Here is a 72089-nt window from a genome sequence, read left to right on the forward strand (position 1 = left end):
TCAGCCATGTTTATTACAATAGTCTCAGTCCAATATAAACTAGTTCTCCCTCCACCACAGACCCACCAACTACTCTGCTTTTGTCATTTGTGGCTGAGCCATGGTTTTGATTTAATTCAGGCCCAAGGCGAGAGAAACTTCAGTCAAACTATACTGAAGAACAATGCGGAGATAAATATCCTAATAGAGGTTGGTTTTAGTAGACGTATCCAAAGCAGTTATCTGGGTGAAAGCTTTTGTAATAGTACGTAGATCGGCTTGGGAAATATGTAGACATGCCGCATAGAGCTGCCTTAGAGGATGTGTAGCATGTTTTAACCTGAGTAAAGAACATCCTCTGGCACTTGTTAGCTCCAGTCTTTCCTCAGTAAGCCTCGGGTAGGGTCCTCGGAGTGCTTGCTGCACGTCTCATCTAAAGGAACGCTCCTTCACGAGGGCAACGCCATTCAGTTCTCACAATAACTAACCACAAAACCCTCCCACATAAAAAACTAATTGCCATATACATCCAAAGTTTTATTTTTACATTACAACCGTATCCAACACATTTTAAAATAAAATGACATCTCTTCCACTTCCCCCTATACGAGTCAAAAAAAAAATTTTTCTTAAGACTGCTAAATTGTACTTGCGTACTGTTTATATAGCTTTATACACATACAGGCGACAATGCATCCACTTTGAGAATGATAAAATCAGCCAGAAGCAGAGAATACATACAGTACATGGGCTCTTATAGACGACAGGCTAATTAATACATGTTACAACCACCACCCACCCACCTGCACAAAGCCAGTCACCACGCCGGGGCTTCACAAAGAGAACGCTTGGAGTGTAGGTTACACTTACTCACGCAAAGCAAAACAGTGGAGCAGAACCGAAAAACACTCTGGGGAATAAATTGAGTAGACTGGCAAAAATCGGAACCTTTCAGAGCATCTGTAGTCACGGTTTGAGAGATTCTAACTTGACAAATGAGTTTCAGGCAGTTGATACAAATACAAGTAAAAACTAAATAATGACCTCGGGTGTCTGGAAAATATAAGATCGTAAATCATTCCATTTTGTAAAATGAGCACATTTGATGTTCATTTTACAGTGTTTAATGACCATTAAAATCAAATAAAAATGTCAACATTGAAAGTACTCCTCTCTCAAAAATGTACTGGTCATGAATGTACAAAACTAAGTACTTTGATCAGGCATGATATCCAAAACATTAGTAGTCAAGATGAGAACTTTTTTTGGTTTGCAGTCCTCCTGCACCTTCAAAGCACTTAACTTGATTTCTGTCATGGACACTGTCATTGTCAAAGATAGCTCCTCTACAGCCTACACCAATATGCTGTTGCACAAACCATGAACATAATTTACCAATACAAGTGGTAAGATGATATCAATGGCAATTCATGAAATGATAAACTGGCAGTCCTTCCATGCTTTGTACCTCATCTTTAATATGATAGGAGAAAATAGCATGTGTGTGACTCTACCACGACACTGGTATGGGAAACCTGTGGTCATACAATGGGTAAATGGGCCCTGTTGATGATAAGTATACTTAAGAGCTGAAACCTCTTAAGAGCAAGACGAAAGGGGTGCCAAAGTGTGTGTGTGTGTGTGTGTGTGTGTGTGTGTGTGTGTGTGTGTGTGTGTGTGTGTGTGAGAGAGAGAGAGAGAGACAGTGAGGCACTGGGGATCCTCATGTGGGAAGCAGCTGGCGTTGGGTTTCTCATTCAGTGCCACGGGTGGGGGTGCTGGGTTGGTTGAGACCCATGGTTTTACACATCCAGCCAGCAAAGTCCACCTCCTCCACCTCAGCACGTTTGATAAACGTGTGGTTCTAAACAATAACAAACAGTAAACGCAAGTTAGTTCATTAACGCATCAATATTAGTCCATGGCTGATATCGAAAGGGCATGTACAGTAGCGAACATAGCCAATTTGCAAACTATAAAATGTGTTTACAAACCTCAATAATAATAAATATAGTAATAATATATATATAATAATACGTCAGTTAGGAGACGCTTTTATTCAACGCGACTTATTCATTTATGGATACATACGGGTGGTCCCGGGAATATAACCGAATAATCCTGACGTTGCAAGCGCTATGCTCTACCAACTGAGCTAGAGAAACATGAGCTACAGAGGACCAATGAACAATCAGAGCTGAACTGTCCAACTACATAGATGCACTTCAAATAACAGTCGACAGCGATAACAGTTAATAGCTACTCACCATCAGCATCTTCAGGTCAGCTCGCTCTGCTGGATTCTTGATCAGACTATTAACACAAACAGAAACATTTGAAAATCTCCATGACATGACTCCAGAGAAGTCATTAGCCCCCCCCCCCCCCCAAAGAAGAATAGAAAAGAAAGCCATGATTAAGCTGCACAAGAAATCTCATTCTGCTGACATAACTTTCTCATCCCTTGAGAATGATGGCTATCTTTAAAAATGTACATTTGCTCCACATTGCTCTACGCTGTGCCTACAATAATTCACAAGACGTGTGTTGAGTCCACACACAGCCAAAAATCTGAGAAAAGTCATGGTAAAACAACAAAAGGTGCTGAGGTAATGGGCACTATTCTTATATGATGAATACTTGGGCTCACCATTTAGTCACAAACTCGTTGAAATCGTTGGTGAAGACACCAAGTGGCAGCCTGGGAGGAGGCTGGGAATGAGTAAAAAGGTGTGTAAGACAAATGTTATTTCAAAATCCCCGGAGCACACAGACAAGAAGAATTGGTAATACAGAGAATAATATGTGGAGTCAGCAGCTCATCTGACCTCATTGACAATGTAGTCCAGCAGCTCAAATATCGCCATGGCTGGTCGACTGTCCATCCCATGTCCTGAGGAACAGGAGAATATGGAGATATATTTAGATATCATAAATAAAGATACTTAAATGTTTTATTATTTTTGATTCCAGTTACTTTTTATTGAGAAGCAAAAGGAAATCTGTTTGAAAAGCACTAATATCATATATATTGTATTATGTGTGAGGAGAGGATTCAGGTCAGTTCTCACCGCTGACTGGTCGCCCTCCTGGTGGTCTGGGGAGGCGGTTGGAGATGGTGTGTGGTTCCCCCTCGGCTCCGTCCTGTACGGGCCGGCCAAAGATGGCCTCCAGCTCCTTGGCATCAGGCGGGGGGATGGGGTAGCGGCCGATGGCCAGCTCCACCAGGGACAGGCCCATGCTCCACACGTCCGACTGCACAGAGTAGTGTGTGCCCTGCAGTCTCTCCGGCTGTTGAGGAACACACACGTACGTCACACCCAGGCAGAGCTGGCCAAGTGGGCGGGCGTCGCTGTGCACTGCGCCCTCCAGGTGTCTGAGGGGAGGGGGCAGGGCTGGCAGAGCCTGCCTCCGTGCCACACGGCCCTCTACTGGGCACGGCCTCAGCTCTTGGCAGGGCATCCTGGGCAGGGAGGGAGAAGGAGAGCTGACTCACCGACATGTAGGAGCGCGTTCCCACGAAGGAGTTGGCCATGGAGTCGATGAGTTGGCCACTCACGCCGAAGTCACACAGCTTGATCTCCCCGCGCGAGTTCACCAGGATGTTGGAGGGCTTGACGTCTGCGTGGCAGAGCAGGGAGGACAGGTGAGGTCCCAGAGAGAGGGAGGGCTGAGGTCCCAGAGAGAGGGAGGGCTGAGGTCCCAGAGAGAGGGAGGGCTGAGGTCCCAGAGAGAGGGAGGGCTGAGGTCCCAGAGAGAGAGAAGGCAGAGGTCCCAGAGAGAGGGAGGGCTGAGGTCCCAGAGAGAGGGAGGGCTGAGGTCCCAGAGAGAGGGAAGGCAGAGGTCCCAGAGAGAGAGAAGGCCGAGGTCCCAGACCCAGCAGCACCAGCTGCCCCTTCCCCACGTCCCTGTCCAAGCCCCTCTACCATGCCAGACACCTCAACACTGACACATTTCACAAAGCTACTCTGTAGTAGCTAGAGCTGAACACTACAGTTACAGTTGAGACCATACAAACAAGCCAAACCCTCCTCAATCCCCCTAGTCACAAACAGTCTGGAAAATTGAAACTGAATAATGGGGTTGTAGACCTGACAGCCATCCTCTGTGGTGACCCCCTCCCACTTCAGAGGAGACACAGGGGCGAGTATGAGAGAGGGAGACAGGGGCGAGAATGAGAGGGAGAGACGGAGGGAGGGGGCTGCAGGGCGCGGCTGCCATGTAATCACATCTGAGAGCCTGTAATTACCGCCTGGGCTCCCGGACAGCTCTGCCTCAGCCCTGCCACAACACACCACAGCCCAAAACACTGTACCATGGACCTCAACTCCAGAACAACACTATACTACAACACACCAGAGCCCACCAATCAGCTCCACATACACCACCACACACCAGGGCTCTCAATTAAAAACACTGTAAACCACAACCCTCAGCTCAAAACACACCACCATCACCCTCAGCTCCAGAACATTATTATACACCAAACGTTAAACGTTACAACCCCTCAACTCAAGATACACCCAAAACACACCTCACACTATTTCTCTATGTCCAAATAAAACACTACACCCAGGGTCTCAAATCATATAGTTTATGTGCACAAAAACATAGTACAATCTATATGTAAAACAATAGTCCATATGGAGAGCCGTCTTACCTCTGTGCATGATCTGGTGCTTCTCCCGCAGATAGGCAAGTCCTCGGAGTACCTTTAAGAGTGATATGCAAACATTTTACTTAACACAACATACTCTTGACAGCGTACCATCCACACTTCCTGGACCTGAAATCCTACACAAAGACCAGCCCGGAGACGTTTTACCCTGCCTGGGTCCATAGTTACATCCATACAAGATATCACACCAAAACACACACTGACGCCCACAGTGTTAATGGCGAGAACAGCGAGAATGCCTTGCATGTTGAGCTTCCTGTGTCTCATGATTATCACAATGACAGGAGAAAAAGCAGTCCACTGAGAAACAAAAAAAACTCCTTAACCACAAGGGAAAGGAACAGAGTGCACTTGATCACAGTTGTGACAAACTGCCAAGTTGCGTGTAGATCAAAAACATGCACCAAATACAACCTTACAGTGAAATGCTTACTTACAAGCCCTTAACCAACAATACAGCTAAGAAAATTCCTAAAACAATGAGATAAAAGTAACAAATAATTAGAGCATTTTATTTTATATTATATATATATATATATATATATATATATATATATATATATATATATATATATATATATATATATATATATATATATATATATATATATATATATATATATATATATATACACACACTTTTTAATAAACTTACCTTGGGTATTTATGAAAAAATACCAAATGAATGCAAACACCACCAATTAAGCACAAACAATTGAAATCTTAATTAAGTTGAGTAATACTTACTGCTATGCTGACTTTGCCCAAGATCTCCTCAGGGATTCTCCTGGCTTCCTTCAGCACCTGATCCAGAGAGCCTCCATCCTGTACCCAACAGGCAACGGTTTATTGTCTGTACATTGTCCACATTCTGAAATGCACAATTGCTCCAGGTGCATGACATGATTAATATATCATAACAACCACTGCAACATTTTAACTTGTTAAAACAAAGTTACAACTGGTTTGTTAGTGTTACGCCACAGGTCCTGTAATAAGCACCATTGCAGTCTCAAAACCACAAACAAATATTCCTACTCCCGGCCAAAACTCTAATTCACACATCAGCCTTTTGCTACTGACCCCCAATGTCTTCCGACATTCCAGCACAATGCTAGTCCTATAACTGATCCACCCCCTCAACTCAAACCGGTCTCTATCAGAAGCTCACCATGTGCTCCATGCAGATACTGATCTCTCCGTCGCTGTAGAAGGCCCCGTAGAAGCCCACGATGTAGGGAGAGTTGCACTCATGCAGCACCTGCAGCTCTCTGATGATCTGGTTCCTGATGGCAGGCTTAATCTCCAGGTGGATGAGCTGTGGGGGAGGGAATCAGATGAGAACAATATAAGAATAATCAAGTGCTCATCTAGAATAACAGTCTAGAACCAGAATTAAAACAGACTTGATTGTGTGGATCTGGTTTCCTGCAACGGCTGTATGTCTCAACCTAGGAGCCTGGTACCCAAGGCTAGTAGTGTAGCGTGGATCTACAACTGAGTTTAGGTGACCAGTTTTGATAGCCTTTAGCCGTATCCTCATCCTACTCCTCCTCTGTTCCTCGGGTGATGTGGAGGTAAACCCAGGCCCCACGTGTCCCCAGGCACCCTCATTTGTTGACTTCTGTGATCGAAAAAAACTTGGTTTCATGCATGTCAACATCAGAAGCCTCCTCCCTAAGTTTGTTTTACTCACTGCTTTAGCACACTCCGCCAACCCTGATGTCCTTGTCGTTTCTGAATCCTGACTTAGGAAGGCCACCAACAATTCTGAGATTTCCATACCCAGCTACAACATTTTCCGTCAAGATAGAACTGCCAACGGGGGAGGAGTTGCAATCTACTGCAGAGAGAGCCTACAACGTTCTGTCATACTTTCCAGGTCTATACCCAAACAGTTTGAATTTGTAATTTGAAAAATGAACCTCTCCAGAAATAAGTCTCTCACTGTTGCCGCCTGCTATCGAACCCCTCCGCTCCTAGCTGTGCCCTGGACACCATTTGTGAATTGATCGTCCCTTATCTAGCTTCAGAGTTCGTTCTGTTAGGTGACCTAAACTGGGATATGCTTAACAGCCCGGCAGTCCTACAATCTAAGCTAGATGCCCTCAATCTCACACAAATCATCAAGGAACCCACCAGGTACAATCCTAAATCCGTAAACATGGGCACCCACATAGACATTATCCTGACCAACTTGCCCTCCAAATAAACCTCTGTTTTCAATCAGGATCTCAGCGATCACTGCCTCATTGCCTGTATCCGCTATGGGTCATCACTGTCAAACGCTCCCTAAAACACTTCTGCGAGCAGGCCTTTCTAATCGACCCGGCCCGGGTATCCTGGAAGGATCTCGTCAGTCGAGGATGCCTGGTCATTCTTTAAAAGTAATTTCCTCACCATCTTAGATAAGCATGCCCCGTTCAAAAAATGCAGAACTAAGAACAGAAGTAGCCCTTGGTTCACTCCAGACCTGACTGCCCTTGACCAGCAAAAAAACATCCAGTGGCGGACTGCCATAGCATCGAATAGTCCCCATGATATGCAACTGTTCAGGGAAGTCAGGAACCAATACACGCAGTCAGTCAGGAAAGCAAAGGCTAGCTTTTTCAAGCAGAAATTCACATCCTGTAGCTCTAACTCCAAAATGTTTTGGGACACTGTAAAGTCCATGGAGAACAAGAGCACCTCCTCCCAGCTGCCCACTGCACTGAGACTAGGTAACACGGTCACCCCTGATAAATCCATGATAATCAAAAATGTCAATAAGCATTTCTCAACGGCTGGCCATGCCTTCCTCCTGGCTACTCCAACCCCGGCCAACAGCTCCGCCCACCACGCAGCTACTCGCCCAAGCCCCCCCAGCTTCTCCTTCACCCATATCCAGACAGCAGATGTTCTGAAAGAGCTGCAAAACCTGGACCAGTACAAATCAGCTGGGCAAGACAATCTGGACCCTCTCTTTCTAAAACTATCCACCGCCATTGTTGCAACCCCTATTACCAGCCTGTTCAACCTCTCTTTCGTATCGTCCGAGATCCCTAAAGATTGGAAAGCTGCCGCGGTCATCCCCCTCTTCAAAGGGGGTGACACCCTAGACCCAAACTGTTACAGACCTATATCCATCCTGCCCTGCCTATCGAAAGTCTTCAAAAGCCAAGTTAATAAACAGATCACTGACCATTTCGAATCCCACCGTACCTTCTCCGCTGTGCAATCCGGCTTCCGAGCCGGTCACGGGTGCACCTAAGCTACGCTCAAGATACTAAACGCTATCATAACCGCCATCGATAAAAGACAGTACTGTGCAGCCATATTCATCTACCTGGCCAAGGCTTTCGACTGTGTCAATCACCGTATTCTTATCGGCAGACTCAATAGCCTTGGTTTTTCTGACGACTGCCTCGCCTGGTTCAACAACTACTTTGCAGACAGAGTTCAGTGTGTCAAATCGGAGGGCATGTTGTCCGGACCTCTGGCAGTCTATGGGGGCACCACAGGGTTCAATTCTCAGGCCGACTCTTTTCTCTGTATATATCAATGATGTCGCTCTTGCTGCGGGCGATTCCCTGATCCACCTCTACGCAGACGACACCATTCTGTATACTTCTGGCCCTTCCTTGGACACTGTGCTAACTAACCTCCAAACGAGCTTCAATGCCATAAAACACTCCTTCCGTGGCCTCCAACTGCTCTTAAATGCTAGTAAAACCAAATGCATGCTTTTCAACCATTCGCTGCCCGCACCCACCCGCCCGCGCGACTAGCATCACCACCCTGCACGGTTCTGACCTAGAATATGTGGACAACTATAAATACCTAGGTGTCTGGCTAGACTGTAAACTCTCCTTCCAGACTCATATTAAACATCTCCAATCACAAATGAAATCTAGAATCGGCTTTCTATTTCGCAACAAAGCCTCCTTCACTCACACCGCCAAACCCTAGTAAAACTGACTATCCTACCAATCCTCGACGATGTCATCTACAAAATAGCTTCCAACACTCTACTCAGCAAACTGGATGCAGTCTATCACAGTGCCATCCATTTTGTTACCAAATCACCTTACACCACCCACCACTGCGACCTGTATGCTCTAGTCGGCTGGCCCTCGCTACATATTTGGGTCCAGGTCATCTATAAGTCTATGCTAGGTAAAGCTCTGCCTTAGTTCACTGGTCACGATAGCAACACCCACCCGTAGCACACGTTCCAGCAGGAATATCTCACTGATCATCCCCAAAGCCAACACCTCATTTGGCCGCCTTTCCTTCCAGTTCTCTGCTGCCAGTGACTGGAACGATTTGCAAAAATCGCTGAAGTTGGAGACATTTATTTCCTTCACCAACTTTAAACATCAACTATCTGAGCAGCAAACCGATCACTGCAGCTGTACGTAGTCCATCTGTAAATAGCCCACCCAATTTACCTACCTCATCCCCATACTGTTTTTATTTGATTTACTTTTCTGCTCATTTGCACACCAGTATCTCTACTTGCACATCATCATCTGCTAATTTATCACTCGAGTGTTAATCTGCTAAATTGTAATTATTCGCTCCTATGGCCTTTTGCACACACTGTATAAAGACTTTCTTTTTTCTACTGTGTCATTGACTTGTTTGTGTTATTGGCTTGTTTATTGTTTACTCCATGTGTAACTCTGTGTTGTTGTCTGTGTCACACTGCTTTGCTTTATCTTGGCCAGGTCGCAGTTGCAAATGAGAACTTGTTCTCAACTAGCCTACCTGGTTAAATAAAGGTGAATTTAAAAAATAAAAGGGAGAAATATCAAAAATTGATCCAAGGGTAGACTCACCTTTCGGGCCATGACCAGTCTGGAGGGTTTGTGGCGGACCTTGTTGACCACTCCACCGTTGCCAGCGCCCAGCTCACATATGGGGTGGAAATCATCATCTTTCAGCTCGCCCACTTGGGCTTTCTGGGTGAGGAAAGCCTCCAGACGTTTCCTCTGCTGTTCGTCCAAATCTAGCTCTCCTAGCTTCTTTTGTAAGGCCTCCAGATTGGCTCTGAGAAGTGGAGATGCATTGAGGGAGCGTGACAAAGATCAATATTAAACAAACATACTTTCAATCCTGGTCCTGGGGACATATGGGTGCACATGGATAAGACTAATCACTGAGCCCATGATTGGTTTGAAATCAGGTGAGTTAGGCTAGTGTTATATAGGTAAGTGTTCGACTGGAACAAAATTGTTAATCTAGTCCCCAGAACCATAATTTACCCGATATCAGTACAGTACACAATAGACGTGCTCTCGGCCCTCCCGAGTTACTCACTCAGACGCAGCATCAATGGTTGTGGAGATGGACTGCCCCTCTCCAATGGGCGTGATATTTAGAGGAACGGGTCTTCTCTTCGGAGCCATATCGAAATATTTTACAGTGCCCTGGACGACTTTCCGAAGCAAATCAGTACAAGGAACTGATAATTCAAAGTTGTTCTAAAACAGCAACAGGGGTAAATGTTGCTGGCTGTTAGTGGCTTAGCCAGCTAGTTACTTTGCGAGCATGACAGATAGATGTTTGTAAGGACAATCACACATGCACGTCACCATCAGGTCAGGTGCATTTGACTATTTTAGATATCTAATGAGTAAGGTATATTTAAAAAACCAACTAGCTATAATAGTACACTAGATTTGCACACATTACTGTTCCTTTCGCTTCTTGTCCAGCAAGCACCAACTCCCCTACGGAAATCGTGTGCTGCGTTCCTCAAATCAGAGCGGCCCTCGCCACAAGGACAACGGCTGTGGTTGACAGGACTGTCTGGTCACTGACCGAGGATTGTTAGCGTTCGAAGGTTAAAGGGGTACACTTGTAGACCTTTCCCTGTATGGAGCCGGGGTGTGAAGCTTGGTTGCAGACTGCGGAGACGGAATTCGGTGTTTCAGTACAGGAAGCAGCAACATGGGGAGTCTTCCAAAAAATCGCGAGTCTGAGCCATCATGCCATGGCAATTGAACTATCGCGGGATTTTATAACATCCATGTTTAATGGTAGCGACCTCCAATGGCACATTGTAGAAATTACCATCAAGCAGATTTCTACAACTAGGTCTAGCTACTCAACTACTACGTAAATTACTCTCCTAAATTTACAAACTTCACTTTTCAAGAGGTTTGACTTGATTAATGTTTAATTTTAGTATTTAAAAACTTGAGGGAAATCTACCCATGGGGAAAAACTGGCAAAAGTAATTTGATCATGATTTCTGTTTTGAATAACTTTATTTTCCAGAAGGAACTTGTTACTTTTCAAGCTAACATGACTTAGCAGACAATTCGATAAAAAAAGAGAAAAAAAAAGTTTAATTAATTCCACAAGTCAATAACAGGTGTTAGAATATGATTTGGAATTGTACAGTTATTTTTGAAAAGGAGACAAATGTGTCCCTGAGGCCCCAGCATCAGGTAAAGGATGTCACACCAATCTACACCTCAACCATCTGGTTGTCACTAGTTACCACAGCCAAAGTCAAATGGCTATACCGTAAAAACTCATGAAAACAAACATTTGCTTTTTGGTCTTAAGGTTAGGCAGAAGGTTAAAGTCAGATTTTAATAAGTTAAATTGTAGAAATAGGCGATAATTAGCCATAAATGACTTTGTGGCTGTGGTAACTAGTGACAACCCAACCACCTCTTACACCTAAAGTGGCATCAGTTCCAATACTGGTATTTGTGATTTTATTGTGTCTGACTTTTGTAACAACTGAAGGCGATTCGAAGCTTAATAAAATATTTTAATTGTATTGTCTTTTAATACGAAGATATAAAAGACAAACAAAACATTTACATAATGGGTTGCAAGCCCTGCCCATGCTACCTTAAGCATTGTTATAATAAGGAATGCCACCATCAAGACCTGATCCACCATTTGCTTAAAACCCAGTCTGGACCCTAACCCAGGTTTCACCATCTGGCTCAGTTCCTCAGAAACAACCTGTACTTCACCTCTGTCTCGCAATATGAAAAAGCTTGAGGAAAACTATTATCTGCGCAGTGATGTTCTACACTTATAAATTAAAACTCCTCGATTCAAATCTGTAGAGTAATTTGTTGGATAGATTGGCTTAGTTTAAGATGAAATTCTGCTAGACATAATAAGATGTTGCTTAAAATGCATGAATCATACAACTATGGTCATATTCAGGGACACCGCTACGGTTTGGGGTTCTTTGACAGAAAGTGCCATCAAACAATGCGAGTTACCTATAATTGTTTCAGAACTCACCTATCGGTATAACATCCACAAGCTAGAAATATATGGAAATGAGTACTGCAGAAAAGTGGAAGACAAGATCCCATACGTTTCCTCAGTCAATACCATCTCATTATTAGATTAGGTATACTACTACATCTTCCACAAAATGGCTTACTCATACAGTACTGAGTGTCTATGCAAGTCTGAATTCACGATGATCACAAAATGTCAATATGCTTATGCTATAGTCAAATGCATGTATTACCAATACCATTTGAGAGATTCTAGGAATTTACAACACTCTGTTCTATAAAATCCTGAAAGTAGACAAACGCCATAAACAGCACAAATTAAAACGGGGACTATCGCTGGGGTGAGGAATCTAATGACCAGGAATGAAAATATTAAAAGTTTGTAAGTCTCAGCAACCCTTGTAACCCAAAAGATGAACCATGTTTACTACAATTTGAACTGTGCCTGTGGAAAAAGCTAATCTGAAGCAGTAATTACTGTTGTATCGTTTAAACTACCTGTAGAGAGGACATTCATCTAGGGCCTATGCAATAATAAAGGCTAATTTGAGTGTAATATCGTTGAACTGGGAAGAGGCAGAATGTGTTATTGGTTAGAACTCGGAAAGGGACATGTCTAACGATGGCAGTGCCTTGAGCCTGGATCATTCAGTTTGCCACGTATTCATTCACAAAAAAGGTTCCAGCTTCGTAAGTGTTCTGCTACCCCTTACTGGGAACTTGTGTACAGTACAAAGCCATATATAAATGGCTCTGGTACAGCACTCGATTGCCACATATGTACAATTTAATACAAACTGCCTTTCAAATAAAACAAAGTTGTGACGCAATCAATTATCAATAAATACTATACTTTAGACAAAGACAATTTAAGTCAAAAGGATGTCGACACTCACAAATTGATACCATTCCACACCTGGAGATACATCCCTCCTTAAGTCCCCCACACTGTAAAAAACAACAACAAAAAAAACAGTAAATAATGACAAATAGTCTTAAATAATGTATTTTCTTACTGGGACTTCCTGTGTAGACCAGGTCAAATAGCCAAACAACTGTAGGCTCCAGCCTCCACCAATCTAAACTCAAAACAAAAAAAGGCACCCAAATCTGACCTTGCAACAAGAGATAATTGACACAAATCTGCTTTGGCACAATTGCCTCAACATGGGTTTGACCAGTTTGGTTTGGATACTAAAATGTGACATTCTTTAGTCAAGTGCCTTGTTCAATAAAAAAAAATATCAACAAATTTAAGAAACTGAAAGAAAAACAAATCTGGTTCAAAACACTGAAGCTCTCATGATTTAGGGGGAAGAAGGTTGAATGCAGTAGTGTTTAGTCTCAGACTATCCAACTGTTAAACTGACAAATGGGCAGGTGAAAATAATCCATGCTGTATTAGTTTCCTTGATCAATATGAACAACATTGGCAACACAGAACATTGGGCAGAATCTGAAAAGATTATGTTCCAAAACCTCAAATGATAACTGCTGGTCTCTGCTTACCCGCCACTATGACAATTGCTTGTCATACTGTGTAGCTAATCAGACACCAACTGAAATCATATATTTCAATGCAGTGGGGAGTACTTACAAGAACTTCTCAAAGATACAGCACCCCTGGGTCATATTCAGCACAAAACAAAAACACTCAAACGGAGTGAAACAGGGAAGTACTCTTTCCATTACAAACCATTAAAAAAAAAACATGTTGCTATTGTGCCCTAATGAACATGACCCTGCTTCCCATAACCTATTCCCTATTTGGGCCGTACAAGTTGTATAAAATGTTTAATGGGTTTCTTTATTTTTTTAAGTGATGCGAGTGAAGAAAAAAAAAATAGTAGACCCTCTTGTCAAAATACTATAGCAACCATAGTTCAGGTGCTACTCTCTCTGGTCAAGCAAGTTTGCTATGTACGACTGAGGTAGGTTGTCATCATCTAAGGACAAAATTAAATGGGGGAAGTATCAAACAAATCATTTTTAGGGATTTTCTGACTTAAACAATTTGAAATACTGTTAGAGCCCATTTTCTTTGTCTTCATTGTCTGAATGAATTAAACAGAAAGTTGGGGTGTTCAATTTCATCATATTCCAGAAAAATCTAGTCTGTGGCTCGATTCACAAATTCTTCATATAGGTCATCTTGACCTCTTACTACTGAACAACGACGATGCTCCATATCTCCCATTGCCTGTGATCACAAAAAGTGGAGAAACACCAAATGCTTGTGGCTTTGAGAGCCTTAAATTCAAGTCAAATACAAAGTACAAGGAGATGGAGGGGGAATAGTTTGAGAGGAGGTTACCATCTTAAATTGTCTCTAAGGAGGGAGGATACAGAATGCTGGGAGGGGTGAGTCACAAGTGTTAGGGAGCTGTTGTTTCCAGTGGTGTATAGATGAAGCCTAACCACTCCAGAGGTTGACAGTGCATGTATGAGAGTGTGTCTGTGTGTGGATAAACGCCAGAGAAGTGGGGGCAGGCGGGCGGGCAGGGGATGCAGTAGGGACTAATGATTTCCTGTCCTCCAATCAAGCCCAACCCTCTCTCTCAGTTTGTGGGGTCAGTCCGCCAGTCAGTAGGCAGTGACCAGGTCCTTGTCATAGTCGTATCGGCCCCTCTTGGGGGCGGGGCTGTCCTGGCTGTCCTCAGTGTCATCGCTGTCTCCTCTAGCCCCTCCTCCCCCCTCCTCCTCCTCCTCCTCCTCAGAGTCCAGAGTCAGATCTACCACCACTCCTCCGCCCGTTCCCCCCGCCGTGGACCCTGCTCCTGACTTCCCTGTCTGGCTGGTGCTGCTGTGGGCTGGGGAGTGGCCGTTCGCCTCAGGAACACCTGGGGGGGCAAGTGAACACTATTATAAACTAATGCTATAAAAAAAATATATATCAAATAAATGACCTACAAAGAAAAGCATCTAAATTAGAGCACTATGAAAGTATTCAGAAACCCTTGACTTTTTCCACTTAAAGGTTACACTCTTATTCTAAAATTGTTTCCCCCCCCATCAATCTACACACAATATCCCATTATGACGAAGCAAAAACAGGTTTAGAAATTGAAATATCAAAAATAAAAACGGAAATATCCTTTAGGTGCCTTTTGGCAAAGTCCAAGCAGGCTGTCATGTGCCTCTGAGGAGTGACTGCCGTCTGGCCACTACCATAAAGGCCTGATTGGTAGAGTGCTGCAGACATGCGAGAACCTTCCATAAGGACAACCAGCTCCACAGAGGAACTCTAGGCAACCATTGGGTTCTTGGTCACCTCCCTGACCAAGGCCCTTCTCCCCGATTGCGCAGTTTGGCCGGGCGGCCAGCTCTAGTAACAGTCTTGGTGGTTGTAAACTTCTTCCATCTAAGAATGATGTAGACCACTGTGTTCTTGGGGACCTTGAATACTGCAGAATTGTTTTGGTAGCCTTCCCCAGATCTGTGCCTCGACACAATCCTGTCTCGGCGCTCTACAGACAATTCCTTCAACCTCATCGCTTGGTTTTTGCTCTGACATGTACTGTCAACTGTGGGATCTTATATAGACAGGTGTGTGCCTTTCCAAATCATGTCCAATCAATTTAATTTACTACAGGTGGACTCCAATCAAGTTGTAGAAACATCAAGGATGATTAATGGAAACAGGATGGACATGAGCTCAAGTTTGAGTCTCATAGCAAAGGGTCTGAATGCTTATGTAAATAGTTTTTTTTTTTAAATTTCTTATACATTTGCACTTTGTCATTATAGGGTATTGTGTGTAGTTTGCTGAAGATTGTTTATTTAATCCATTTTAGAATAAGGCTGTAACAAAATGTGGAAAAAGTCAAGGGGTCTGAATACTTTCCCAAAGCTCTAAGTATCAAAATCAGTCTGCAAGAGCTAAAATGAAAATATTTTACATTAGGGCTGGGCGGAATACCATATTTTACTATATACACACCGGTATTGATGCACGGACCAGTTTGGGTTTTTACTTTACCTTTATAACGGTATTTCAATGTTTGGTTTGTTAAATGTGATACGCCACCAGTTATAGTTTACTCCATTTTCTACTTGAGTCGTTTCTCACCCTACTCCTGCTGCACGTACACACCAAGCCCTTCCCAGCCACTCAAGGAGCCACGTTTTTGCTCGACCACAGTCACAGTCACTTGCTCCATGGTCAGATGTTGGTGACAATGATACGGCGTTACACTTTGCTTCTTAAAATATAAATCCACAAGCGTTCTATAATTACAAACTGATAATGTGTCGTACTGTCTGCAAATAGCTAGTTTGTCTTTCCTTTTTGTCTTTTCAGTGTCAGAGCAAACGTTGCTAACTAAAACAAACGGATAACTGTGCTGGTGTAGGCCTAGATCAGCATGTTTGTGCAACGGTATCTAGCTACATGAAGTAAGAGAAACCATGTAAAGTAACATCTAAATTAGGGTCTCCTGGGAAACACTGAGCCTAACTTGGTTACTTCCCTGTCAAAATAATTCCTCCCTGGCTTTATCATTTTTCATTTCATTCGTTGTCATTTCAAACACTGTATTCAAAGTACTGCCCACTATAACATTAGAATAATTATTCTATGGCCATGATTCCAACAGTTCACGCAAGTGTTTATCTAAATTGCAAAGTCAAATCGCAATATTAGGGCTTGATTTTTTGCCAATATCATGCAGCCCTACGTGGCACAGTGTGGAAATTATAACAAATGAGTGCAGGCAATGTAGAAATGGATGAAAATGCAGACATTGTTGGCGGTTGAAGTTAAATTGAACAGTATAAAACAAATCAGAATGGAGAAAGACCCATTGATATGTACGTGTTGCCCCCCTAGGGTCATGGACTACTCAAATAATATTAGAATTCAAAAACAAAATGGAGACAACTTTTTTTTTTCTACAAATATCGTGATGATATTTTGCCCATACCACCCAGCCCCATTTGACATGCACTTACATATATCCACTACAGGATAGTCAGGAGTGTTGCTCCGTTCCCTCTCCCTCTCCTTCTCATCTCGAATAGGTCTCCATGAACCGTCAGTCAGATATTCAATCTCCTCAATATCCTCATGGGTCTCCTTTAAGATCTCAGATGCCAGCCTGGACACATGGAGACAAAGAGTCAGTCAAATAAGTACATATATCAGGACACACAAGCAGGGATTGGATGTGTCCCACAACACACAACTCTTAAATATTAGATATACATTTTAAGGAAGTCTGTGGAAATAATCTATATATAGTTTCTATTTGTACTGGACATTGACTCAACAAATCAAAAGCGACAGTATCAAAAGAGACACTATTGATTGTTTCCTCGTGGCAGAGTCTGCACGGGGCTGACTGTTCATGCCCCATATATTGAGCACTATTTTTGTGGCGAGAAATGTATATAATAGTTTAAATCGAAAAGAACGGATTGATGAGTCAAATATATTTTTTAAATCTGATAAACCTGATGCCATGGTATGGGACATCAAATCGGTTCCTAACCATCTTGAATTTGATGCAGTATAGTTGTCAATCCTCTCAACTTTAAGTGGTACCGATACATTTTGCGAAATATACTAGTCATTTTTAGCCATGCAAATTTTTGATTGGCGGCAGACAAACATTCATTCTTTTCTCTTTTGAGTAAATGCCTCTTCTATGTTTGTGGCAGAGCTGTGATGAGTTGCTTATGCTTTTGTATTGAGTATACATCTCCATACCTGAGGCGTACAGCAACTCCCCGGCCCACAGCAACACCAGCCAGAAGGGGAAGTCGGCAGGGTCCACGGCATGGGGGACGGGGAGGATTGTGTGTAGATGATACATGTCTATGGTGTATGTATTATGTAGGAATGTGAGCTGAGCCATAAGGGAGCCTAGGCATTTACCACCCTACTACCAGAATAGGGAGGGAGTGGGGTGGCAATGTAGCATATGTTTTTGTCCTTCCACTTTGGTTCTAGAATTTTTGCAGTTTGTGTTTTAGCTACTAATGTATCAATATTTATCATTTCCAAAATTGAGCTATGACCTAGCCAATGAAGACATAGCACAACTTTGGATTTCACCCCCCAATCTCAAATGGTTTTTACAGAAAACTTTTCTTCTCTTGCTTCAGGCATTTGCAGTGCTGCTTGCAAAAGTGATTGCGGTCTAGAATATGAAATCATCAACTTGACTCTGTATATTTAAAAATGACCTAGCAAAAATGACTTTAAACTATCAAACCTATTGCTGAACCTGAACCATCAAAATAAAATCTATTGTAAGCCCTGTTTAGCAGCTATAGCCAGATGAGTTGTGTTTCCAGTATCTTACCGGAATAATAGCAAAACACATTTTCAACAGCGGATAGATAACCTGTAATTTGCTAGGTTAATGTTGTTACTCAACTAATAAAGCTTAACATCACACAAGACATTTTAGCATTTGAATGCTGAAAGTACCGCGCAGATGTGCTCGATCAGGAACAGGCTGCCTACCGCAAGTTGGTCAGTGCGCAAAGCTGGGCACAGTGCACAGTTTGACTAGGCCTGGGGTTGTTCGGCATGCAAAATGACCGTCTACACAGTTGAATGGAGTCTGACACTGAATGAGAGAGGACGCATCTGTCACAATAAGTATTTTCAGAAAGTAGAAATAATGTGATATGAGCAAATCATTTTTTTGTGAACCGGCGATTCATAACGTTTGATTTATCAGATTTTTTAAATTTTTTTTTAAGTTTTATTGGTTTGGGTCCGCGGATCGATGCACTTGTATCTTAACTCTCTCTAAATATAAATTCCCCCGTTTAGATGACCTGCATGGTTCTGGTACCAGTTTTGTTGTGACACCGTAGATCGAAATGGCTTTCATTGAGCGGTAGCTCTGATTCTCACGGACACAGGAGTATATCTCATCCGCCTATGTGAAGTAGGATGTCAAATCTAACACCACTTGAAGCTGGGATGACCCTCTCACCATTTAATTTGCTCTTCTGACTGTCCAACTCCTTGCTGAACCCTACGTCACATCGTAGCACAGCAGGAGAGTGGTTTCGTCCCTCTAGCACATTCGATTTATAGCCAACTTTATCAAATGTAAAATTAGATTGATTTTAAACAAAAACACTGTCATAGACGGACAAGATCAATATGAGATGAAAGGAGAGTTCCTAACGAGTTCAGGAACTCAAGCTAGAGCTATGTGTGACGTTCTAACACTAAACATACATACAGTGGGGCAAAAAAGTATTTAGTCAGCCACCAATTGTGCAAGTTCTCCCACTTAAAAATATGAGAGAGGCCTGTAATTTATCATCATAGATACACTTCAACTATGACGGACAAAATGAGACAAAAAAATCCAGAAAATCACATTGTAGGATTTTATTTATTTATTTGCAAATTATGGTGGAAAATAAGTATTTGGTCACCTACAAACAAGGAAGATTTCTGGCTCTCACAGACCTGTAACTTATTCTTTAGAAGGCTCATCTGTTCTCCACTTGTTACCTGTATTAATGGCACCTGTTTGAACTTGTTATCAGTATAAAAGACACCTGTCCACAACCTCAAACAGTCACACTCCAAACTCCACTATGGCCAAGACCAAAGAGCTGTCAAAGGACACCAGAAACAAAATTGTAGACCTGCACCAGGCTGGGAAGACTGAATCTGCAATAGGTAAGCAGCTTGGTTTGAAGAAATCAACTGCGGGAGCAATTATTAGGAAATGGAAGACATACAAGACCACTTATAATCTCCCTCGATCTGGGGCTCCACGCAAGATCTCACCCCGTGGGGTCAAAATGATCACCAGAACGGTGAGCAAAAATCCCAGAACCACACGGGGGGACCTAGTGAATGACCTGCAGAGAGCTGGGACCAAAGTAACAAAGCCTATCATCAGTAACACACTACGCCGCCAGGGACTGAAATCCTGCAGTGCCAGACGTGTCCCCCTGCTTAAGCCAGTACATGTCCAGGCCCGTCTGAAGTTTGCTAGAGAGCATTTGGATGATCCAGAAGAAGATTGGGAGAATGTCATATGGTCAGATGAAACCAAAATAGGTAAAAACTCAACTTGTCGTGTTTGGAGGACAAAGAATGCTGAGTTGCATCCAAAGAACACCATACCTACTGTGAAGCATGGGGGTGGAAACATCATGTTTTGGGGCTGTTTTTCTGCAAAGGGACCAGGACGACTGATCCGTGTAAAAGAATGAATGAGGCCATGTATCGTGAGATTTTGAGTGAAAACCTCCTTCCATCAGCAAGGGCATTGAAGTTGAAACGTGGCTGGGTCTTTCAGCATGACAATGATCCCAAACACACCGCCCGGGCAACGAAAGAGTGGCTTCGTAAGAAGCCTTTCAAAGGTCCTGGAGTGGCCTAGCCAGTCTCCAGATCTCAACCCTATAGAAAATCTTTGGAGGGAGTTGAAAGTTCGTGTTGCCCAGCAACAGCCCCAAAACATCACTGCTCTAGAGGAGATCTGCACGGAGGAATGGGCCAAAATACCAGCAACAGTGTGTGAAAACCTTGTGAAGACTTACAGAAAACATTTGACCTCTGTCATTGCCAACAAAGAGTATATAACAAAGTATTGAGATAAACATTTGTTATTGACCAAATATTTATTTTCCACCATAATTTGCAAATAAATTCATTCAAAATCCTACAATGTGATTTTCTGGATTTTTTTTCTCATTGTGTCTGTCATAGTTGAAGTGTACCTATGATGAAAATTACAGGCCTCATCTTTTTAAGTGGGAGAACTTGCACATTGGTGGCTGACTAAATACTTTTTTGCCCCACTGTATTTATATATATATATATATGTTACAGTTATAAAGGAAGGTGGACTCTTATAGTTAGGTCGTGTTATAAATTTGATTATATTTAGAAAGCACACGTCGTTTCAAGCCTGGGTGTGGAATAGTTGTGGAATAGGAAATACATCAAATATTTCATTTTTATCACATTTGTACTGTGTACTTGAGCTTGTCCTCAAATGACTACACCTCAGCAATTTTCACCAGAAAGGTGAGATTTGAACCTCTTGGAGTATGCAGGATTACTAGTTATAGTTTATGGCCTAAATAATTACCTTTGGGGATTACGTAGATTACATTTAATCAGCTAAATATTTCAATCGGGGACCAATGCGCATTGGTGATATTACTTTCTTTTTTTTTATTATATCATTTTAACCAGCGTTGTAAACATTGAAATTAGGATAAAACTTCAATTTAAATACATTGACTTAAGTGTTTTCCATTAGCTAATCAGCAGGTTACATTTTCCACTTCATATTAATTAGGCTACTTTTCATTTAAAAGTTTAATTCGCTAGTCCGTCGAGCCCTCCCGCTGGAATGAATGATATGCATCTTCTAGCCAGCTATTGATAGGATCAGCCTGTCAGTCAAATGTCTAACGATGACAGAGAAACGCAACGAAGAGGCGAAGCGAGAGGTTTCACTCTCGCCAAAATCTTTCCAAAATAAGCCCAATGTGTTAGCTTTATTTTGGACCTAAACTTGCCTTTGGGACAACGACTCCCATTGCTTGGGGGGAGAATTTATTTATTTTAATTTGCATTTCATTTTTTTTTTTTTTAACCTTTATTTAACTAGGCAAGCAGGTTAAGAACAAATTCTTATTTTCAATGACGGCCTAGTGGGTTAACTGCCTGTTCAGGGGCAGAACGACAGATCTGTACCTTGTCAGCTCGGGACATGAACTTGCAACCTTTCGGTTACTAGTCCAACGCTCTAACCACTAGGCTACCCTGCCGCCCCTTAGCAGGGATTCAACTAAAAGTATTAAATTACATTTGCCCAAGTTTATCATAATACATGAACAGAATGCATTGCACTCAAAAAGTATTTGACCCCTTGACTTCCACGTTTTGTTACAGCCTCATTCTAAAATGGATTCAATTGTTTTTTCCCCCCTTATCAATCGACACACAATACCCCATAATGACAAAGCAAAAAAAACTGTTTTTAGAAATGTTTCAATATCACATTTACATAAATATTCAGACCCTTTATTCAGTACTTTGTTGAAGCACCTTTGGAAGCGATTACAGCCTTGAGTCTTCTTGGGTATGACACTACAAGCTTGGCACACCTGTATTTGGGGAATTTCTCCCACTTCTTTGCAGATCCTCTCAAGAGCTGTCAGGTTGGATGGTGAGCGTTGCTGCACAGCTATTTTCAGGTCTCTCCATAGATGTTTGATAGGGTTAAAGTCCGGGTTCTGGCTGGGCCACTCAAGGACATTCCGAGACTTGTCCCAAAGCCACTTCTGCACTGTCTCAGCTGTGTGCTTAGGGTTGTTGTCCTGTTGGAAGGTGAACCTTCCCCCCAGTCTGAGATTCTGAGCACTTTGGAGTAGGTTCATTGAGGATCTTGCTGTACTTTGTGCCATTCATCTTTCCCTCGATCCTGACTGGTCTCTCAGTCCCTGCCACTGACACATCCCCACAGCATGATGCTGCTACCACCATGCTTCACTGTAGGAATGGTGCCAGGCTTCCTCCAGACGTGACGCTTGGCATTCAGGCCAAAGAGTTCAATCTTGGTTTCATCAGACCAGAGAATCTTGTTTTGATCAGACCATGAGAAACGTATGTCACATGCTCCAAATACAAAGGGTGTAGACCTTACCGTGAAATGCTTACTTACAAGCCCTTAACCAACAATGCAGTTTTTGTACATGCAGGTTGGGGTAAAGTGATAAACAACGAGTAGCAGCAGTGTAAAAACAATGTAAATAGTTTGGTGGCCATTTGATTAATTGTGGCTTATGGCTTGGGGGTAGAAGCTGTTAAGAATCGCTTGCCGTGCAGTAGCAGAGTGAACATTCTATGACTTGGGTCTGACAATTTTTGGCCTTTCCTCTGACACCGCCTAGTATATAGGTCTTGGATTGCAGGAAGCTTGGCCCCAGTGATGTACTGGGCTGTTTGCATTACCCCCTGTAGCGCCTTAGGGTCAGATGCCAAGCAGTTGCCATACCGTGGAGTGATTCAACCGGTCAGGAAACTCTCGATGGTGTAGCTGTAGAACTTTGAGGATCTGGGTAGGTGTTGCCATGAGGAAGCAGTATATTCTTCACATCAGCTGCATCAGACTAATTAAAGAAATAAATAATTTGCCAAGTTCGAGGTGAGTAATTGTTGTTCTGATATCCAGAAGCTCTTTTCGGTCATAAGAGATGGTAGAAGCAACATTACATACAAAATAAGTTACAATGCGAAAAAAACTAAATAGCATAGTCGGTTAGGAGCCCGTAAAACTGCAGCCATCACCTCCGGCGCCATTATCTGAGTGAGCCGGAGCCATTATCTGATAGAGTTTGCCAAAAGGCAACTAAAGGACTAAGCGGGCTGCCATGTGTATTTTACTGAGGAGTGGCTTCCTTCTGGCCACTCTACCATAAAGGCCTGGTTAGTGGAGTGCTGCAGAGATGGTTGTCCTTCTTGAAGGTTCTATCTACACAGAGGAACTCTGGAGCTCTGTTTGAGTGACCATCAGGTTCTTGGTCATCACCCTGACCAAGGCCCTTCTCCCACAATTGCTCAGTTGGGCCGGGCGACTCCAATCAAGTCATAGAAACATCAAGGATGATCAATGGAAACAGGATGCACCGGAGTTCAATTTCGAGTCTCATAGCAAAGGGTCTGAATGCTTACAGTACCAGTCAAAAGTTGACACACCTACTCATTCAAGGGTTTTTCTTTATTTTTACTATTGTCTACATTGTAGAATAGTGAAGACAAACTTCGAAAACAAACATGGAATCATGTAGTAACCAAAAAAAAGTGTTTAACAAAACAAAATATATTTTTATATGAGATTCTTCAAACTAGCCACCCTTTGCCTTGACAGCTTTGTACACCCTTGGCCTTCTCTCAACCAGCTTCACCTGGAATGCTTTTCCAACAGTCTTGAAGGAGTTCCCACATATGCAGAGTACTTGATGGCTGCTTTTCCTTCACTCTGCAGTCCAACTCATCCCAAACCATCTCAATTGGGTTGAGGTCAGGTGATTGTGGAGGACAGGGCATCTGATGCAGCACTCCATCACTCTCCTTCTTGGTCAAATAGCCGTTACACAGCCTGTAGGTGTGTTGGGTCATTGTCCTGTTGAAAAACAAATGATAGTCCCACCAGATGGGATGGCGTATTGCTGCAGAATGCTGTGGTAGCCATGCTGGTTAAGTGTTCCTTGAATTCTAAATCGGACAGTGTCACCAGCAACGCACCTCCACAACTCCATGCTTCACGGTGGGAACCACGCATGCGGAGATCATCCGTTCACCTACTCTACGTCTCAAAGAAACGGCGGTTGAACTAAAAAGGTCAGAATTCCACCATCTAATGTCCATTGCTCGTGTTTCTTAGCCCAAGCAAGTCTATTGGTGTCCTTTTCGACCATGAAGGCCTGATTCACGCAGTCTCCTCTGAACAGTTGATGTTGAGATGTGTCTGTTACTAGAACTCTGAAGCATTTATTTGGGCTGCAATTTCTGGAGGCCGGTAACTAAGGAACTTTTCCTCTGCAGCAGAGGTAACTCTGGGTCTTCCTTTCCTGTGCCGGTCCTCATCATAACGCTTGATGATTTTTGCGACTGCACTTGAAGAAACGTTCAAAGTTCTTGAAATGTTCCGGATCAACTGACCTTCATGTCTTAACCTCTCTGCGCACGGAACCCGCTAGCGGGCTGAAATGCCACAACATACGGTGATCGCTACAAATAGTCAAATTAAACATTCATGAAAATACAAATGTCTGACATGTATCGAAAGCCTAGAATCTTGCTAATCCAACTGCGTTGTCAGATTTAAAAAAGGATTTACTGCGAAAGAATACGATGCGATTATCTGAGCATAGAGCCCCATAAAAAAAAATAAAAAAAACAGCACAGGCATAACAATCAAACTGCATTAAAATAAATTGTTTACCTTTGACGATCTTCGTCTGTTTGCAATTCTCCAATGCTCATTGTTACACAATGAATGATCTTTTGTTTGATAAAATCCGTTTTTATAGCCTAACACAAAACATTTTGTGAACCGCTTGTGTCGTGAATTCCGTCTCATTCCATTTTCGACGACACATTCCAGGTAAATAACCCACACAGAACGTGACTTTTCCAGTCATGTTTGGTTTCACTGCAATCAATGGCCTGATGGGCCATTTCGCGGGACGTATTGACTGAAATAAACCGATTTGAAGACAACAAGTCATGACATCATTGTGCACCAATGATTTGCCCGCTGTTTCGTTGATTGACTGTCTTAACCCAATGACCACTGATCGTCTTGAAATCTAGCTGTGTAGATAGCCAATGAGCTGAGCTAAAGGGCAATACGCCATGTTTATGTGTTGCAAGACCAACCCATGTAGTAAGCTTCAGCGTAAAGTGGGTCATTCGCTATTGAAGTTTCATACCGGAAGGAGCTACGCATATTACGCACTGCATTGTTTGGTGAATGCGCAGATTCAGCTGTTTATATATCAATCATTATGGCGACTAAGTCAGGGAAAGCTAAATCTAAGTCTAGATATACAGATGTAAACACAATTTTAGAATAAATTGATTGGGAAGGTGAGACAGAGATTGTTGTAGGACGCTTCATTTAGTGATTGTGGAGGAATATTTTTTGAACGGGAGAGGACATCGTTTTGGACTGGTAAGTTCTGATCATGCTAATGCCCTTGTTTGAAATGAACAATATAAAATATTATTTGTGGTTTTTTATTTTTATTTAGAAGCAATATATAAACATGTAATGTAATGTCATGAAATGTGAGATGCGTGTGTCTGCCTCCCCACCCCAACCCACATGAAATAGCCTATTTGAGGCTGTTGAGGAGAGGGCAGGACCACATCAATGGCCAAAGTGAAATGGAGACAGTAGATACAGCTGGTCTGTCATAATATAATAGACAGTAGATCTAGCTGAAATGTCATAATATAAAAGAGACAGTAGATCTAGCAGGCAATAATAATATATTCAATCTAATATATTCAACCTTCAACTCTCTATATATATCTGTTTATTATACCTGTTGATACAGGGCTCATATGTGAAACTATTCAAACTGAACATTTTCTTTCACAGTGACACTGACTCCGAATGGGAGTCTTATCCGGTGTCCTGTGTGAATTTAAGTATGCTCTCCCTAATTCTCTCTTTCTCTCTCTCGGAGGACCTGAGCCCTAGGACCATGCGTCAGGACAACCTGGCATGATGACTCATTGCTGTCCCCAGTCCACCTGGCCTTGCCGCTGTTCCAGTTTCAACTGTTCTGCCTGCGGCTATGGAACCCTAAACTGTTAATTTTTACTCGAGGTGCTGTCCTGTTGCACCCTCTACAACCACTGTGATCTCCACCCGGCACAGCCAGAAGAGGACTGGCCACCCCTCATACCCTGGTTCCTCTCTAGGTTTCTGCCTTTCTAGGGAGTTTTTCCTAGCCACCGTGCTTCTACACCTGGGGTTTGGGGTTTTAGGCTGGGGCTATATAAATAGATTTGATTTGATAAGAGGACTGAGGGTCTTCCAAATATTGAAAGTGTGTAAATAGTTACCCATGTTATTTTGTAAATGTATATATTTTTTTTTCATATATATTTTAAAATCAATAATTATAATTTTTCCATTTATTTTTCCTACATTTTTTGGGGGGGGGATGTGTTGGTATTTTGCATATAGTTATTTGTTTCAAAATGTATACCTTCACCAATTTGGCCACTTGATTACATTTGGGCTACTTGTTGGGGACACCTGGGTGACTTCATGATAAATGTCATGTAGCACTCTCATTTTGGAAGTTATCATTCTGAAACTTTGCACAAGTACTGTTGCCCTCATATTTTTTCACTGAAATTGTCCCCATCATCCTATCTGAATGTTTGTTTTATCTTGTTCATTTTAAAGAGGATACAAAAATAAAAAACACATGTTTTTTTTCATTGTTTTATCTAAACCAGATCTATTGTGTTATATTCTCCTACATTCAATTCACATGTACACAGACTTCAGAGTGTTTTCTTTCAAATGGTACCAAGAATATGCATATCCTTGGTTCTGTGCCTGAGCTACAGGCTGTTAGATTTGGGTATGTCTTCAGGTGGAAATTGCACAAAGTAGGGGGGGGGGGGGGTTAAAAGGTTAAAGTAATGAGGTTAAAGTAATGATGGACTGTCGTTTCTCTTTGCTTATTTGAGCTGTTCTTACCATAATATTGACTTGGTATTTTACCAAATAGGGCTCTCTTCTATATACCCCCCTACCTTGTCAAAACACAACTGAATGGCTCTAACGCATTAAGAAGGAAATTAATTCAACAAGGCACACCTGTTAATTGAAATACATTCTACCTTATGAAGTTGGTTGAGAGAATGCAAAGCTGTCAAGGCAAAGGGTGGCTACTATCTCAAATATATTTTGATTTGTTTAACACTTTTTTGGTTACTACATGACCCCATTTATAGTTGATTTTTTCACTATTATTCTACAACGTAGAAAATAGTACAAATAAAGAAAAACCCTTGAATGTATAGATGTCCAAACTTTTGACTGGTATTGTATGTAAATAACGTATATTTTTAATACATTTGCAAACATTGCTGAAAACCTGTTTATGCTTTGTCATTATGGGGTATTGTGTGTAGATTGAATTTTTTTTTACATTCGTACAGTTTTATCTTTTAGAGACTCCATCCGTAATGTAGTAGTTGGGTTTTAGTCCAGAGAAGTTATCCAGGTCCTCAATAAGGCCCTTCAAGGTTGGATAACTTAGCGTACATTGATATGTGTCTCTAAATCATACATTTTTAGCCCCATAATATCCTTAATGAAAATTAATTGAGACCGACTTATTGAAACTGCAATAGCCTGATTGGGACAATAGCCCTATTGAAAATGTAGCCCAGTGTAGGTAGGACATTGCAAGTTAAGAGTTTTTTATTTAATTTTTTTAATTGCTCCAAAAATTCTAACCCATGCAAAGACCCTTAAAAGGAAGAGTGGTTCTCAAATTCCTGGAGAGTGAGTAGTAGTGGTGCTGTTGGTAAGTGACAAGCCTCAGCATGCCTTACTTACCCATCGATGGTGAGCAGCTCAAAGGGAGCCTGTTTGTCACACACAGGGCAGGTCCACGTGGGCTTCTTCTCATTCATTTGCAGGAAGTAGATGGCATCGAAACACTGCAAGTGGGCACAGGTGAGCACCCGACACGGCACTCCTATCCGCATCTTCACTAGCTGAGAGGAGGAAGAGGAAAGGGAGGTATGTTATTAGCATTAGGCTGTAGACAAATGGTGGGTGGTAGCCTGTTCCTCGTGTTGTGGTTTTCTTTGTTTTGGTCAGTAACAACTGAAAGGTTTAAGACTTGCTCTTTAATAAGAAATGAAAGCATGACTGGGTGGATATGGCTTGTGGTGAGAGTGCAAATCCTCACAGGACAGATGAGGGACACCCGTAGCCCTGTGGTGGCGATCTCGTTCTCTGGATCAAAGCGTAGCTTGTCCTGGACTGGACACAGCAGAAAGAAACTAGTTCAACGTCACACAGCACAGGTGTAAACATTACTAAAATGCAATAAAGCATGAAAGGCCACTTACTGCGTTCACGACAGCGTTCTGCACTCTCCACTGAGCAGTGTTTAAGTTGGCTGAAGAGCTCTGCTGATGTGAAGACCCGCACTAAATACACTGCCACCGAGTAGCGCTGCACACAGGATGAGAAGACATGAGTGAGCACTGAACAGAATGAACACACTGGAAATAGCAGCAGATATCTGAAAAACAACCACACCATTTCAAATACTTGTCATGGAAATTAATCAAAACAGCTTGCGTACATCACAGAGTTTACTTTAGATGTGCAAAAGGCGTCGCCTCTTGGCAAGGTTCTAAAATAACAGTGTAAAGTTTCAACCAGAGACTGACCTTGCCGAAGTTGCCCCATGTGACAGTGGCCCGGTTGGTGGCAGTGGAGAGGTGTAACCAGGGTGTGATGTTGACTGGGCGACAGGGACGACGCGGTTCCACACCTGGCTTATTAGATGGATAGTAACCCTGTACAGAAGAAATATAGAAATGTTCAGCAACCAAGATAGGCATTTTCTTCTGATTTGTTGGTTGGTTTGTTTGCCTGAGGGCATGAGATTCCCCAGCTTGACTACTTACTGGTACATGACAGTAGGACTGGTTGACTTTGACAGCAATATTGGGAGGGTACTGATCTTCCTGGACACCGATTGAGTCTGTATAACAGATTCTGTAAAAGATCATAGCAAAAGCACAGGAGGTTCAGTGGTTATCAGTGTTAGATGGCAACATATGTAATCCTCTTAAACACAGCCATTCTCAATGAATGGTTGTGGTGGTCAGATTTGTCATTCAATACACACAAAATGTACACTTTTGTTGGGACTTGATACAAGTTGATAAAGGACACAGTAGAGGAAACTATAATTGTCTGTAAACTTTCCAAATGTCGACAGAACAAACTACAATAGACGGGTGAATAATTTTCCTTATCTGTGAAATAGACCATGTGACAAATGCAGTAGAAATGCTTTGATGCACATTTTTTATAGAATATAACCATGTTGCAGTCAAGAAATGCTGCCCTATATATACACAAAGGTATGTGGACACCCCTTCAAATTAGTGGATATGGCAATTTCAGCCAAAATTGTTGCTGACAAGTGAATATGGCAGAGCAGCCACACAAGCCTAAGATCACTATGCGCAATGCCAAGCATCGGCTGGAGTGGTCTAAAACTCAACCACCATTGGTTTCCAGAGCAGTGGAAACACGTTCTCTGGAGTGATGAATCACACTTCACTATCTGGTAGTCCGATGGACAAATCTGGGTTTGGCGGATGCCAGGAGAATGCTACCTGCCACAATGCATAGTGCCAACTGTAAAGTTTGGTGGAGGAGGAATAATGGTCTGGGGCTGTTTTTCATGGGTAGGGCTAGACCTCAGTTTTTATTTTATTTTTTTTTTTTATTTTACCTTTATTTAACCAGGCAAGTCAGTTAAGAACAAATTCTTATTTTCAATGACGGCCTGGGAACAGTGGGTTAACTGCCTGTTCAGGGGCAGAACGACAGATTTGTACCTTGTCAGCTCGGGGGTTTGAACTCACAACCTTCCGGTTACTAGTCCAACGCTCTAACCACTAGGCTACCCTGCCGCCCCAGTTCCCCCCAGTTCCAGTGAAGGGAAATCTTAATGCTACAGCTTACAATTACATTCTAGACGATTCAGTGCTTCCAACTTTGTGGCAATGCCCTCATGCACAAAGCGAGGTCCATACAGAAATGGCTTGTCAAGATCAGTGTGGAAGAACTTGACTGGCCTGCACAGAGCCCTGACCTTAACCCCATTGAACACCTTTGGGATGAATTGGAACGCCGATTGCGAGTCAGGCCTAATTGCCCAACCTCACTAATGCTCATGGCTGAATGGAACAAGTCCCCGCAGCAATTTTCCAACATCTAGTGGAAAGCCTTCCCAGGCGTCACTACAGACACCCTAGTTTGAATCCAGGCTGTATCACAACCGGCCATGATTGGGAGTCCCATAGGGCAGCGCACAATTGGCCCAGCATCATCCGGGTTTGGCAGTCATTGTAAATAAGAATTTGTTCTCAACTTGCCTAGTTAAATAAAAAGGTACAATTCTATTTTTTTTATATATATTTTTTTATGCTTCTTTCCAATAGAGGGCCTTAAATGTTATGCTGTTGGCATGATGATTGATGCTTGACTGTCAATTGACAAATAAAAAAATTAAAACTGACTGGTCCATAATCTCATAATGAAGCCTACCCTCTGTGCTGCATCTGCAAGCTGTTGGCTAGAGCGCATGTGCCAATACCAAAGTGGGCACACTTGCTGTGTATTGCAGTCTTTTGTGCCAAAAACATCTAAAGTGTTAAAAATGGGATGGAAACACATACTTCTGTTTTTTATTCTGTAAATGAAGTTACAGCGTAATTATGTACAGCTTTTAACAATGTTTTTTTTTGGGGGGGGGTTATATTTGTCCTGCTACAAATTTTTATAAATGTGTAATGAAAATGTGTTCTTGCATATTCCAACTCCCCCTGAGACACCCGTAGGGAATGGGATCATGCCACAGTCACCATTGTCCACCGCCCCTGGAGCAATTGGGGTTAAGTGCATTGCTCAAGGGCACAGCAAAAAAAAGAAAATCACCTTGTGGGCTCTGGGATTCAAACCAGGGACCTTTCAGTGACTGGTCCAACGCTCTAATCTCAAGGTTACCAAAAATACAATTTGATGGAAAATTACTGCAGGTAAAATGTACATATTTTTTGTTTGAATGTTATAATATTCACTTGAATATCATTGAACAAATTGATGGAAGCCTAGCTACTGATCTAGAATAGGCTTCAACTGTATGTACCGGAAATTACCTATGCAATTGTGGGATTGGTGTGCTGTTATGTGTAGGGCAGTCGAACTCTTGTAAACTCACCTAAGAACCACCTGGATTGCCTTCATTCCTGGTCGAAGCTCACTAAAACAACAAGGGAGGGAATGTTATGGTACCCCTCAGTGTCCACTCAAAGTCACAAGCAGTAGAAAAAAAACAGTTAACTTTGAATAAAAGTGTTATGCTCACGTTGAGTTTCTGACTTGGTCCGCTTGGCTCTGTGTTAATTCAAATATGCATTGACTGTCCTGCAGTTTCTCACTGTTCTGGGCAACTACAAGGACAGATGCAGAAGCAAAAAAGATACACACACATACCACAAGTTCCCTGTGCTTCCAAAATGTCCTTAGCGCTTAATTGTAATGTCATGTTTCTGTCATTAATATACAGTGTCATCAGAATGTATTCAGACCCCTTAACTTTTTCAACATTTTGTTAGGTTACAGACATTTGTCTCATCAATCTACACACAATACTGATAAGGACAAAGCAAATACAGTATAAGAAATGTTTGCTAATTTATAAAAAAATTAAAATGGAAATATCACATTTACATAGGTATTCAGACCCTTTACTGAGTATTTTGTTGAAGCACCTTTGGCAGTGATTACAGCCTGGAGTCTTCTGGTTATGACGCTACAATCTTGGCACACCTGTATTTGGGGAGTTCCTCACATTCTCTGCAAATGCTCTCAAACTCTGTCAGGTTGGATGGAGAGTGTTGCTGCACAGCTATTGTCAGGTCTCTCCAAAGATGTTCGATCGGGTTCAAGTCCAGGCTCTGGCTGGGCCACTCAAGGACATTTAGAGACTAGTCACAAAGCCACTCCTGTGTTGACTTGGCTGTGTGCTTAGGGTCATTGTCCTGTTTGCAAGGTGATTCTTTGCCCCAGTCTGAGGTCCTGAGTGCTCTGGAGCTGGTTCATTGAGGATCTCTGTACTTTGCTCTGTTCATCTTTCCCTCGATCCTGACTAGTCTCCCAGTCCCTGCCGCTGAAAAACATCCCCACAGTATGATGCTGCCACCACCATGCTTCACCGTAGAGATGGTGGCAGGTTTCCTCTAGAAGTGACGCTTCACATTCAGGCCAAAGAGTTCAATCTTGGTTTCATCAGACCAGAGAATCTTGTTTCTCATGGTCAGAGTCTTCGGGTGCTTTTTGTCAAACTACAAGTGGGCTGTCATATGTCTTTTACTGAGGAGTGTCTTCTGTCTGCCCACTACCATAAAGGCCTGATGGTTTGAGTGCTGCAGAGATGGGAGAAACTTCCATAAGGACAACCATCTCCACAGAGGAACTCTAGATCTCTGTCAGAGTGACCATCAGGTTCTTGGTCACCTCCCTGACCAAGGCCCTTCTCCCCCGATTGCTCAGTTTGGCTGGGTGGCTAGCTCTAGGAAGAGTCTTGGTGGTTCCAAAATTCTTCAATTTAAGAATGATGGCCACTGTGTTCTCAGGGACCTTCAATACCTCAGAATTGTTTTGGTAATAGAGGTCGACCGATTAAACGGAATGGACGATTAATTAGGGCCGATTTGAAGTTTTCGTAATCGAACATTGCATTTTTGGATGATGATTTTGCCGATTCTTTTTTTTTTTTCACCTTTATTTAACTAGGCAAGTCAGTTAAGAACACATTCTTATTTTCAATGACGGCCTAGGAACGGTGGGTTAACTGCCTTGTTCAGTTAGCCATCCTTACGGCTTAACTAGTCCAACGCTCTAACCACCTGCCTCACGAGAAGCCTGCCTGTTACGCGAATGCAGTAAGAAGCCACGGTAAGTTGCTAGCTAGCATTAAACTTATATAAAAAACAATCAATCATAATCACTAGTTATAACTACACATGGTTGATGATATTACTAGTTTATCTAGCGTGTCCTGCGTTGCATATAATCGAAGCGGTGCGCTTTCGCGAAAAAGGACTGTCGTTGCTCCAACGTGTACCTAACCATAAACATCAATGCCTTTCTTAAAATCAATACACAGAAGTATATATTTTTAAACCTGCATATTTAGCTAAAAGAAATCCAGGTTAGCAGGCAATATTAACCAGGTGAAATTGTGTCACTTCTCTTGCATTCATTGCACGCAGAGTCGGTGTATATGCAACAGTTTGGGCAGCCTGGCTCATTGCAAACTAATTTGCCAGAATTTTACATAATTATGATATAACATTGAAGGTAGTGCAATGTAAGAGCAATATTTAGACTTAGGGATGCAATCCGTTAGATAAAATACGGAACGGTTCCATATTTCACTGAAAGAATAAACGTTTTGTTTTCTAAATGATAGTTTCCGGATTCAACCATATTAATGACCAAAGGCTCGTATTTCTGTGTATTATGTTATAATTAAGTCTATGATTTGATAGAGCAGTCTGACTGAGCGATGGTAGGCACCAGCAGGCTCGTAAGCATTCATTCAAACAACACTTTTGTGCGTTTTGCCAGCAGCTCTTCGTTGTGCTTCAAGCATTGAGCTGTTTATGACTTCAAGCCTATCAACTCCCGAGATTTGGCTGGTGTAACGATGTGATGTGAAATGGCTAGCTAGTTAGCGGGGTGCGCTCTAATTGCGTTTCAAAAGTCACTTGTTCTGAGACTTGGAGTAGTTGTTCCCCTTGCTCCGCATGGGTAACGCTGCTTCGAGGGTAGCTGTTGTCGATGTGTTCCTGGTTCGAGCCCAGGTAGCGGAGAGGAGAAGGATGGAAGCCCAGACCGAGGGTGATTGACCGTCATCTTGAACTTCTTACATTTTCTGATAATTGCGCCAACAGTTGTTGCCTTCTCACCAAGCTGCTTGCCTATTGTCCTGTAGCCCATCCCAGCCTTGTGCAGGTCTTCAATTTTATCCCTGATGTCCTTACACAGCTCTCTGGTCTTGGCCATTGGGAGAGGTTGGAGTCTGTCTGTTTGATTGATTGAGTGTGTGGACAGGTGTCTTTTATACAGGTAACGAGTTCAAACAGGTGCAGTTAATACAGGTAATGAGTGGAGAACAGGAGGGCTTCTTAAAGAAAAACTAACAGGTCTGTGAGAGCCAGAATTCTTACTGGTTGGTAGGTGATCAAATACTTATGTCATGTAATAAAATACAAATTAATTACTTAAAAATCATACAATGTGATTTTCTGGATTTTTGTTTTAGATTCCGTCTCTCACGGTTGAAGTGTACCTATGATAAAAATTACAGACCTCTACATGCTTTGTAAGTAGGAATACCTGCAAAAATCAGCAGTGTATCAAATACTTGTTCTCCCCACTATGTAAATCAAAAAAGGTATTTGCAAAAATTTCTAGACCTGTTTTCACTTGTCATTATGGGGTATTGTGTGTAGATTGCTGAGGATTTTGTATGTATTTAACACATTTTAGAATAAGGCTGTAATATAAAATGTGGAAAAAGTCATGGGGTCTGAATACTTTCCAAAAGCGGGCCAGTTTTTTTTACTGACCATAAGAGCTGACCAGGAACTTTTTGGCCTCTCTACAAGGACTTGACTAGACCGAAAGCTCTCCACATCTCACTGCCAAAAATCACTCACTTAGCTCTGTTGGCGGCAACAGCGTCTCCAGAGTTTGGTAGAAGGGCAGCGACACCAGCTTGACCTCAGCCGCAGGTGTGGAGGACAGCTTGGGGATGCCGTTGAGGTAGTCTGCGCCCTGAGTGCCTGTGGGGGACGAGCTGAGGGAGGAGTAGGCCACCGGAACCCCCTCCGGGCGCCGAGCAGCCAGCCAACCTGACGCCTTGGGGAAGCGTGACTCGTACAGCTGCCGCACGTTCTTCAGCAGCTCTGGGCTGTACTCTGTCTGCACCAGCCTCAGCGCCCGTCCCACCAGATCATGCTTTAGACCACTCTTACTCCGGCCCATGGAGGCCAGCAGCGTCTGCAGGTCAGAAACCCGGAAACTCTTCACCATGTTCTGAAGGGAAGACACAAAGGAGAGAGTGATAGGAAGAGGGGAAGTTTTGGATTACCATCTTGATTCCTTGAGCTAGGCAAGTGCCAATAACTTAAAAAAGGTAGCCTACACTAGTTACTCAACCCTGCACGTTAAGAAGCTGCTGCCCTATGTACATGAAATCACTGATCACTTTAATAATGTTTTACTCATTTCATATGTACAGTTGAAGTTGGAAGTTTTACATAGACCTTAGCCAAATACAATGAAACTCAGTTTCACAATTCCTGACATTTAATCATAGTAAAAAATTACTGATTTAGCCAACTGCAGTAAAAGGTTAAAGAAGGATTTTTAAGCCTTGAGACATGGATTGTGTATGTGGCCATTCAGAGGGTGAATGGGCAAGATATACCCCTTTCAAAATGCCTTTGAAAGGGGTATGGTAGTAGGTGCCAGGCGCAGGACTGGCTTAATGCAGGGGTTTACCGGGGCTGCAGCCCCTGGGCCCAGGAGGCAACAAAAATATATATAAATAAAGGAACTGTATCCAGTATATATATTACACACACACACACAATATAGATAGGAGAGTTGAAGTCAGAAGTTTACATAAACTGAGTTTAAATGTATTTGGCTCACAATTCCTGACATTTAATCCTAGTAAAAATGTCCTGTCTTAGGTCAGTTAGGATCACAACTTTATTTTAAGAATGTGAAATGTCACAATAATAGTAGTGAGAATGATTTATTTCAGCTTTTATTTATTTCATCACATTCCCAGTGGGTAAGAAGTTTACATACACTCAATTAGTATTTGGTAGCATTGCCTTTAAATTGTTTAAATTGGGTCAAACATTTTGGGTAGCCTTCCACAGGCTTCCCACAATAAGTTGGGTCAAACAAACTTTTTTAGTTCTGCCCACAAATATTCTATAGGTTTGAGGTCAGAGCTTTGTGATGACCACTCCAATACCTTCACTTTGTTGTCCTTAAGCTATTTTGGAAGTATGCTTGGGGTCATTGTCCATTTGGAAGACCCATTGGCAATCAATCTAACTTCCTGATTGATGTCTTGAGATGTTGCTTCAATATATCCACAATTTTCTTTCCTCATGATGCCATCTATTTTGTGAAGTGCACCAGTCCCTCCTTCAGCAAAGCACCCCCACAACATGATGCTGCCACCCCCATGCTTCAAGGTTGCGATGGTGATCTTTAGCTTGCAAGCCTTCCCCTTTCTCCTCCAAACATAATGACGGCCCTTATGGCCAAACAGTTGTATTCAGACCAGAGGACATTTCTCCAAAAAGTACGATCTTTGTCCCCATGTGCAGTCGCAAACCGTAGGCTGGCTTTTTTTAATGGCGGTTTTGGAACAGTGGCTTCTTCCTTGCTGAGCGGCCTTTCAGGTTGTCTATTGGACTCGTTTTACTGTGGATATAGATACTTTTATACCCGTTTTCTTCAGCATCTTCACAAGGTCCTTTGCTGTTCTGGGATTGATTTGCATTTTTCGCACCAAAGTACGTTCATCTCTAGGAGACACAACGTATCTCCTTCCTGAGCGGTATGACAGTTGCGTGGTCCCATGGTGTTGTTACTTGGGTACTATTGTTTGTACAGATGAACGTGGTACCTTCAGGCATTTGGAAATTGCTCCCAAGGATGAACCAGACTTGTGGAGGTCTACAATTTTTTTCCTGAGGTCTTGGCTGATTTCTTTTGATTTTCCCATGTCAAGCAAAGAGGCACTGAGTTTGAAGGTAGGCCTTGAAATACATCCACAGGTACATCTCCAATTGACTCAAATGATGTCAATTCGCCTATCAGAAGCTTTTAAAGCCATGACATAATTTTCTGGAATTTCCAAGCTGTTTAAAGGCACAGTCAACTTAGTGTATGTAAACTTGTGACCCACTGGAATTGTGATATAGTGAATTATAAGTAAAATAATCTGTCTGTAAACACGAGCATTTTGCTATACCCGCAATAACATCTGCTAAATATGTGCATTTGACCAATAACATTTGATTTGAAGAGCTGTGCACAGACCTATCTATATAATTACCTGGTATAAAGAAATTAACACTCAGCATGTCAACTCAAATGATTAATGCTAAATTGAAATACACATGACCAGAAGTATGTAGACACCTGCTCGTCAAACATCTCATTCCAAAATCATGGGCATTAATATGGAGTTGGTCCCCCCCTTTGCTGCTATAAACAGCCTCCACTCTTCTGGGAAGGCTTTCCACTAGATGTTGGAACATTGCTGCTGCTGGCACTTGATTCCATTAAGCCACAAGAGCATTAGTGAGGTTGTGCGATTAGGCCTGGCTCAGTCGGCATTCCAATTCATACCAAAGGTGTTCGATGGGGTTGAGGTCAGGGTTCTGTGCAGGCCAGTCAAATTCTTCCACACCGATCGACAATCCATTTTTGTATGGACCTCACTTTGTGCATGGGGGCATTGTCATGCTGAAATAGGAAAAGGCCTTCCCCAAAACTGTTGCCACAAGGTTGGAAGCACAGAACCATCTAGAATGTCATTGTATGCCGTAGCGTTAAGATTTCCCTTCACTGGAACTAAGGGGCCTAGCCTGATCACTCCAGAGAACATGTTTTCACTGCTCCAGAGTCCAATGGAGGCGAGCTTTAAACCACTCAAGCCGACACTTGGCATTGCACATGTTGATCTTAGGCTTGTGTGCAGCTGCTCGGCCATGGAAACCCATTTCATTAAGCTCCCGACAAACAGTTTGTGTGCAGACGTTTCTTCCAGAGGCAAACAAGGACTGACAATTTTTACGCTCTACAGCACTCGGCGGTCCCGTTCTGTGAGCTTGTGTGGCCTACCAATTCGCGGCTGAGCCGTTGTCACTTCTTAGACGTTTCCACTTCACAATGACACCACTCACAGTTGACCGGGCAGAAAGTTACTTACTGACTTGTTGGAAAGTGTGATGGTGTCATTCTAATGCAAATGTTTGTCTATAGAGATTGCATGGATGTGTGCTTGACTTTATACACCAGGCAGCAATGGGTGTGGCTGAAATAATAGCTGAATCCACTAATTTGAAGGTGTCCACATATACTTTTGTGTAAATATAGTGTCTGTGCACTTGCTTCAAGTAATATTTTCCTCCCTCCCATCTAGAATTCAGTAGCATGACCCATGAGCCCCTTCTGTTCCCAACACCATGCATAGAATATTTTTCCTGCAAACAAAACCTAGACTGGCCCCCCTTTTAAGTAGTGTAGGACACAACACCGTTGGTGCATTTGAAGACCCATCAATGCATTTAGCTAGCTAGTCCCTATCTACACTGAACAAAAATAAATGCAACATGTAAAGTGTTGGTCCCATGTTTCATGAGCTGAAATGAAAGATCCCATAAATGTTACATACGCAGAAAATACTTCTCAAATTTTGTGCACATCTCTGTTAGTGAGCATTTCTCCTTTGCCAAGATAATCCATCCACCTGACAGGTGTGCATATCAAGAAGCTGATTAAACAGCATGATTACACAGGTGCACCTTGTGCTGGGGACAATTAAAGGCCACAAAAAATGTGCAGTTTGTCCAACACCACAGATGTCTCATGTTGAGGGAGCATGTAATTGGCATGCTGACTGTAGGAATGTCCACCAGAGCTGTTGCCAGAGAATGTAATGTTTATTTCTTTGAGAGAAAAAAAAATAAACCCGCACACTAATCTTGATAGCATCAGTGCTCTTTAATAAGCTTTATGTATCAGCCCCAAGGCCTTCGCCAGAGCTTTTGTGATTTTTTTCCCAGTCTTTTTTTTTTTTCACCCTTATGTAGACAGCTTTACTCACATCCAGACAGCTTTACTCACATTTACTCACATCCAGACAGCTTTACTCACATCCGACTCGAATGTGGTTCGAGTCGACAGAAAATAAGTTAGTGTTACCAAATATAACATTCTGAATTTCTTAAATATTCTAATAAAAGGATGTACATAAAACATATTAAACACATCTGTAAAACCACAATGAGGACATCAACCCACCAAGCAAGTTTTCATAAATCATTGGGTACAGCGCAATACAGAGTAATCTGAAATGGGAGCATTCATTCATGTTCAAAACGGTTCCCAATAAATGACCATACGTGCTCCACCACCCATGTTATCTACATGATGAAATGTCCATGTGGATTGTGTTATGTAGGTAAAACCTCTCATTCTCTCTAACAGAGAATTTGTGAATATAAATTAAAAATCAGGAGAAACGACAGGGATTATACAGTCCCAGTAGATTTTAAAAGACCAAAAATATGACGTTTCTACCGTCAGATTTTGTGGCATTGAGAAGGTCAAGATATCAGACAGGGGAGGTGACATAAATAATACTCTGAGCCAAAGAGAATTTTTTTAATGATGAAATGCCAATGTATGTTACGTTGTAAATTTGATCAATTAATGCCCGCATTTCAGATTACTCTGACGTCACACTATTTTAATATTTATCAAATGCACATTATTTTTGGTAACGCTTACTTATTTTCCCTCGACTCTAACCCCATTTGATGCATGGAACAGATGTGGGTGGAGCCATGTCGACATAAAAAAAATTATTAACTCAAAAGCTCTGACGAAGGCCGATACGTAAAGCCTATTAAAGAGAAGTGATACTATCAGGAGAAGTGTGGGTTTCTTATTTTTTTCCCTCATCTTATTCAACTGTTACCATGCACCTTAAAAGAAAAGACAGCTCAGATGTGCGAGTGCCCTTTGAATTTTGAATGTTAATTGCTCTATCATAAATCGCATCCAATGGTGGTACGTCTAACCTGGGTTGCTCCTCTTTTCAGTTCGCTGCAGCTAGAGGCTTGGACGAGCTGCAAAAAAAAAAACTCCACTGTTTTTATCTCCATCTCTTCATTCAAAGACTCAATCGTGGACACTTACTGACTGTTGTGGCTGCTTCGCGTGATGCATTGTTGTCTCTACCTTCTTGCCCTTTGTGCTGTTGTCTGTGCCCAATCATGTTTGTACCATGTTTTGTGTTGCTACCATGCTGTGTTTTCATGTGCTTTTGCCATGCTAGGTTGTCGTCTTAGGTCTCTCTCTTTATGTAGTGTTGTGTGACTTGCCTAGTTAAATAAAAGGTTAAATAAAAAATAATTGGCCTCACAACCACATACCAGCCCAGAATCTCCACATCTGGCTTCTTCACCTGCAGGATCATCTGAGACACACCACCACACAGTTGATGAAACTGTGGGTTTGCACAACTGAAGAATTTCGGCACAAATTGTCAGAAACAGTCTCAGGGAAGCTCATCTCCGTGCTTGTCGTCCTCACCTGGGTCTTGACATGACTGCATTTTGGTGTAGTAACAGAGTTGTGGGCAAACGCTCACCTTCGACGGCCACTGGCACGCTGGAGAAGTATTCACTTCACGGATTAATCCAAGTTTCAACTGTACCAGACAGATGGCAGACAGTGTATGGCATCTTGTGGGTGAGCGGTTTGCTGATGTCAACATTGTGAAGTGTCCATGGTGGCGGTGGGGTTATGGTATGGGCTGGCATAAGATAGCCATTGATAGAATGCAATTGTTCATTGTCTATTTGAATGCACAGAGATACCCTGATGAGATCCTGAGGCCCATTGTCGTGAAATTCATCTGCCGCCATCACCTCGTTTCAGCACGAAATGCAAAGCCCCATGTCACAACGATCTGTACACAATTCCTTGAAGCTGAAAAATGTCCGTTTTTCGATGGCCTGCATACTCACCAGACATCTCACCCATTGTGCATGTTTGGAATGCTCTGAATCGACAGAGTGTTCCAGTTCCCGCCAATATCCAGCAACTTTGCAGAGCCATTGAAGAGTAGTGGGACAACTTTCCACAGCCTGAACAACTCTATGTGAAGATGTGTCGCTCTGTATGAGGCAAACGGTTGTCACACCAGACACAGACAGGTTCTGATCCACGATCCTACCTTTTTGTTTTAAGGTATCTGTATTCCCAGTCATGTGAAATCCATAGATTAGGCTTTATTAATTGATTTCAATTGACTGATTTCCTATATGAACTGTAACTCAGTCTAATATTTGTTGCATTTATATTTTTGTTCAGTGTAGTTAGAAAAGTCTTGCAAAATAATTACATCAATATCATTAATTCAGGTTCATTTCTACCACTCGTGTATCAGGCTTGCAGCGTGTAGAGGTGGACAGCGGCATTGACAATTGCCTTGTCTGACAAGAAGCTAGGCTAGTGGGTAAGCTAACGTTAACTCCACTTGCTTTGTTGTTATCCCAACAGTGAAAATACGTCCATTGACAAGTCAAAGTGCCAGTGGATGGACCGAATGTTGAATGCAATCTCTCGCATAAACATTGAATGATACAATTTCGCACTGACTCCCTGCTGGCGAGTGTTTTTATGGCCTCATCATTCATTTTCCATGTCCCTGCTAGCTAACGTTAGCTAGACGCACTTAGCGGCGAAGAGAAACCAGTTTCAATATAACTTCCAATTAATCAACCTTCACTAAGTTAAACCCTTTTATACAGTATTCATGGGAAACCTTTACAGTTTCCCATACTAACCGGCCATCTCTCACGCAGGCCCCTTCCTATCAAACCGGTCGAGCGGATCTCTGCTTACCATCGCTTCCACCAGTTCGCCCGCCATCTTTGTACAGCAGCCCCGCGAGAGGCAGAGCCGAAAGGTAGTCCTTCACCAGTGAGAAGCAGACGGGACGCTCGCTGCTCGACGCTTCTCTGCTTCCAATCACAGCGCAACCACACTACGAGTTTCAAGGAGTACGTTGAAAGTAGGCGTGTCATCATTGTTTTAAAGTGACAGTTCAACTTTTTTTAAACACTCAGAGACAGGCCTCCCATCTATGTAAGGCCTCACTTATAAGAAAACATAACCAGCCACTAAGTAGCTGAACGCTGGAGTTTGCTGAGTTTTATACTATCGAATCAAAGAGGATATGCATTGTGAAAATAATTCATATTCAAAACAAGAGGAACGCATGACCTGTTAAATGGGGAGGAGCGCATGGCCCAATCAACTCCTGTCCGAGTGAAATATTCCGCTTCGGGAAATGCAACGAACCATTGGATATCGAATAAACTCTTTATCTATTTTGAACAATAATCTAAATATTCACAGGGAGCCAAGTCAAGATGCAGTACACAGATGTAGTGTACTGAAGTCACATTGGAAGAGAGGTTATACATGCTTCTCGATTTAAAAATGCAGTCCAACGAATAGGAGCAGCCCTGTGTTAATTATTTTCTCTTGATTTCACACCCTCCCCTGGAAATCCATTTCTGGATTTTCAAACTTCTTGATTTGTGCTGAAGAACAGAGATCGTAAACCAAAACCATTTATGTTTAAAATCAAATGAAAGAATAATATAAACTTTAATATATAATCTTTGCATGATTTGACTTTCACCTCAAGTTTGCATATTAACTGTGATAAGTAACAGATAATTGGAACAATATATATTGTCCCAGCTCTGCTCTATGTAGGCCTACTTTAATACCATTCCTGTGTGCTTTATCATAAGTTGTTTGCTTGCACACATACACATTTGAGCAAAAATTATATTCACAGGACAGTCAGTGTCTTACAAAACCTCCAGTTCTGTGAAATATCAGCTTCATATTATAATCAAACAGTGTTGGCTTAAGGTATTGTAAATTAAAATGGAGGTGTATGTCCTCTTGACAATGACATAATTATCTTCAGTATTTGGAATCATGGAATCATTTCTATTTAATGATACATTTTATCACATGTCTCATTCAGGCTACTTGGATGGTGTAGGCAGGCTGTAGTAGTAGTTCTTCAACTTGGACAGACGAGGGCAATATAGTCCACTGCTGGTTCATTCCTCTCATTCTTGAACAGCCCCAATTCGTCTGGACATGGACTCTACAAGGTGTCGAAAGTGTTCCACAGGGAAGCTGTTCCATGTTGACTCCAATGCTTCCCACTGTTGTGTCAAATTGGCTGGATGTCCTTTGGCACTCACGAGAAACTGTTGAGTGTGAAAAACTCTGCAGCTTTCTTTTTTTTTCACCTTTATTTAGCCAGGTAGGCAAGTTGAGAAAAAGTTCTCATTTACAACTGCGACCTGGCCAAGAATAAAGCAAAGCAGTTCGACACAAACAACAACACAGAGTTACACATGGAATAAACAAAACATACAGTCAATAATACAGTTGAAGAAACTCTGTATACAGTATGTGCAAATGAGATAAGAAAAGGGAGGTAAGGCAATAAATAGGCCATGGTGGCGAAGTAATTACAATATACCAATTAGACACTAGAGTGATTGATGTGCAGAAGATGAATGTGCAAGTAGAGATACAGGGGTGCAAAGGAGCAAGAAAAATAAATAAATACAGTATGGGGATGAGGGAGTTGGTTGGGCTATTTACAGATGGGCTATGTACAGGTGCAGTGATCTGTGAGCTGCTCAGACAGCTGGTCCTTAAAGCTAGTGAGGGAGGTAAGAGTCTCCAGCTTCAGTGATTTTTGCAATTCATTCCAGTCATTGGCAGCAGAGAACTGGAAGGAAAGGCGGCCAAAGGAGGAATTGGCTTTGGGGGTGACTAGAGAGATATACCTGCTGGAGCGCGTGCTACGGGTGGGTGCTGCTATGGTGACCAGTAAGCTGAGATAAGGCGGGGCCTTACCTATCAGAGACTTGTAGTTGACCTGAAGCCAGTGGGTTTGGCGATGAGTGTGAAGCGAGGGCCAGCCAACGAGAGCGTACAGGTTGCAGGGGTGGGTATTATATGGGGCATTGGTGACAAAACGGATGGCACTGTGATAGACTGCATCCAATTTGTTGAGAAGAGTGTTGGGGGCTATTTTGTAAATGATATCGCCGAAATCGAGTATCGGTAGAATGGTCAGTTCTTGACACAAACCAGTGAGACAGGCACCTACTACCATATCCAGTTCAAAGGCACTTCAATATTTTGTCTTGCCCATTTCAACTTTGAATGGCACATACACAATCCGTGTCTCAATTGTCTCAAGGCTTAAAAATAATTATTTAAACACTGATTGAAGTGGATTTGACAAGTGACATCAATAAGGCATCATAGCTTTCACCTGGATTCACCAGGTCAGTCTATTTAATGGAAAGAGCAGGTGTTCTTAATGTTTTGTATACTCAGTGTATACATTATACACATCATTGGTGTAAAACGGTTTGCATGCCCCACCTTGTTCTATTACAGTAACTACAACCAGAGAGACAGAGGCGAGAGGGTCGACTCCGCTCCAAATCTGTCCTAGTTAAAATAAGCGCTAAGCAGACCGAGGGAGGGTTTTTGTATGGGGGGCAATGAGAGTGTCAAATTTGGTCAAGATAAAAGGGAATTGCTATTTTGATAGATTAGACGTACTTGATCAAATAGAAGTTTCATAATGCTTAAGTTGTTATAAGTGTACGGATCTGTGCATGTGACATTCCTGAATCTTTGAGAATTTTTTTTTTATATCGGAATTGTGCCTGTTGTTTGTTCATTGTTATTTCTCGAAGATTTCATAACCACATCTTTAATCAATTCAACAATGATGAGACGGGAGACAGGATACAGGAATTCAGTTCAACCATTTACAGTGCCTTGTGAAAGTATTCGGCCCCCTTGAACTTTGCGACCTTTTGCCACATTTCAGGCTTCAAACATAAAGATATAAAACTTTATTTTTTTGTGAAGAACCAACAACAAGTGGGACACAATCATGAAGTGGAACAACATTTATTGGATATTTCAAACTTTTTTAACAAATCAAAAACTGAAAAATTGGGCGTGCAAAATTATTCAGCCCCTTTACTTTCAGTGCAGCAAACTCTCTCCAGAAGTTCAGTGAGGATCTCTGAATGATCCAATGTTGACCTAAATGACTAATGATGATAAATACAATCCACCTGTGTGTAATCAAGTCTCCGTATAAATGCACCTGCACTGTGGTAGTCTTAGAGGTCCGTTAAAAGCGCAGAGAGCATCATGAAGAACAAGGAACACACCAGGCAGGTCCGAGATACTGTTGTGAAGAAGTTTAAAGACGGATTTGGATACAAAAATATTTCCCAAGCTTTAAACATCCCAAGGAGCACTGTGCAAGCGGTAATATTGAAATGGAAGGAGTATCAGACCACTGCAAATCTACCAAGACCTGGCCGTCCCTCTAAACTTTCAGCTCATACAAGGAGAAGACTGATCAGAGATGCAGCCAAGAGGCCCATGATCACTCTGGATGAACTGCAGAGATCTACAGCTGAGGTGGGAGACTCTGTCCATAGGACAACAATCAGTTGTATATTGCACAAATCTGGCCTTTATGGAAGAGTGGCAAGAAGAAAGCCATTTCTTAAAGATATCCATAAAAAGTGTTGTTTAAAGTTTGCCACAAGCCACCTGGGAGACACACCAAACATGTGGAAGAAGGTGCTCTGGTCAGATGAAACCAAAATTGAACTTTTTGGCAACAATGCAAAACGTTATGTTTGGCGTAAAAGCAACACAGCTGAACACACCATCCCCACTGTCAAACATGGTGGTGGCAGCATCATGGTTTGGGCCTGCTTTTCTTCAGCAGGGACAGGGAAGATGGTTAAAATTGATGGGAAGATGGATGGAGCCAAATACAGGACCATTCTGGAAGAAAACCTGATGGAGTCTGCAAAAGACCTGAGACTGGGACGGAGATTTGTCTTCCAACAAGACAATGATCCAAAACATAAATTAAAATCTACAATGGAATGGTTCAAAAATAAACATATCCAGGTGTTAGAATGGCCAAGTCAAAGTCCAGACCTGAATCCAATCGAGAATCTGTGGAAAGAACTGAAAACTGCTGTTCACAAATGCTCTCCATCCAACCTCACTGAGCTCGAGCTGTTTTGCAAGGAGGAATGGGAAAAAATTTCAGTCTCTCGATGTGCAAAACTGATAGAGACATACCCCAAGCGACTTACAGCTGTAATCGCAGCAAAAGGTGGCGCTACAAAGTATTAACTTAAGGGGGCTGAATAATTTTGCACGCCCAATTTTTCAGTTTTTGATTTGTTAAAAAAGTTTGAAATATCCAATAAATGTCGTTCCACTTCATGATTGTGTCCCACTTGTTGTTGATTCTTCACAAACAAATACAGTTTTATATCTTTATGTTTGAAGCCTGAAATGTGGCAAAAGGTCGCAAAGTTAAAGGGGGCCGAATACTTCCGCAAGGCACTGTATCTGGAACGTGCTCAACTCAACATACAGTACCAGTCAAAAGGTTGGACATTTGCCCTACTCATTCAAGGGATTTTCTATATTTTTTTATATTTTCTACATTGTAGAATAATAGTGAAGACATCAAAACTATGAAATAACGCAAATGGAATCATCTAGTAATCAAAAAATGATTAAACAAATCAAAATATATTTTATATTTGAGATGCTTCAAAGTAGCCACCCTTTGCCTTGATGACAGCTTTGCACACCCTTGGCATTCTGTCAACCAGCTTCATGACGCAGTCATCTGGAATGCATTTAAATTAACAGGTGTGCCTCGTTAAAAGTTTATTTGTGGAATGTCTTTCTTCTTAATGCGTTTGAGCTAATCAGTTGTGTTGTGACAAGGTATGGGTGGTATACAGAAAATAGCCCTATTTGGAAAAAGACCAAGTCCACATTATGGCAAGAACAACTCAAATAAGCAAAGAGAAACCACAGTACACCATTATTTTAAAACATGAAGGTCAGTCAATCTGGAACATTTCAAGAACTTTGAAAGTTTCTTCAAGTGCAGTTGCAAAAACCATCAAGCACTATGATGAAACTGGCTCTCAGAGGACCGCCATATAAGCATTTCGCTACACTCGCAATAACATCTGCTAACCATGTGTATGTGACCAATTAAATTTGATTTGATTTGAAAGGAAGACACAGAGTTACCTCTGCTGCAGAGGTTAACTTCATTAGAGTTACCAGCCTCAGAAATTAGCAATTAACTACACCTCAGATTGCACCTCACAGAGTTCAAGTAACAGACACATCTCAACATTAACTGTTCAGAGGAGACTGCGTGAATTAGGCCTTCATGGTCAAATTTCTGCAAGGAAACCACTACTAAAAGACATCAATAACAAGAAGAGACTTTCCTGGGCCAAGAAACACGAGCAATGGACATTAGACGGTGGAAATCTGTCCTTTGGTCTGATGAGTCCTAATCAGGTTCCCACCATAAAGCATGGAGGAGAAGGTGTGATGGTGTGGGATTGCTTGCTGATGACACTGTCAGTGATTTATTTAGAATTCAAGGCACACTTAACCAGCATGGATACCATAGCATTCTTCAGCGATACGCCATCCCAACTGGTTCGCACTTAGTGGGACTATCATTTGTTTTTCAACAGGACAATGACCCAGCACACCTCCAAGCTGTGTAAGGGCTATTTGACCATGGAGAGTGATGGAGTGCTGCATCAGATGACTTGGCCTCAACAATCACCTGACCTTAATAAATCTTCTTCAGGATCGGTGTCCCGTCTGCAGGACGGTTGCGCTAATGTAGGCTAATGTGATTAGCATGAGGTTGTAAGAAACAAAACAATTCCCATGACATAGACATATCTGATATGGGCAGAAAGCTTAAATTTTTGTTAATCTAACTGCTCTGTCCAATTTACAGTAGCTATTAGAGTGAAAGAATGCCATGCTATTTTTGAGGAGAGTGCACAGTTATGAACTTGAAAATGTATGAATAAACCAATTAAACACATTTGGGCAGAATTGATACAACATTTTGAATAGATACGCAAGATCTCGCTGGATCACTCTAAAACGTTGCACATACAGGGCTGCCATCTAGTAGCCAAAGTCTAAATTGCGACTGGGCTAGAATAATTAATTATGCCCCTTTTCTTACATTTCAAAGATGATTGTGCAAAAAACAATACAAAAAAGGTTGTCTTTTACCAGATTATCTTTTACCAGATCTAATGTGTTATATTATCCTACATTCCTTTCACATTTCCACAAACTTCAAAGTGTTTCCTTTCAAATGTTATCAAGAAAATGCATATCCTTGCATCAGGTCCTGAGCTACAGGCAGTTAGATTTGGGTATCTCAAAATTGAATAAAAGGGTATGTCAAAATTGAAAAAAAGGGGTGGATCCTTAACCCAATTGAGATGGTTTGGAAATGCAGAGTGGACTGCAGAGTGAAGAAAAAGGAGCCAACAAGTGCTCAGCATATGTGGGAACTCCTTCAAGATTGTTGGAAAAGCATTCTTCATTAAACTGGTTGAGAGAAAGCCAAGAGTGTGCAAAGCTGTCATCAAGGCAAAGGGTGGCTTTGAATAATCTAAAATAACAAATATATTTAGATTTGTTTAACACTTTTTTTGGTTAATACATGATTCCATATATGTTATTTCATAGTTGTGATGTCTTCACTATTATTCTACAATGTAGAAAATAGTACAAATTAAGAAAAACGCTTGAATGAGAAGATTTGTCCAAACTTTTTACTGGTACTGTAATTTAGCCAACAAAAATGTCTCAACAAAATGAAAGAAAATACTTATTGCATTGGCTATTTCAAGAACTGGTTCAGATGATTACATAGGCCTACAATAATAATAATAATAATAACAATTTACAATAATAATAATAATGACTACACAATTTCTAATAAATACTAAAATAAATAAATGAAAGTTAGAAGATTGCATCAAATCTGAATAATGATTTACACACAGTCTATTTGGCCACAACAATGTTCTTTTCATCTTTGTCCACTAAAATATTAAAATTTTTCCCAGAGGACATTTCCCTTCTTGGCTTCTTTTCACTATACTTTTTACTATACTGTTTCTGCTCTAACTTTCATCACTTAAATGAAAGTAGCCGAGGCCAAGGCTCATTTTACTCGCTCTCTCTCTTCTCAGCAGCAGACACACGTGAGGTAGCAGCCAGAACCAGTTTCAGCTGGACACAAGCTATACGTTTTATTAAGTTGCAATTGGCTGTCACAGATAACAAGCTCACATAGTTCTCATCACATAAACACTAAATTAACAGAGGACAGGTCCAATTGGTTCCAATCGGTAAATCCATTTTAATTGCACATACCTGAGACCGTGGAAATTATATCCGACCAGGTCTGAGACAAAAGTCTGAATTCATGGCCCAGACTTGTTCGGGTCCCGGTTCGGATCTCAGTATTTTGTGTCTGTTGAAACCGTGAAAACCTCTAGTGCCTGCCTATCTTTCATAAGGTAATGACAGTCAACCTGACTCTTAACAACAACGTCTTTAGACTGTGGCGTTGACACAGCTGTAGGCATGTGAGTAGCCTGTGTCACAGTCTTGTTTGGGTACGGATGAGTCAGTGTCCTGAGAAAGTGACTGTGAGCCTCAACTGTAGGTCAGTGTTTCCCAATCCTGGTCCTTGAGTACCCCTAACAGTACACATTTGTATTGTGACCCTGGACAAGCACACCTGATTCAACTTGTCAACTACACATCAAATCAAATCAAATCAAATCAAATGGTATTAATCAGATGCGCCAAATACAACCTTACATTGAAATGCTTACTTACAAGCCTTTTACCAACAATGTAGTTTAAAGAAAAATAAGTGTTAAGTAAAATAGATATAATTTTATATATATATATATATATATATTTATTTTTATTTTTAAATTATATCTATTTTACTTAACACAAAAAATAATTAAAGAGCAGCAGTAAAATAGTAGTAATAGAGGCTATATACAGGGAGTACTGGTACAGAGTCAATGTGCGAGGTCACAGGTTAGTTGAGGTCATAGAGGTAATATGTACATGTAGGTAGAATTAAAGTGACTATGCATAGATGATAAACAGAGAGTAACAGCAGCGTAAAAGGGGAGGGGGGGCAATGCAAATAGTATGGGTCGCCATTTGATCAGCAGTTCAGGAGTCTTATGGCTTGGGGGAAGAAGCTGTCAAAAAGCCTTTTGGCCCTTGACTTGACGCTGCCAAATCTTTTTAGTCTCCTGAGGGGGAATAGGTTTTGTCGTGCCCTCTTCACGACTGTCTTGGTGTGTTTGGACCATGACAGTTTGTTGGTGATGTGGACACCAAGGAACTTGAAGCTCTCAACCTGCTCCACTACAGCACCGTCGATGAGAATGTGGGTGCACTCCGTCCTCTTTTTCCTGTAGCCCACAATCATCTCCTTTGTCTTGATTACATTGAGGGAGAGGTTGTTATCCTGGCACCCCACGGCCAGGTCTCTGACCTCCTCCCAATAGGCTGTCTCATCGTTGGTGATCAGGCCTACCACTATTGTGTCATCGGCAAACTTAATGATGGTGTTGAAGTTGTGCCTGGCCATGCAGTCATGAGTGAACAGGGAGTACAGGAGGGGATTGAGCATGCACCCCTGAGAGGCCCCAGTTTTGAGGATCAGCATGGTGGATGTGTTGTTGCCTGCCCTTACCACCTGGGGGCGGCCCGTCAGGAATTCCAGGATCCAGTTGCAGAGGGAGGTGTTTAGTCCCAGGGTCCTTAGCTTAGTGATAAGCTTTGTGGGCACCCTGGTGTTGAACACTGAGCTGTAGTCAATGAACAGCATTCTCACATAGATGTTCCTTTTGTACAGGTGTGAAAGGGCAATGTGGAGTGCAATAGAGATGGCATCATCTGTGGATCTGTTGGGGAGGTATGCAAATTGGAGTGGGTCTAGGGTTTCTGGGACTATGGTGTTGATGTGAGCCATGACCAGCCTTTCAAAGCACTTCGTGGCTACAGACGTGAATGCTACGGGTCGGTAGTCATTAAGGGCAGGTTACCTTAGTGTTCTTGGGCACAGGGACTATGACGGTCTGCTTGAAAAATGTTGGTAATACAGACTTAGTCAGGGACAGGTTGTCAGTGAAGACACTTGCCTCTTGGTCAGCGCATGCTCAGAGTTCACTTCCTGGTAATCTGTCTTGCGAATGTCGACCTGTTTAAAGGTTTTACTCTCATCCGCTACGGAGAGCGTAATCACACTGTCATCCGTACATTTGATGCTCTCATCAGTGTTGCTTGCCTCAAAGCGAGCGTAGAGGTAATTTCTATCATCTGGTAGGCTCGTGTCACTGGGCAGCTCGCGGCTGTGCTTCCCTTTGTAGTCTGTAATAGTTTGCAAGCCCTGCAACATCCGACGAGTGTTGAGGCTGGTGTAGTACGATTCGATCTTAGTCCTGTATTGACGCTTTGCCTGTTTGATAGTTTGTCTGAGGGCATAGCGGGATTTATTTTAAGCTTCCGGGTTAGAGTCCCGCTCCTTGAAAGCGACAGCTCTAGCTTTTAGCTCAGTGCGGATGTTGCCTGTATTCCTTGGCTTCTGGTTGGGGTACATACAGTCACTGTGGGGACAACGTCATCTGTGATGAAGCCAGTGACTTATGTGGTGTACTCCTCAATGCCATCAGAAGAATCCCTGGAACATATTCCAGTCTGTGCTAGCAAAACAGTCCCGTAGCTTAACATCTGCTTCATCTGACCACTTCTTCATTGACCAAGTCACTGGTGCTTCCTGCTTTAGTTTTAGCTTGTATGCAGGAATGAGGAGGATATAATTATGGTCAGATTTGCCAAATGGAGGGCTAGGGAAAGCTTTGTATGTGTCTCTGTGTGTGGAGTAAAGATGGACTATAGTTTTTTCGCTTTGGTTGCACATTTAACATGCTGATAGAAATGAGGTAATATGGATTAAAATTTCCCTGCATTAAAGTCCCCGGCCACTAGGAGTGCCGCCTCTGGGTAAGTGTTTTCCTGTTTGCTTATGGCCGTATACAGCTCATTGAATGCAGTCTAGTGCCCGCATCAGTTAGTGGTGGTAAATAGACACCTACGAAGAATATAGATGAAACTCTCTTGGTAAATAGTGTGGTCCACAGCTTATCACGAGATACTCTACCTCAGGAGAGCAAAACCTTGAGACTTCCACACTATTAGATTTTGTGCACCAGCTGTTTTTTTTTACAAATATACTCAGACCGCCACCCCTTGTCTTACCAGAGGTGGCTGTTCTATCTTGCCGGTGCAACTTAAAATCCGCAAGCTTCATGTTATTCATGTCGTTGTTCAGCCACGACTCAGTGAAACATAAGATAATACAGTTTTTAATGGCACGTTGGTAGTATATACGTGATCATAGTTTGTCTGTTTTGTTATCCAATGATTGTACGTTGGCTAATAAGACTGATGGTGAAGGCAGATTACCCACTCGCCTTCGGATCCTTACAAGGCACCCAGACCTACGTCCAAATATCTCTATCTCTTTCTCCTGAGAATGACAGGGATGAGGGCCTTGTCGGGTGTCTGAAGTAAATCCTTTGCGTTCGACTCGTTAAAGAAAAAATAATCTTCCAGTACAAGGTGAGTAATCGCTGTCCTGATATCTAGAAGCTCTTTTCAGTCATAAGAGACGGTGGCAGAAACATTATGTACAAATTAAGTTACAAATAATGTGAAAGAAACACACACAATAGCACAATTGGTTAGGGGACCGTAAAACGGCAGCCATCTCTTCCAGCGCCATTATCATTATCAAGCCCTTGATGAGTTTGTCCAGGGTTACAGTGAAAATGTGTACTGTTCGGGGTACTCGAGGACTGGAGTTCGGAAACACTGCCCTAGGTGACGACTGCTGGGTCAGGGTGTCACCCAGTAATAGTTCTGGACCACTCTGGTAGTTCTGTCAGTGTGGCTTTACTCAACAGTAACTGATATGTGTGCCTTTTCCAGATGACGTCCTCTGCAGGCTGGATAGTGTACAGTAGGACATAGAACCAGTCTGAGCAATGACTGTAGCAGGAACCCACTTTGGTCCTCTGAGGTAGTTCCTAGCTAAGACAGTTTCTCCAAAATTAAAAGTAATGTCCTTTGCTCTCAGTTCACAACGTTTGACTTGGCTCTCCTGTTAACGTCGTACTGTCTCCTTTGCATACCCACAGTTTGAGTAGGTCAAAGCTTGTGTGTAGCTCTCTCTTCAGGAGAAGCGATGCAAGCGAAGCCTTGGTGGGTGAATGTGACGTGTCCTTGTAGGATAGCAGGAAGCTGTGCAGACATTGGTGCTGTGTCCCTTGACCCTGAGATGCTTTTAAGGCATGTTTCATGGTCTGTACAAGCCTCTGTGCCAGCTTGTTAGTAGATAGATGACACGGTGCAGACCTGATGTGCTGTCTGCCATTCACCTGTAGAAACGTGGCCAATTTGTGGGACACTGTCTGCGGTCCGTTGTCGTTATCATATATGCATAGTCACTTTAAATATGCATTCATGTACATACTACCTCAATTGGGCTGACCAACAAGTGCTCCCGCACATTGGCTAACCAGGCTATCTGCATTGTGTCCCACCACCCACCAACACCTCTTTTATGCTAGTGCTACTCTCTGTTCATCATATATGCATAGTCACTTTAAACATCTCTACATGTACATACTACCTCAACCAGCCTGACTAACCGGTGTCTGTATGTAGCCTCGCTACTTTAATAGCCTCGCTACTGTATATAGCCTGTCTTTTTACTGTTGTTTTATTTCTTTACCTACCTATTGTTCACCTAATACATTTTTTGCACTATTGGTTAGAGCCTTTAAGTAAGCATTTCACTGTAAGGTCTACCTGTTGTATTCAGCGCACTTGACAAATAAACTTTGATTTGATTTGATTATCACGGTGCCATCCGTTTTGTCACCAAAGCCCCATATACTACCCACCACTGCGACCTGTATGCTCTCGTTGGCTGGGCCTCGCTTCATATTCGTCGCCAAACCCACTGGCTCCAGGTCATATATAAGTATTTTCTAGGTAAAGCCCCGCCTTATCTCAGCTCACTGGTCACCATAGCAACACCCACCCGTAGCACACACTCCAGCAGGTATATTTCACTGGTCACCCCCAAAGCCAACTCCTCATTTGGCCGCCTTTCCTTCCAGTTCTCTGCTGCCAATGACTGGAAAGAATTGCAAAAATCACTGAAGCTGGAGACTTGTATCTCCCTCACTAACTTTAAGCATCACCTGTCAGAGCAGCTTACCAATCACTGCACCTGTACACAGCCCATCTGTAAATAGCCCACCCAACTACCTCATTCCACAAATTGTTGTTTATTTTTGCTCTTTTGCACCCCAGTATCTCAACTTGCACATCCTCATCTGCACATCTGTCACTCCAGTGTTAATGCTAAATTGTAATTATTTTGCCACTGTGGACAATATATTGCCTTAACTCCCTAATCTTACTTATATTTTTCTATTGTGTTTTTGACTGTACGTTTGTTTATCCCACGTGTAACTCTATGTTGTTGTTTTTGTCACACTGCTTTTCTTTATCTTGGCCAGGTCACAGTTGTGAGAACTTGTTCTCAACCGGCCTACCTGGTTAAATAAAGGTGAAATAAAAATGTTTTTTTAAATTGACACGGAGGGAAAAGAAGGAGTCCTGTATAGAATAAAATTAATACAAAACATGCAGGCATCCTGTTTGCAACAAGGCACTAAAGTAATACTGCAAAAATGTGGTAAAGCAAAATCCTGAATACAAAATGTTATGTTTAGGAAAAATCCAATACAACATATTACTGAGTACCACTCTCCATACTTTCAAGTATAATGATGACTGCAACATCTTATGGGTATGCTAAAACACAAAGCCAAAATCTACACTGTTGCTTACCAAGAAGACAGTGAATGTTCCTGAGTGGCCGAGTTACTGTTTTGACTTAAATCTACCTGAAAATCTATTCCAAAATCTGAAAATGGTTTTCTATTAATGGCCAACAACCAATTTGAAAGATCTTGAAGAATTCTGAAAAGAATAACGGGCAAATGTTGCACAATCCAGGCCTGGAAAGCTCTTAGAGACTTACCCAGAAAGACTCACAACTGTAACTGCTACCAAAGGAGTTTCTACAGGGGTGTGAATATGTAAATAACATATTTATTTATTTCATTTTTCTAAAAACATGTTTTCACTTTGTCATTATGGGTAATTGTGTGTAGATGGGTGAGAATACATTTTCATCCATTTTGAATGCAGGCTGTAAGACAACAAAATGTGGAATAAGTCAAGGGGTATGAGGGGTGCTGATGGTGCTGCAGCACCCCCCTGAAAAAAATATTAATAATATAGGCCAGCACCCAACCCTAACCCGTTAACAGGCCAAATAATTTTTTGACAGGGGGTGCAGGATTTCTTTTGTTTGATTTAGATACGTTTCTGCTTATAATTTCCAACATTTTGGTTGGCTGTTCGTCACTCAACTTGTCTATAGTTACATACATGCAGCTTCTCTTCTGTCATTAGCCTGTACAGTGCATTTGGAAAGTAGTCCACATTTTGTTACATTACAGCCTTATTCTAAAATGGATTAAATTCTTTTTCCCTCATCAATCCCATTAATGACAAAGTGAAAACAGGTTTTTAGAAAGGTTTGCTAATTTATAACAAATAAAATACAGAAATACATTATTTACATAAGTATTCAGAGCAATCAGGGGAGAAGGGCCTTGGTCAGGGAGGTGACCAAGAACCCGATGTCTCTCTGACATAGCTCCAGATTTCCTCTGTGGAGATGGAAGAACCTTCCAGAAGGACAACCATCTCAGAAGCACTCCACCAATCAGGCCTTTATGGTAGAGTGGCTGGTCGGAAGCAACTCCTCGGGTAAAAGGCACATGACAGCCCATTTCTTTGGTCTGATGAAAACAAGGCCTGAATGCCAAGCTTCACTTCTGGAGGAAACCTTGCCCCATCCCTACGGTAAAGCATGGAGGTGGCAGCATCATGCTGTAGTGATGTTTTTTTTTATTATAGTACCTAATTTATGGCAAATGTACTACTGTTTTATAACAGAATCTCTTACAGTAACTCTGATAATGTGCACTATACGGAGCATCCTCCGTCCAAACCCATTTAAGTAGGGATAATGCTGTTTAAATGCCTTTTGGTGCTGCTGAAGCACCCTCTGAACACCATGTCCTACTAAATCAGTGTTTAATCTCCCATAATTACAAAGATTTGCTGTGGTTTAATAAAATTAATCGGCCTTGATTAGACCCCCTACCTCTGCTTCTCCTGTCTCTATTGCCCCTCACTGTGAGGGAAACATTTACAGACGTTTAAATAGTGGTACCATCACAACTCTGATCCATTCTGATCTAGTTTTCACAAGATACATTTGAGGAAGGAAATAACACTGCATAAATTCTTTTTTTCCTTCATTTTCTTCTTCTTCTATCAGATCAATGTGGTATAACACGTTTGATTGTCCTTAACCTATACAGGCTTTGGCATCACATTGAGTTGAGTTACCAAACAATCAGGGTAAATTGGGACTATCCCATTTAATTGTCCTAACTTGATCTTGTGACCAAAGAGACTGCAGTCATTAACTTACTTAGCCCAAAGTACATTGGAGAGAGGCATCTTACTTGATGCACAGCAGTGTCATAGACCAGCACTGGGAAACTGAGCAACAAAAACATCTGTGAAGAATCTGAGGATTGTATTGTGGTGGAAATAGGTCATCTACATTTAAAGTGTTAGCAACTGCCTTAAAAGTCCAAGAAGGCCCATGGAGGACAGAAGCAGCTGCAACACTGGCCGGGAGCGCTTGGGACTACGCTTCACCATAGACTACCTGCTGTACAACAAGGACAGTAAGAGCATGAGAGAGGAGGCAAAGAGTCCCCCAGCAGAGCAGACCTCTCATAGTCCAGTGGAGGAGCGGAGTCCTGACATCCTCTCAGAGAGGGAAAGTATCGAACTTGGGAGCCCTGAGAAGGGGCCCGAAGGAGAAGAGGGGTCAGAGGAGGAGGATGAAGAGGAGGAGGAGGTCAAAGTGAAAGAAGATCAAGAGGCGACCACTACAGACAGTCCACGGGACAAGCCCACCCAGTCCTACATCGCCCTTATCTCTATGGCCATACTTGCTTCAGAGGAGAAGAAGCTGTTGTTGTGTGACATCTATCACTGGATCATGGATAGCTACCCCTACTTCAAGAGCAAGGTATGTCCAAGTGATTCAATTCAGGGTTCATTCCAAGTGGAATATTTGTCTGAAATAGGGTTGGGATCAGTTTAATTTCAATTCAGGAGGTACATTCCAATTCGGAATTGAAAAGAGTGCCATTTATTTTCAAAGCCGATTGTTTTTGGTTCTTGAAATTCTATTTTAGTTCACTTCAAACACGGACTGAATTGAATTGGAATTTACATTGCCAGCTCCCTGTATTGGCAATAGTCTGTAATTCTAATCAATTTAACTGCATAACATTAGATGCTCATGAGAAAAACATTTGCAAAGCTGTTTGATCAAGAAATGACTAGTGTGTGGAAAGTTTCCAAAAACCTAAAGTACTATTCATTACGCACATCCTCCACTGTAGTCAAAAGACAGCATCTTAAAATAAAGAGCGTGAAAAAAGTATATCTGCCGTTTTCTCTTTTCACTATATTCCCATTGTGAACTGTTGAAAAAGGGTGATCTGGCACGGTAATGGGTAGAATTACTGCATGCATGAACCTGGCTCAGCTGATTATGTTGTTGCATGGAAGGTCTAACTGAGTAACCTAAAGGCTGCAGGTAATTCTGTTGATAGCCGCAACGGGTTAAGAACTAAAACTAGCTCTTTAACAGGTGTAACAACAGGTTTACCTCATGGGATTAGGGGAATCAAACAAGGTGAAGGTGGTGGTTTCGTCAGTCAGTCAACTCAAACAACCATAACCAATCGTCACTATGGCCCTTTACATGGCCTGGCACCAATGAAATAAATGCAAGGGAAAATTGTTAATATTCTCTGTACAATGTATACGGTGGATTCAGCCATGAGGGAATGCCATTTTTGGTTTCTAATAATTGAGTACAAGGATGATGTTGGATCATTTCTGTTCCAGGGCCACATACAACACTTAGTTCATGAATCACCTTTATTCTTCATGTCTCATATGTGAACATTATTGTTGTCCTATAGGATAAGAACTGGAGGAACAGCGTCAGACACAACCTGTCTCTGAACGAATGCTTTGTGAAGGCTGGTCGGAGTGACAATGGTAAAGGCCATTTCTGGGCCATCCACCCCGCTAACTTCCAGGACTTCTCCAATGGGGACTACCATCGCCGCCGAGCTCGCCGCAGGATCCGCAGGGTGACAGGACAGCTCCCGTATGCCCTGCACGCACCCTATTACCCCCTCAACAGGCCCAGGGGGGTGCCGTGCTGGTGCTGCCCTCCAGCCCACCCTTTCTCCATGGCCCACCCTCTGTCCTGCCTCTCAGCCAGGATGTATTGGAGCTGGGCTAGCCAGTATGTCAGACGACACCCATCCCTCCACGCTCCGGTTCAATAGCACCACATAGAATTGGATGCATGTTTGATGTTGAACTACTCTTTGTATGACAGGTGGCTGAGAGAGATGTATTGAGTATGACTGTGAAATCTGTGGCTAGCTGGCACAAATAAGAGTACCAAAGCACCAAAGTACTATATTGCACTATTTATTGTTTGAAATGTGATACACCAGATTTGTACTGTAATATTATGTATATTGTATTTGATGAGTACTGTATATGAAGAAATAGAATTGTAAATATATTGATGAACATATTGCATTATTTTATATATCTTCAACAATTTCAAATAAATAAACAAAAAAACCTAACCAACAATGTGTCAATGATTTCTGTCAAACATGAGAAATGCTTACACAGAATGAGAATATTTTAAATCTATAAATAAAGCACTTTACAGCAAGGGTTGGAACTGGTTGACCAAAAACCGGAAACTAACAAAATGATTTGAAGAACAGAACGCTAACTGAAAAAAAAGTGATCTATACTGTTCTGGAACAGAACCGTTATTTTAAAAGCATGGGAACCGGTTACTAACATTCTGGGCATTTTGTTCAGTCCCACACAACAAACAAAGTGCCAACAAAGCCCCTACGTAAAGCCTTCACTCTGAAACGTATTCCAGCGTCTGTCTGACAACTAGAAATCTTTGCTAGTAGGTGTGCGTGTGTGTAGGCTACCTGCCCCTCCCCTCTGAAACATAGGTTACTGAAGCCTACTGACAATGGTACAAGCGTAATTCAGAAATTAGGGAGAGATGTTAAATTAGAGAAGAATAGGTTGACTTTTTCAATGCTAGTTAAGGATACTATAGTTATCACGCTTCACATTTGGATTTATTAACTACAAAAAGGTAAGATGTGTTTTTATTTCTAGTGCCGCTATGCACACACAAGCTAGCTAGCTAACGCTTGCTCTGGTCCAACTTTAAACCAACTCAGAAGTTCAAAGACATTTGAAGTTCCTCTATAGAAGTTCCTCCCCCGTAGGTATAATTCTGTGGGCCTAATTCAGATAACAAAATGTCCATTGCTTCAAGGGAAGCTTCCTCCATCCTCACCCTCAACATTTCAGTTGCATCTCGTGCCCTACACTGTGACTGGTAGCACAGTGTGTGTGTTTGTCTTTCATTATGATTCAACTATGCTGTTACGGCAAAATACAATTTGCTCTAAACGACTTTCGTGTACAGATTCAATCGCTTACCCACTCTACAGCAAGCTACTCTATCCGCACTGATTGGTGAAGAAATGTCATTTAGAGCTAAATGTAAAGAAAACGAACAGAACGGAACGATAAACACTGGTTCAGAACTTTATTTCGCTGGTCGGAACAGTGGAATGAAACAACAAAAAAGAATGGTTCTGTTCAGAATGAAAAATATTTTTGGTTCCAACCCCTGCTTTACAGTAACTTATACAGTATGTACAGAATATTGTACCGTACAGATGACTGTACTGACATAGTACTGTACAGATGACTGTTCTGAGAAGACATTTGGTACTCCAGGTGGTACAGTTCATTAACTGTGCATGTGTATGCTTGAATACGTGCATGCGTGCTTCTACCTTTGTGTGTCTGTGTGTATTTTTGTGGTTGTGTGTTCCTGTGTGTTCCAATGTGTGGTTGTGTGTGGATTCAGGGTGTTAAAAGTGAGCCCACTCCTGAAGCCCGGCCTAGTTTAGATGCTAATTAGTCAGAGATGCCGGGATGCCAAATCTTGTGCCCTAAGAGACTAAAGCAGGCTTCCCAAAGTCGACTCAGGGGATAAGCACCCGGATAATCCCAGAGATCCCAAGGAGTTTCAAAAAATAGGAAGCTTATCACACAGTGTAATCTGTTACCGTTCCTGTGGTGAGGAGACACTGCAGGAGGTGAGGTGAGGGGGAAGGGAGGGTAGGGAACGGAAGGGGGAGGGAGGTAAAGGGAAGGAGGTGGCAGAAGGGTCGGGGGAGTGGGTGGCGCGGAGAAGTGAAGGTGCAGGTATGAGCGTGTAAAGGGGACCATTGTCAAAGTCTTCACTGGCAACAACAAGTAAAAGATATAAGGGGACGAGTCCAATCAGAAACAACAGTTCAACTGGAAATGTGAAAGGTATATTATACCATATACAATAATACTGATCTTTATACCGGTCTGAGAATGTATAGAGAACTGGCTCCATATTTCTTTATCAAAGGGCAAAAAGTGTTAAAATATGCAGTAGCATGGTCAGATAATTATATCTGGAGAATACAACAAGATTATCATAAAAAAAGAAAAGTCAATCATCAGCTGTCAGTTATTCCATCGATAGGAAACTGAGATGTAATTTCCAAAGGTTGGCATTTAAATTCACAATTCTTGAGTTTTTTTTTTTGTTGTTGAGTGGATTAGGTCAGAGATCGACTTTTGATACTGCTTGTTTATGTCAATTCATGTGCAGTTTTTGCTTACCAATTATTGGAAATTTGGATAAGGCAATACATCTGAAAGGTAGATTAGAGTACATTCTAAAAAGAAAAGAGAATGTCTTTATTTATGGGAAAAGACAAAAATACAGTGGACAAACATGTCAAAACCCCATTTTCTTCTCTGTTTATTAGAGCGATGACAAATCCATCTAATTAATTTTTGTTCACCAAATCTCTCTGTTCATTGTGGACAAGCTAATTGGACCACTAATTTGTTTAATTCCCATGAATTGCACTCTGTATTAAATCCTCTTCAATTCGCAAGCTTTAGGGCTTTACTTCTGTTGCATATGTTTTCTGCATGCTGGCAGGAAACAAGGCTTTGAACAGGTTGCATCTATCACACAAACACACACACACACTGTAAAGGGGTAACCATTAATTTGACAGTAATATACTGGCAGCTTGGTGGCAAGTACAATTCTGTATTTAATATTACACCTACTGTAATAGAAATATGGTATCAAAGCAAGTACTGTGACTGTATTGTATTGACTGTATTGTATTGACTGTATTATACTGTAAAAGTAAATGCAACCGTAATCAGAATGAATGAATGAATGGATGAATGACATTTATTGAGGGGAGAGGCTTGTGTTTCACAGTATTTGTTTGTAATAATATGGGATTGGTGCAAGCAGGTTGGCTGTTACACTCAAAAAAATGAGGGGTTCAACAAGCGTTCAACAATCCTCAAAGTTCTTAGAAGAACCTTAGGGTTCTTGGCACTGAAAACTCCCCCAAAAAGGTTATTCAAAAGGTTATTTGAGGATCCATGAAAAAGGGTTCTTTGAAGAAACGTTTTCAAAGGTTCTTCGAAGAACTCATAGGGGTTCCCCCACAGTTTCAATTTGAAGAACCCCTAAAGGATACTCCAGGAACCTTTTCTTTTTAGAATGTAGGTAAAGTGCTTATGCATTAAAGCATATTAATGAATATTTGGTGTTTTATATCACTTGCACTTCTAGAGGCCTTAACAAATGGTTTCCAAACAGGCAGCGACTAAAGGAGAAACAGACCAGAAAGATATGGCAAAATGCTTAACCATTTAAGGTTTAAGACTTGCTGCCACTCCAATCTGTCCCCTATACAATTTAAATTGATGGTGCACTGTACCACATAGGAGTTAAATTGCTAGAGCATTCTCACTGCAACAAATATATTCTCTTACAAGGCACATCTCAAAATATGTCAATACGCCAGAAACAACAATCCCATGCACCCACTAGTGGTCAAAATAGTTTGGGCAGTCTGGTACGGTACTGTATTCTGTGGGGTGGAATTACAGTATCATTCAAAATACAGCAGTTTTCCCACAATGTATTATAATTTACAGTATGATGCAGTAAATGTTTGTGTTTTTTTTTTACTGTTAATAATACTTAAAATTACTGTATAAATTACAGTTTTCCATTACAGCGCACACACACACACACACACACACACACACACACACACACACACACACTGGGCTACAGTATGCTGAACCACCTATAAAAAAAAATAATCTCAACACAAAAGACATGTTGACAAGTTGTTACAGTGTTAGTAATGATGTACACCCAAATTGAGGGTGAATGCAATGTTCCATTCAAGCATTTCTCCTATTGTCATTCTTTCAGCTGTTTCGTAACTCATTGCGGCACACAACTAGATGCCAGACATGTTAGGAATATGTGAACGTCCATCAACATCAGATTTTTCCGTTTACTAAAGAATGTCTCCATTCAACGCATTATGGCCACAAGTTATGTGTTTAAGTTGACCAAGGCTGTCAGTGTAGCCGCAGCTTGTAGGGCCACGGCAGAGGGAGGCGTGTTAGGTTGTGTGCTGTATCTCCTTAATCTAATAGGATAGGCGGAAGGGTGCAGGGGGCCTGGGATTACTGCCCACGATTTGCTCCTGATTAACAAATCTGAGAGTGAGGTAAGAAGATGAGTCCTGCTGTGATGATGATGATGAAAACGTATGGCCATGTTATGGCCACATTATAGCATTCCAAAGCTGCTTTTATTGCTCTGTCGTAGTGTCTCCTGGATTGATTGTGGATTGACAAGAGACATTATTGATGAATGTTGACAAAACATTGGTTGATGTCTGACTCCACAGAGCTTCAAAAAGGACATTCAAACTGTGGATGCGACTGATAAGACAGGAAGCACAACTTCACCGCCAAAAATATAAACATATGCTTTCAATAAACATGTCAAAACTGTTAGATTATTTTAATTGGTCAACATTTACATTACCCAAATTTAGTCAAGGTTTAAATGTACCTGAATTATGCACGAACTATAGAATGAATTTACACAGAATTACGCAATTTTGAGGACTCTTGAATAGTTATAGACCAACAATTACTTTGGAAAAGGTCGAAACAACGTTTTGTAAAGCTGTTGAATAGATAGAAACAGGTAGATTAGACATCAGCATTATGCTGGCACCATAACCCCTATCTCTATGGCGTAGGAATAATAGCCAAGGCTGCCTGAGCATCAAAAGCCCCATAATAGTCAATCGATCATCATGAATGCAAGGCGCTATTCTACACATTATTGTTAACAATAATTTGCTTCCCAGTGCACCGTTGCCATCTTTGAAGCAATGTTTTATTGCCTTTCTTTTCATCTGCATCTGTCATCCCTGAGGTACACTGTTTGATCTCTCCCAACAACCCTCCCTCTCTCCCCGAGGTCGCGTTGACCTGTTGATTGGCAGCTGGGCTCAGACATATGGTAGGACGAGGCATCGACCGGTGCTCCCGGGAGACTGAGGCAGACCGAATTATTTTTTTCTGCGGGAGGAGCAGTGAGGAGAGCGGAGACGGTGAAGGACCAATTGTGCCGCGCTGCATAAAGAGCAATATGATATTTCGCCTCTAGATGACGCAAGATGCCAGTAAACTTCAACGTTGTTTCGATCATTTGGAACAAATATTTCAGTGGGCCTCATATTCATCGCACTATATTGAAATCCTACATGCGCAGTATTTAGACTTGCATGTCATTTTCTGGGTATACAATATAAGTGACATAACAAGACATCTTAGTAAGACAAGGAAAACAATACTTCACAGAACAAGATACAAATGTCCATTTGTTGTCAGATGAGAATCTCAAGAGATCAGCCCTTTCTCTCTGGGAGAGTATCAGATTGCTTGAGAGTGTCACTCCCAATCCTCACTTGATTGGAAATAGATCATGATAATGGTCACTTACTAGATGCCTTGTGTCTACATTTCCTACTGTAAGCCTAAGGATACAACTCTCTGCTAGTCCAATGTGTGCCATAGGGGCAGTGGAAATCTCTAAAAGCAGCACAGATGTGATGGAGCCCCTGGTTGGGGGAGATGGTAGATGTTAGAGCAGTCCAGTGCCCTTTCCCTTTCTTCCTCCCCAGGGACAGGGTTGCTATGGTGATGGTTCTCCAGCCAGGCCAGCAGTGATCCTCTTGTTGGTGACCCTTAACCTTTAGGCCATGGCCAGGGTCAAGAGGTTAGTGGTGGCCAGAGGGCAATGAGAGCGCTTCCATGATTGGCACTCTGACATGCTCATTGCCCCCTCATCTGCAGTCGTCACCTTTCTCCTAGATATCAACTCCAATTTGGCATTTATAATGGGAATGTCTGCTGAATAACATTCCATGTTTCAATATGTTTGTTTCTGTAGGTATTCTGCCCTTAAGGCAGAATACGGGCTCAATAGTGTACAATTTGCATTTGGTTCTATACATATATTGCACATACTGTATGAACAACGATGCACATACTGTATGTATTCTGTGAGTGTATTGATAGGCTAATACCAATAGTAATGCACAATATTCAGCTCTAAACCATGTAAGATGACATGATGAATATGACAGAAATAATGATCATCAGTATTCCCCACAGCCCCCTGTAATCCACTGTACGTGTGGATGTTTATAGACCAATGTGCGAATGTATGGATGGGGGGATGGGTTATGCACTAGCATACTCGCAGGGAATAATTACAGAATCCTGGGTACTAAAAGTCATATGACCCAGGCCTTCTGCTCCCAAATAATTTATCCCCCGGCTGATAGCTCGTCAATATCAATTTATTAATTTAACAGCTCTAGACTGATAAAAGGTACAGCACACGGTTAGCCTGCTGAAGCAGGGAATAAGGACAAATTTTACAGTGAGGCTAGAGGATGGAGGGAGGTTAGAGGTGTGAAGAGCAAGATAGCCGAGGGAGAGAGAGACTGGGGATGTGGAGTGATCAATGATGATATGGAGAGAGTGATGGAGATTTGTGATGTAAAAGGGGGATATCATCGCTCATGATACAAGGCTATTGAGCAAAGCATATGAAAATGAATATGGTTATTATCACGAGATTAAAGATAAAGATGAAAGAAGACCATCCTTTCATGACATTCAATGACATTAAAATGTTCAAGAAGGTTCAAGTATGATACTTAAAGACACATCCTCTTTAGGTAAAACGGAATGATAATAATCCTTCCCCAAAAATATATAAACATTGACCCTGACCCTCTTGACCTCTGTGCACTCACTTTGATTCCAAATAAAAAAAGAGTAATAAATATGCATCAAGCAAAGTGCATGTACATTCTCCTAGCTAGCACCCCCTCACCCTGCAAGCCAAGCTAGTCCCCGAGCCATTACATAACATCCCTGAAGGAGGCTAAAAGGTATTTTAACAAGACCCACTGCTCGGTGACCTTTCACCTTCCTCCACTGACCGTCACCCCCTGACCCCACTTACACTGGCCAGGGACAGTACTGACACCCCTCTCTCTTCCGTTGGGCAGCTGTACAGGAGAAGGACACATTTGCATTGTTTCTGGGGTAATACAGATGGATGCTGTTTTTCACTTCATCACTGGCCCTTCAATCCATCTTTTTATCCATCTATCCATTTGCACAATAAATGAATAATAAGCGTGAAGGTGACAGGCATGCAGAGAATGGTCATGGGAGCTGAAAGTCATTATACTTCATTTTCATCTTTTAGAATCCATATTTTTACAGAACGAATCAGCGTCTCCTAATTTTCTTTGATCTTTTTGAATTCATTACAATGTAATATCCCGGGGGGTTCTGATACAATACAGAGCCTTCGGAAAGTATTTAGACCCCTTGACTTTTTCCACATTTTGTTACGTTACAGCCTTATTCTAAAATGCATTAAAATGTATTCCTCATCAGTCTACACACAATACCCCATAATGACAAAGCAAAAACAGTTTCTAGAAATGTTAGCAAAAAAAATAAAAATAATAACTGAAATATCACATTTACACAAGTATTCAGACCCTTTACTCAGTACTTTGTTGAAGCACCTTTGGCAGCGATTTACAGCCTTGAGTCTTCTTTGGTATGATGCTACAAGCTTGGCACACCTGTAATTGGGGAGTTTATCCCATTCTTCTCTGCACATCCTCTCAAGCTCTGTCAGGTTTGATGGGGAGCATTGCTGCACAGTTATTTTCAGGCCTCTCCAGAGATTTTGGGGTTCGAGTTCGGTCTCTGGCTGAGCCACTCAAGGACATTCAGATACTTGTCCCAAGGCACTCCTGCATTGTCTTGGCTGTGTGCTTAGGGTCATTGTCCTGCTGGAAGGTGAACCTTCGCCACAATCTGAGGTCCTGAGCACTCTGGAGAAGGTTTTCATCTCTCTGTACTTTACTGTGTTCATCTTTGCCTTGATCCTGACTAGTCTCCCAGTCCCTGCTGCTGAAAAACATCCCCACAGCATGATGCTGCATCCCTAAGATGAAGCATGGTGACAGGTTTCCTCCAGATGTGACACTTGGCATTCAGGCCAAAGAATTCAATATTGGATTCATCAGACCAGAGAATCTTGTTTCTCATGGTCTGAGAGTCTTTAGGTGACTTTTGGCAAACTCCAATCGGGCTGTCATGTGCCTTTTACTGAGGAGTGGCTTCCGTCTGGCCAGTCTACCATAAAGGCCTGATTGGTGGAGTGCTGCAGAGATGGTTGTCCTTCTGGAAGGTTCTCCCATCTCCACAGAGGAACTCTAGAGCTCCTTCATAGTGACCATTGGGTTCTTGGTCACCTCCCTGACCAAGGCCCTTCTCCCCCGATTGCTCAGTTGACCAGGCAGTCAGGTCTAGGAAGAGTCTTGGTGGTTCCAAACTTCTTCCATTTAAGAATGATGGAGGCCACTGTGTTCTTGGGGACCTTCAATGCTGCAGACATTTGTTGGTACCCTTCCCCAGATCTGTGCCTCGACACAATCCTGTCTCGGAGTGCTAAGGACAATTCCTTGGACCTCATGGCTTAGTTTTTGCTCTGAAATGCACTGTCAACTATGGGACCTTATATAGACAGATGTGTGCCTTTCCAAATCATCTCCAATCAATTGAATATACCACAGGTGGACTCCAATCAAGTTGTAGAAACATCTCAAGGATAATCAATGGTAACAGGATGCACCTGAGCTCAATTTCGAGTCTCATAGCAAAGGATCTTAAGGTATTTCAATTTTTTTGAAATAGACATTTGCAAACATTTCTAAAAACCTGTTTTCACTTTGTCATTATGGGGTATTGTGTGTAGATTGATTAGATTGTTTATATTTAATCCATTTTAGAATACGGCTGTAACGTAACAAAATGTGGGAAAAGGAAAGGGGGCTGAATACTTTCTGAAGGCCCTGTACAGTCCATGCACATGCTTTACTGTTCTGAACACTGTCTTACGCTAACAACCCCTGTAGTGGACTCTCAGCCTTTGGAGAGGGCTGTACGTTGTACGGTGGTGGCAAGTGTCAATGGAGAGGCCGTGTCAGTGTGATAGATGATAGACTGGGGTTAAGAGGTGTCAACGCACAGTGAGAGGGCTTGAGGACACTTCAACTGAGCTGCCTGACACTCTCCAGGCCTCTCCTCTGATTAACTCACTAAAGACAGCCATTCAGACACACACTCCACACACACACGCACACTGATCCTATGACACATACTCAGAGCCGCTCTCTCTCTCTCTCTCTCTCTCTCTCTCTCTCTCTCAGTTCACACACTCACACACACCCTCTTGTGAGAGTCAAACACATCACACTGCAGTGGGTTGCCTGTGTGTGTGGCTGACATATAGGAGGTGAGGGTGTGTTCACAGAGGCCCTCTGAAAGGTTCTTACAGACCACAATGGATTTCTCTCACATCCAATGTGAGGTATATGTCCAGTGGAGTGTGAAATACAATACGCTCAATTCTACAGGGCTTTGCTCCTGTCAGACTGTGTCGAGCAACATAAAACATCTCGAACGCGCACATACACACACTCTTTTCCTCTGTTGCTCGCGCACATACATACAAAAGAAAATAATGCACTTTAAAAGTGCTTCAAACTCATTTAACTTATTTTAGTTTTTGTTGGTCACTAGAATATTTGAAAGTAAGTAAGACTCTTTACCAATAAGTTGTACCATTCCAATCATTTAGCCAATAAATGTACCTAAGTTGTGTGAAACTGGGCCTCTTATATGTCCCTTTGCATTTCCCAAACGCTCCCTTTGAATATCTCTTGCGTCGTTTGGGGTCTATTGCTTTCTTTTCAGGTTGCTGAGGAAACCACTCCTTATTTGTTCCTGCCATGACCTCTGACCTCAGACACGTGTGGTTGGACTCTGCTCTGAAATGATGGTAGGCCTCTCTCCATGCTTCTACATCTGCATTGCTTTCTGTTTGGTGGTTTTAGGCTGGGTTTCTGTATAAGCTCTTTGTGACATCTGCTGATGTAAAAAAAGGCTTCATAAATACATTGATTTGATTCACCTTCTAGGTCGCCCTAAACAGCCGGTGAGGAGTGGGATGGAGGGAGATAAAGAGTGGTAGAGATGGAGTGGTAGATGGAGTAGGTAAGCGTCATAGAGAATGGTCCCTCTATGCTTTTCTTGACCTCCTCTCTCAAATGTTATTTTATTAGCCCTGTCAGATTGTAATTTTCCCAACTGTAAACACACAGAACGGGCTTAATTAAGAATTTTTGAAAGGGGATACAAATAAAGTCCGGAAACATTAGGTAGATGCAACCGGGTGTCGTAAAGATTGATTAAGACAAAGAGGATGGAAGGACAGGGAGAAACAGTTTGTGGAAGGAGGGGGGTCAGGTGTGGTATATGATACAATGGAGGCATATTCTTGTGTTGCTCCGGGCAGGGCTCAGAAATAGGCTTGGAAAGATAGGGAGAAATGATTTTTAATGCATTAACAGCCTGCTTGTGTAGGGCAATAACAAGGACAAGATCCGCGCTAAAATGTTTGACATCCTGCACAGCACAGAGATCAATGGATCATGGCTCTGCGCATTAACAGGGCACACACACCTAGTCCCATGTATCCGCCTCGGATACCGGTCTAGGTAACACACACACACATGAACCCCAACCAGGGCAAGAAACATGTGGGCGCACAGGTTTATTGTATGCAAACCTGAGGGCAAAATGGAAAAATAAGACTACATATATTTATAGGCCCTACCTCTGGATATGGATTTGGATAGACTGCTGAAATTATAATGGAGAATGAAGCTGGAAACCGATCAGTCTGAACCTTCACTGCATAAATAGGCAACCAGAAATAATAATAAGCACATCCCTTGTTCCCTCTGGACCTTAAGGTTCCATTCAATACATTATTTACAGCTGCATTTTTACTGAGGTATGGGGCCTCTCTCAGGGAGACTTACTTATAGACCAGGGCTCTAACCACTTACCAATGCCTTACCAATGGCTCCTGTGGACCTGGGTTACCAGCTGGTAATGCCCACCACAGCCAGTATACCCACTGAAACTGAGGAGGTAGCCTACATGCCCCCTCAATGTAATCCATTTGTATAGTAAAGATATACTCTTTCTTTCCACACAAAATTAATAGATCATCAGTGCCCCCTTTATAAAATGTTGGTGTGCCTCTGCTATCCACTCCTCCAGTGTCAGGTGTACGATTATAGGACCTGGTCAATGTGTTCTGTGTGTCTGTTTCCCCTGGGGTTCCAGGCACTCTTGCACCCTGGACAGCAGTACAAATCCCTAGACTGTATGTGCTTGCAGTGCTTTAAAACACTGCTGGATGGATCTGAAAGCCTTTAAACAGAGATCCCCACACACAAGCTGCTGTGGCCTTAAAAGCCTGCATTGCTTTGTAGTAGATTCAGCTCAGATCCAAGAGACAACTTCTGGGATACCCAGTCTGTCTGATCTCTGTTCAGACAGAGTGCATACTGGAAGGAGAGGCTTCAGCTCTGCCATTCTCCCCTCGTTTCAAACAGACTATTTGTCATCTCTGAAATAGAGCATTTGAAAAAATTCAACCTGCAGCCAGCCCCCACCCCGACTCCCTCCTATTTTCACTCTCAATTCCCCTGACTATGGCCAGCTACGATCAATAGCCTATTGATCAGCTCTCTCCATTTCCATTACACACAAGTGCCAAAAGAGCCAGCCATTCACAGCACTAAAACATATTTGGTGAGCATATGCCATTGTAAGTCCTGTCAAATGTTCTTTCATATCACAAAATGTATGTAGACAGTAGGCTATAATGGTACATATTTATACATGCATACATATTGCACATGTTCACTACCTGTGCTGTTGGACGGTACAATGGTGAAAAACCTAACCAACTTAGTGGGATTACTGTTGTGTTGTAATGTACAGTGCCATGATGTTTCAACAGGCTAAAGTACAGCCGTACAAAAGGTGGGAGCATCACCAGACACAGACTAATCCTTTCCCCTTTTTTCCTGCTAGTTAATTTATCTCCCCCTCCCACTCTCCTTCTCTCTTTCTCCTCTCCCTCTCTATAGACAATGCTACGGGCAAAATCAATACTCTCCAGAAAAAAAGGCATATTTTTAGCCCCTTATTATATGAGCTGTAAGACGAAAACATGTTTGTGGGAAAGGCAGAAACAGCATGTCGGCTTATAAGGGAGAGGAGGAGAGCGAGGAGCGAGACAAAAGAAGGCGAAGAAGAGTGAGAGGGATGGTGAGGATGGAAGCGATAGTCTAATGGAGATGAATCAAACGAAGGTGGAGATAACAGGATGCGACTGTGAGAAAATGGCCGATGCCCCGAGCAGAGACTTGGCTGCATGGGAGGAGGAGAGGGTGGGCTATCTGGGCGGGGCCAGCAGAAAGGGTGACCATATGATACTTGATGATGTTGTCAAATGTTTCCAGTAACTCGTGTGCTTTGTGATATCAATGGACTCAACAAACACATTAATTCCTATTAGATGTATCTGAATATTTTGTCAACTAGATATTGTTCTCTGACCATAGATGGCTTCGTATGCAGTCGTTTCCCACTCCAACTTTGCCGGTACTACACAGGGCACTCTGTAGCTCTGTGTATTTAGCGCTCACTCTATTCCATCCAGCTCAGTAACAACTCTCCTGCCAATGGCTTTCTGATTGACTCTCCCCTGGCCGTAGTAGGGTTAACCTCTATGCTGCTGTCTGTCAGTCTCCCTCCCACCTGCCTCCTTATTGGCCAGGGAGCCTCTGTTGATCAAACGATAAGTCCTCCAATTGGACAGATGAGCTCCAGGGGAAGGCAGGAATTGATTTATCGGTGGTATTAGGAGATCAATTAATCCCCATTGTGTGTGCCAGCACAGATAGTCGGCCGTGTCTTATTTGGTATGGCTTGTTTTCTGCTCAGCCAAGATAAGAGTCTGCAATCACTTCCTTCTATGAACAACAAATCAAACCGAATGGAATGGTGGGGTGACGGCATGCAGCAGGTCCTCCCCAAGGCACCCAATGCTTAGCTAGTCACAATGAAGAAAGCCCATCAATAACAAAGACTTCCACAGAGAACAAATGCTTTCCATTCCCAGGCTGAAATGTCAGTGACACTAGGATGGAAATGACATGTACATATATATCAAGCTTG

At 42.2% G+C, this 72089-nt stretch overlaps 3 protein-coding genes across 4 annotated transcripts; 1 reads left to right on the forward strand and 2 right to left on the reverse strand.

Moving 5' to 3' along the window:
* Nucleotides 1–503: 503 nt before the first annotated feature.
* On the reverse strand, nucleotides 504–10693 carry map2k2a (mitogen-activated protein kinase kinase 2a). The gene is made up of 11 exons (XM_021603819.3): nucleotides 9959–10693; nucleotides 9478–9688; nucleotides 5829–5975; nucleotides 5405–5482; nucleotides 4640–4691; nucleotides 3476–3600; nucleotides 3051–3270; nucleotides 2808–2872; nucleotides 2630–2691; nucleotides 2247–2292; nucleotides 504–1843 (listed from the first exon to the last, which is right to left on the reverse strand). Exons 1-11 carry the CDS (start codon nucleotides 10045–10047, stop codon nucleotides 1733–1735), a joined length of 1206 nt encoding a protein of 401 aa, XP_021459494.1. The 5' UTR covers nucleotides 10048–10693; the 3' UTR covers nucleotides 504–1732.
* A 199-nt stretch (nucleotides 10694–10892) lies between these two features.
* pias4a (protein inhibitor of activated STAT, 4a) lies at nucleotides 10893–42005 on the reverse strand. 2 transcript variants are annotated; one of them, XM_021603817.3, is made up of 11 exons: nucleotides 41958–42005; nucleotides 34943–35321; nucleotides 31582–31666; nucleotides 31435–31476; nucleotides 29105–29195; nucleotides 28865–28993; nucleotides 28538–28643; nucleotides 28375–28448; nucleotides 28017–28177; nucleotides 16870–17015; nucleotides 10893–14759 (listed from the first exon to the last, which is right to left on the reverse strand). In XM_021603817.3, exons 1-11 carry the CDS (start codon nucleotides 41982–41984, stop codon nucleotides 14503–14505), a joined length of 1497 nt encoding a protein of 498 aa, XP_021459492.3. In that variant the 5' UTR covers nucleotides 41985–42005; the 3' UTR covers nucleotides 10893–14502. The 2 variants fall into 2 exon arrangements, with proteins under 2 accessions (XP_021459492.3, XP_090091668.1); XM_090235542.1 differs by having other exon boundaries at nucleotides 41900–42005.
* A 14521-nt stretch (nucleotides 42006–56526) lies between these two features.
* Nucleotides 56527–58839, forward strand: foxq2 (forkhead box Q2). The gene is made up of 2 exons (XM_021601329.3): nucleotides 56527–57375; nucleotides 58343–58839. Exons 1-2 carry the CDS (start codon nucleotides 56941–56943, stop codon nucleotides 58715–58717), a joined length of 810 nt encoding a protein of 269 aa, XP_021457004.2. The 5' UTR covers nucleotides 56527–56940; the 3' UTR covers nucleotides 58718–58839.
* Nucleotides 58840–72089: the final 13250 nt, after the last annotated feature.

Source organism: Oncorhynchus mykiss, chromosome 5 (genome assembly GCF_057628025.1).
Source record: "Oncorhynchus mykiss isolate SJ-2025 chromosome 5, ASM5762802v1, whole genome shotgun sequence".
Taxonomy (NCBI): domain Eukaryota; kingdom Metazoa; phylum Chordata; class Actinopteri; order Salmoniformes; family Salmonidae; genus Oncorhynchus; species Oncorhynchus mykiss.

Excerpts from the sequence above, each read along its gene's own strand:
- map2k2a (XM_021603819.3), bottom strand. The coding sequence starts at position 10,047 with ATGGCTCCGAAGAGAAGACCCGTTCCTCTAAATATCACGCCCATTGGA. Across the intron at positions 9,689-9,958 it reads ACCATTGATGCTGCGTCTGA|AGCCAATCTGGAGGCCTTAC; the intron begins GTGAGTAACTCG and ends TCCACTTCTCAG. Across the intron at positions 2,293-2,629 it reads AACGAGTTTGTGACTAAATG|TCTGATCAAGAATCCAGCAG; the intron begins GTGAGCCCAAGT and ends TTGTGTTAATAG.
- pias4a (XM_021603817.3), bottom strand. The coding sequence starts at position 41,984 with ATGGCGGGCGAACTGGTGGAAGCGATG. Across the intron at positions 31,667-34,942 it reads GTTGCCGCCAACAGAGCTAA|TTGCCCAGAACAGTGAGAAA; the intron begins GTGAGTGATTTT and ends CTGTCCTTGTAG. Across the intron at positions 17,016-28,016 it reads GAGCTGCTCACCATCGATGG|GCTGGCATCTGAGATCTTAA; the intron begins GTAAGTAAGGCA and ends CCATGTGTCCAG.
- foxq2 (XM_021601329.3), top strand. The coding sequence starts at position 56,941 with ATGGAGGACAGAAGCAGCTGCAACACTGGCCGGGAGCGCTTGGGACTA. Across the intron at positions 57,376-58,342 it reads ACCCCTACTTCAAGAGCAAG|GATAAGAACTGGAGGAACAG; the intron begins GTATGTCCAAGT and ends GTTGTCCTATAG.